The following is a 62,238-nucleotide window of genomic DNA, read 5'->3' on the forward strand; positions in this document are numbered from 1 at the left end:
AGCCCCTCCTTGAGTCCACTGACTTCTGCTCTGGCTGTGACATGAATGTTGGCATGTTCCTGCCCCAGTGCTCCAGTGCTCCTTCACTGTGGTAACAGGAGCTGACTGTCCTCTGTCCTGCTGTCCTGGTTCAGCAGGAGGGACCAGCTAACCCTGTGTGGGGGTGATCAAAGCTGTATATTCTACCCCCTCTATTCATTCCCCAAGGTCAATGGGCCATTAGCAGCAGCTGCCCAGGGAGCCATTATCACCTTCACACCCAGCCTGAGGGGGGCGGAGCTGCTAATGGGCCATCAACAGTTCAACACCCCCTGGCTCCCAGAGTTAATCACCCATTGTGTGAGTCCCCGCTCAGGGGGAGGGACTGGGTGCTCCCTGAGGGTACATAAGTGGTGGGTAAGAAGACCTCGGGAACTTCTCGTCGGATCCAGAGCAGCAGCAGGACCTTGACAGGAGGAGATCACCGCTCTCGCCCAGACCACGGCCCTCGCCTGCACCAACAGGTTTTTCTTTTCCTTTTGCTCTGGACTTGGGGGAACCACAGGGGTCTCAGCACAAGGGCAAACAAACCCCCTTGGGTTTGTGCCCCAGGACACTGGATTATACTGCTGGGGTTTTGTGAGTTGAAAGCAATTTCCCTTGTGTGTCAGTGTTGTTATTGTAATATTATTATTAAATTTTAGGTCTGACTTATAATCTCTCTCGTGGTGAGTTCATTTCCCCTGCTGGTTCACCTTTAAACCAGCACACCTGCCTCACCCCTTGACCCTTTGTCAATGGATCTGTTAGGAATTCTCTGCTTTCCAAAGGAACATTTTTTTGCATATTTTTTCTTTTCACACCTAAGATTACTTGTCCCTTTTTCTCCCATGAGTTTATCTGCCTTCCACTTGCACTTTCACAAGCTTGAGCTGATGGCTATGGTATGTGTGGCACATCTTCCAGAGTTAATATGCAATGCACCATTATCTTGTGTGGCCAGGTTTCAGTTGATAACTCAACAGGTAACCTCTTCTGCATTTTTCTTATGGAACTTCAGAAAAAAATTGCTCTGCTGGCCATTGGGAGTTCTTTATAAAAATGTCCTGTTGTTTTCTCTGAGACTTTCCAACCTTCCTTGTCACAGTGGCTAACTACTATGTATATCAGACAGAAAAGTAATTACAATCTATATATAACACACAACAGTGTGTTTTCATGTCTCATTTCTCAACAAAAGAGTAAGTTTCTTGGCCAGTGCCTCAGGCAAGGAGAGCTGACACACCCTTCAGTGCTCATGCTGTTTCACTGAAATTTCAATCTAGTTGATGTGTTTCTTTCAATCACATCTTTCCTCACTACATGTAACAAAGCCAAGGTAGAGGGAGCACCAGAGATTTTTAAAGCAATCCTGCTCCAGGCACAATTCTTTTAGCATGAAGAAAAAGCCACAGAAGTTACCTTTCCCCAGCACTGTATCAGTTCCATCTATTTGTGGGTAGTTGCCACTGTTTTACACAAATAGTGTATTTCCACAGGGCAGTGTGGACTAAAACAGGTGAGAGTTCAATCTGCATGACATGTCTTCTCCTTTATTCTGTGTACTTGTACTTGCTCTATAACTCATCTCTTTGTGTCACAAGCACAAAATTCATCTTCCAGCTTCTGCATATGACTTACATATGTCTTATATATCACAGCCTACCACCCATCCCCACTTCACAGTTTCACCTTTTGAAGCAGTCAGGAGCAACAAATAAACGTGTCTTTGGCTGGTATCTATATTGCACTTTCGATTTTTATTTTGACTGTCAGTCTTTCAAAGGGTTTGTGAAAGCATACTGTAAGTGAATATGGATGGATACTATAAGTGAATAGGGATGGATAAATATTGTTGCAAGAGTAGATTATGTCTCACATTTGAAAGAGTAAGTCCACATAAGATTTATTTTCTTGTCAGAAGGAGTCTGCAGTTTAAGAGTGTTTACTGTGTCTTATGGGAGACCGTGTCTTGTGGGGGAAAGAATGTTATAGGGACTATTACAGAACACCTTGACAGAAGGGTTTCATGTCAGCCCTGTCCCCATCAAGATGACTCTGTCTCATTGCTACTGCTGCCATTCTTACATAGTACTAGGTATCCATCACTACAGGGGGCTGAAGACATGTAGTTACTGATGCTAACCTCAACATCAGAGAGTAGAGCTGCTATGAGAGAATTCAACCAAGAATTTGTTTTGCTCAAATGAAAGGTAATGCACAATAACTGCTGCTCAGATTTGGATTCAAATTTCAGTTAGAGAGGATCTGATCCCAGAAAGTAGAAATCATATTTTCCCTGTTTGTTCAGACAAAGACACAATCTTCCAGAAAATACAGGACTTCAAGGGACTTCTGAGACCAAGAAAGCATTCACCTTTTCCTCACCAGTGCATTTCTGTGCAAAACACTCACCTGACACAAAGGACAGAAGAGTAGGAACCTCCTACTTGATTCTTTAGATTGCTTTGTTCCTCCATGCACACAATGAAGCCAGCTTGGAAGATTTTTAAATCAACGGGTCTGCTGTAGTTATTTTCCTGAGCTGGGAGATGAGCCAACAGCCAGCAACAGTGTGAGTAGTTAATTCAAGAAATATGTTATTTTATTTCCCGTTGATGCTCTGGGGAAATGAGCCTGGACAGAGGTCAGAGCAGCAGTGTGGGGAAATGCTGAAATGCAGCCCCAAGGACTTGACCAGCTGCACATGCAGGATGTATTGTTGGAGTTTATCATTCCAGGAAGTTTTGTATCCCCTGCCCCCTGCACGCAGTTTCTGTATCCCCTGTGTCCCTTCTTACCCCGTGTGTCCCCTTGAAGTTTCTCCTGACAAGCCTCAGCACTGGGAAGCGCTGGTGCCATCTCTCCTGGGCTGGATTGGTCCCACCCAGTACAATCCCCAGCCACGGAGCTGCCCAGCTCTGAATGCCACCACCATGGATGGTGGCTGCTACCTCTCACCCAGAAATACCTCTGTGGGCTCCCCCTGCCACCTCTGGGGAACACTGCAACACCTGCACAGGGAGCATGGGTGCCAGTGGGGGTGGCACTGGCGGCGGCGATGGCAGCAGTGCAGGTGGCGCGCCAACACCACTGCATCTGGAGCCTGCTGGCAGATCCAATACACGGCAGCCCTTTCCAGAGCCCAGTACGACCGCAGTTCTGACGGAAGTGTGCCAGTCTCTTCCGCCCATACAGCCCCAATCCCTAAGCCACTATTGGACAGTCCATGGGTGTTTCCCCATTTACTATCCGAGTTATCAGTTATCCAGAGCCATCCCCTCAGACCTGCTCCCTCTCAGATGTTATTAGTTACTCACCCAATTCCTTCTAAGTTTCAACCCCTTCCAAGCCTCTGCCGGAGCTGACCCTTTAAAGGTCTGCTCTCCTGTTGAATAAAGGCTTTTTGGGTTACTGTCTTGGTTTGAGATAAGCAACTGCCAACCCCCCCAAGCACAGAGAGAAAAGCCTCCTCCTAACACCAGGGAAAGGGAGGAAAAGAGAGGGGAAAGAAAAAAAAACACTTCAAACTGCATTTATACTAAATCTACATATATTTTTCACAGAAAGAAAGAGACAATAACAATTAGAAGAGAGTACAAATATACACTCACACAAGTCTGCAACAACAAGTTCCCCACCTCAACTTCTTAACGAACACACAAATTCTACTGTCCTAACTACACATTACTTAAGAAGAAGCTTATTCCCCAGGGAGACAAACCCAAGCAGAAAGGAAAGACCCAGAACAACACATTTTACTTTCCTGAGGTACCCTGTGAGCCAGTGGTGGGCCTGGTCCTCTCCATCCCCCCTGGGACAGCATCGTGCGTCCTCCCAAGAGGAGGGCTGAGAAGCGACTGACTTAACCACTCCCACACTGGTTCCTACTTCCCTGGAGATGATGTCATAATGTGGTATGGAATACAAACTTACTGGCTAGAAGAGGTCAGCTGTTAGCTCAGCCCAGCTCAAGTCAGCTGACAGCTTCGGCCCAGTCCAAACTCCAGAGCCCAAATCTAGGCCCACCTAGGTGAACCCATAACAGTTACCGTCACATTGTGTGTGATGTTTCCTGTGAGCTGTTCCCTCTGGTCAGTTTCCACCACAGTGGTGAGAAGCAAAGGGTAGTCAGGACTCACACCACCAGACGCCATTCTGCTTTATAAAAGGAAATTAAAATGCATACCACCCTTCTGAAAGGAAAAAAAAGTTCAAAACTTCCTATTGGTGACTGCTTCAGAAACAGTGTAAACTTGATCAGCTCTACAATGAAAGAAGTCTACTCCCAAAGTACTTCCATACACATCACCAGTAGTGTATGTTAGTGTGGGTCAATGTGACTATGCATGAAAGTAAACATATATTTGCATATATTTGTATAGATTGGCCACCCAACCAAGCATCTGTATTCCTCTGTGTGGCGTTAAGAAAAAGGTGACAAACCTTTGAATTGTATCACAGTAGAACTGTTCCTACCCATTGTACAACCCACTGGACTGAAACAGAATGACAAGAAAATAAGAGAAACTGAGGTGAGATGAGACAAGACAAAAACCTACATAACAATACCTCATCACAGTCCTGCAGCCTTAAGAGGGACTGAGAGATCTCTCAGAAAGGATCTCATGTAAAGAAAATGGGGGCCTCATACTCGCTACAAGAGTGTCCAAGCCAAAGTCACATAGAGTGATGTCACAGACTCAGTGCCTCCACCTTCCCTGAGGCAGGAACTGCAAGGAGTAGTGCTGGCAAGGACTATCAGAGTAGCATAAGACTGATGGCAGTTGAGAAGGTCAGGCAGAGCACAGAGAGTTGGAGATGGACAGCTGGAAGTGAGAGGGCAGATTACCAATCCTTGAAGAAGCATCCTGGCAAACAAGTTAACAGACTGGCCTTAACAGCTCAGATACCAAATCCATGAAAGCATGTAAACAATTCCTGAATAACGAATCCTCTGAAGCAGGTAACCGTGATAGCAGCCAAGTGCTGAACTGAATTGCATGCCTTGTTGACAAGCATGGTGACTATTTAAACATTGCCTCCCTTTTGCCCTGCAGCATCATTACAAATTAGATTCCATCCTCTGAAACAGCAACAATGAAAGCCTCTGCTTTACAATGTTATTCCAAAGAAGATGCAGAGAAACGGGTCGTGACACCTTCAGCTGCAGAGCTAATCCATCATAAAGGACCAAAGCTCCTACAAATTGCTGCCCCTGGCAGATAATAGCAGGCATTTCCAACTGTTCCCAGGTGGCTAATAAGTGGCAATGGTTTGTAACCTGCATATACTGGACCACCACAGCTGCTTCACTGAGTGATCTTGCAATATTGATGGATGTTCCTTGTGACCCAGAACACTGAACGTGTTTAACCTAAAAGTATTGTCACCAAAATCATTCTTTTCCCTTCCTTTCCTCCACATCCCCCAATTTAAAGGTCAGAAATAAAATCAAGTTCCATCACACCTGTCTGGTTTCCTCATTTTTGGAAGAGATATTTGTGCTTTCATCTGACAGTTCAGTTGAAAAATTCTGTCCTATACCAATAGAAAGGACAGTTCTGCCTATTAACAAGCAGTATACAAGTTAAATGACTCTCACACCCTTACCAGAAAGTGTATAGGTTCTCTTCATGATTGAGTACCATCTGCTGATTTCACTGTCCCCAAACCCAAAATCAGCTGTTCTCTGAAATATGATGACATACTGTTTATTTCTTTTTAAAACTGCTTCTAAATTTAATCTTTAAAAAAGCCACATTGCAATGTCTTTCTCTCATGTCTGAAACAAACCTATTAGGACAGATAAACCATCAAAATTATTTATAACAAAACAAACTCACTAGAGTTACTGAAGGGGGTGGGGGGGTGTGCATACACATACTGTGTATATACCTCTGATCACATATGAGCTATGGACAGCTTAAGAGCCCAGCAATGGAGTGTTTAAATTTGCAGCAATCTTTCATCTGATTCCAGCAGATGAAGCTGAACCTCTACTTTCTTATTCACTCTCCCCTTTTTAGAAGCCATGTTGCCTACTAGTACTGAATTTCCACGATCTTCTACATTACTTAGCCTTCCTTCCACATTACTTGTCCTTGGCATTATCAGCATGTATTCTCACTGATCTTTTGCTTAATGATTTTAAAGGACTGTTAAATTGTATGTTCTGATCTCCTACATCATCCAATCCAGAAAAACCTCTCCCAGGTGCTTTGACAATAGACCTCACATTTAGCTAAAATATTTTCCAATAAGCACTCTGAGGACATCACAGGACAAAGAATTCACCACATCCTTTCTGTGATAGTCTCCTTCAGATGTCAGTATTTTAGAATGGAAAGGGAAGACTTATTTCCATTTTGGTCCTTCCTATCTTCCCTTTCCATCAGCACTTTCTGATTTTTCTCCAACATTTTTTCATATTTGTACTATATACTTATTCTTTTTTCTTATATGCAATTATGTGTATTTCAGGAAAACTATGCATAGTAGGAAAATACTGAAAATTCCAGTAAGAGGCCTCATTATAAGGAAGAGAAGCCATTCTATGATACACTGAACTCAGATCATTCCCATACTCTCTTTCAGGGAACAAGACATCAAGACACCAAGCATTTTATAAGTAAGAGAAAGGAATTAAAGTTTGAGCCAGGTAGGCACTCACTCAGCTTCATGAATGGTTGAGCAAGAATAACTCGACAACTGTTCATTGATTTCCACCAATAAAGACAGCTGAATTTCCAACTATTATAATTCAATACAGCACTGTAACCCCCAGGGAAAAAAAAATCACCCACTAGTTCCTGATGGCACACTGTTGAAGTCTGACCTCCCATTCCTTCTCAGGTATATGTTTATAAAACACTTTTACAAAGATACATTAAATAATACACATAGACAGAAATCATCATCTGAAAAAAATTAGGAGAAAAGCAGGTAACAGCTCTACAGGAAGGAAAGTCAAGTTTACGGTGAATATATTGAGCATAATTACATGTATTTCTGTAGGAAAACAAGCATCATACAGGCATTCAGAAACTGGGCTATGGCCAAGATAACGTTTGAATGCACCCTTGTCCTCTGGAAGTTTGTGTAAGCATTGCATCACAAGATTTGAACAGAACAATTTAAAAAACCCAGATGGTCCATGAGAGGAATCCAGTGAGGAAGAAAAGAATGAACTGATGGTAGTTTCACCTGCAAAGGAGGGACTTAGTCTGAAGCCAGGGAAAGAGCTATTGCAGAATAAAAAAGAATAGTCTGTTCTGTGTATGGCCTGGTTTCACAAATGAGGATTTGGGAAGGGCTCTACCCACGTGGGTGAAGCCTTCCAGCCTGCGCAGTGGATTTTTTCGGTGAGGCACAGCGTGCGCAGAACTGGCCCCACCCTTTAACTCCTGAGCTTCATCTGCCATGGCCGAGCGAGCTTGGACAGTGACAGTGAAGTCCTCAGGACTAGAACCTACAGCCCCTGGTATTCCCAGGGGGTCTCCCATCCAAGTGCTAACCAGGCCTGACCTTGCTAAGCTTCCAAGATCTGACAGGATTGGGTGTAAGAGAGGCATTTAACTGCATTAGTCTGTTCTAGAGTTCCACAAAATAGGACAAAAAGTAACAGGTGTAAGTTACAGGAAGGAAAACCCAGACAAGACTTTAATTGAAATCCCGCTGAGGGTGAAAATGAAAAGCATTGGCACAGATTGCTTGAACATGACACACATCTCCATCAGTGGAGGTTTTAATATGCCAGACAGACACCTGCCAGAGATGGCACAGGTGCACTTAATCCTGTCTAAGGCACAGACATGGATAGATGATCCCTTTACTCCTTTCAGCTCTGCTCTTTCCATAACTGGAATCAAAAATAAGCTAATAAGGAAGAAACATTGCAGTCAACCACACTTACTCTCCCCAGTGAGTTCCAGATCACATTTGCTTAAATACATTTGTTTGCTTGTATAGCAAAGATCTTTTATACAGAAAACTTATAAAACATTTCACAATATGGTAAATTACAGCTGTAAATGCACATACAAGTAATATGAGGAGAAAGATTAAATATAGCCCCAAGTCCTATCTGCTTAGCTTATTGACAAAAGTTGAGCTACTCTAAGTTGTCATTGAAATGTCTTGTGACCTTAACTGCAAATTAAGATGTGCTCTTTCAATTTGGAAAATCATTGTCAATCATTAAGATTCAAAAACTGAAATTTTAATATGGGGTTTTTGATGGTTCATAGGGCAAACCAGCATAGTTGTCTTGCCCCTGTGTCATTATTCCTAGGGAAAACTTAAAAATCAGTGGGAAGATACAAGAACTGATGAACAGGGGATGAACAAAAGATAAACCCCTACAAAATAGATTTAAGTGCTTTAAAAATGCAGAAATAGTAAGAAAAAAATCATTACAAGTGGCCAAGCTTATTTCCTCACAGTCTCAGACTAAAAACTGCTTTAGCTCTACTGCAAAGTGCAATGTTGACACACAACATATGAAACTCTGCCCCACTGGTTTTATCTGGATTTACACAAGAAAAGCCTTTGGCCTATTGGTGGTAAGCAAAAGTCACTCTAACGTGTCATCTCCCAGACAGCTATACTCAAAAAAGTTTTATTGATTTTGCCTTTTGTCAGCAAGATGAACTGGTGATGGCTAAGTAAGAAAAGACAAAATAGTTGTCAGCATCAGGCAACAAATCAACGAGAGTAAAGACAAAGCCTCAGGAATGGTCTAGTTCAGCAGCAGCAATGAGAATATTGTTCTGTTTTAACTGATGAACAATTAGTTGGCAGTTTAGGGTAGCCCTTTGATTTCTACTTAAACCTAATCACAGATGCTAGCTGGCATCACTGTTAACAGTTCTACAGACTTGCGTTCAAGTACACACTAGTACTAGGGAGACCTACCTATGACATAATGTCCACACACTGTCCTGAAAACAGTTAAAGTAGCATTCATTCCTATTCTCAATCCTAGACTATATACCCATCAGTCTCAGGCTCCAAACAAGCTGATAACATAACGATTACTTCGTGTCATGGCTTCCCTTGTTACCTGGCACTCATTTGCATGATTTTATGCATGATAACAGGATCATGCATAATATGTCTAGATACAAACACTATATTTAATATTGAGCATATAGGCTAAAACTAACCCAGCTAAAAATGGAAACATACCATCATCACTGAGCAGACGTAAGAAACAAGCCCCTGCTCCAAAAACAAACATCAGCTACAAGGGCAGTGCCTGTTAAATTAACTCAGCATGCACTTACAGTAACTGAGTAATACAACGATAACAATAGAACTACTTCCAATAGACGATTCTTAGAGAAACTGAGGCATTTACAACATCCAAGTTCTAAGTACAAGAGTGTTCACTTAAGTAAATATTTGTGGGAAGGAAAACACTCCTCCTTTCTGATTTCTGGCAATGGCTTATAGCAGAAAACTGCAAATGAAGAGATTCATTTTTTTAATAAGGCATCTATTTTTCCCCAGAAAGGCTTATGCACTTAATGGAAAATCCAATTAAAGCCAGGTACATTACCAAAATAACTTAATTAATATAATTTATTTCACATGCCAGAAAATAAGTGGGATCTCAGGTGTTCCTGTTCTATGTAAACAGTTCCATTTCATTTACATATTTTGATATAAGTCAGCATTGTAAGAATAATAGCAAAGATAGATGGAATTTGTATGCTCTGATCTTTTGTTGTTTTGTTAAAATCTCTAAACATCTCAATTTTTCATCATTTATTAACATTAGATAAGACCTTTTTCATCTTCGCATGTTAGAAGGTGTTCTAAACTACTTGCTTGGACTTGCCATATATGAAACAATAGTTCCCTCTTCTGGACTGAAGCAGCGTTACACTTAGGGCAGTGAAACCTGCAGAATGTTGTTTCGGTTAATTTTGGTTTAAGGGGTTTATCCCTTATTGAACAACCTCACAGTTACACAAAAAGCCTTAAGGTCTATGCACAAAGAAGTCAAGCACATAAAGAAAGAGAGGTAAAGAAATCAATTAAGTATTGGGTTATGGGGGTTTACATTTGATCTCAGCTGAAGGCACTGGTAGCTACAATAGATGTAAGTAAGAATCTGTAGCCATTTTGATAGGAAACATGAAATCTCTGGAATCTACTGATTCCCAGACTCTTGGGGGCTTTTTAAAGTGGTACAAATCACTGATCTGGAAGGAGGACTTTATTTTAAAGAAGTGTTTGATTCACTTGTGCTTTTGGACCTGAGCATCAGTTACATAACCAAAGACCAGCTACAGACTAGATTAAAAGTAACCACTCATTGATAGAAACATTAGACAGCAAAATGAGGCAACAAAAAACTCAAGTGCCCAAATTCACAGAATAACATATCTCCTCAAAGACAACAGTCCTCATCCCCACCTTGAGCAAAGCATTAGGAAGCAAATTTGCAAATGAGCACAAGCACTTGAAAGTAATTCTGGTTGTCTCCCAGCTTTCAGATTTTCATTTGTGACAAGCAGCCCAGAACAGTAAAAGTACCAGTATGGAAGAGCTGAAACTTCTGGGGTACCTGTAGCTGGAGACAAAGGCACAGAGTCAATCTCATGAACTGATGTTACTGAACTCTGCTCTGGAACAACACATCAGGAGAAATTCACATAGCAAGCTTTGCTCGGCAGACTTCCATGATTCTTGTCCTGGCTGGAAAGGAGAGTCTGGGAAAGCTGACAGTTTCCATTGAGGTTTCCTTGAATGCTGAGGGAAACTGAAGATGGGAAAGTGTGAGATGTGCCACCACAGCTGTCAGAGCACCCTCACCTAAGGCTGTTTTCCTCTGAAAGGCCACCCAAGGAGAGACTGTCTGGCAGGGCTGCCTTGGTGGAGATGCCAAGCAGCTGTACCCCAGAGCGTGGGCCTCAAGGTCAGGGTGTCCTCACTCCTGGAGGAGAGCTTTCCATCCAGCAAGCCTGGAGGATAAAAGGGCCCTACTCCAGGAACAGCAGTGTTGGCGGTGTTGGGGGCGGTTCAGGGTGTACAGACTTACAGACTGGGTTGCTGAGACACCCCTGGGGACACCACCCCCTGAGCAGCACCACCAGTAAGCCTGCAAGGAGCCCATCCCATACCTGTGGGCCCCACGTCTCACTGTGGCACAGCAGTCACACTTCCCTTCCCATGCCAGGCTCTGAGCAGGACCTCACACTGGCAGGAAAGGCACTGCTGGTGTTCCCCCAGGACCGAGAGCACATACAAGCTCTTATGTCCCTCCCTCCCCACCCACAGACCTGTATTTGCACCACAGCAACTTTTACACTTCACCAACCCAAATATCCTGCAACAGAAGCTGCTCAAAGCACTCTCTCTGGAACACGGACAGGGCAAGGCTCTGCTGAGAATCAAATGAACCTGGCCAGAGTGAAAGCTGCAACCCCCAAGTCCAACTCTGGAGCTGTAATACTGCAAATCAGTCTTTCTTAGATATAAGAAAATTTTATTCAGCACTCTGCAAACTTTGAATGTGACTTCCATTTTTTCTGTGCTCAATTGGTTAAATTGTTGTTTGCAAAAAAACACAGTGGCTTTGCATTTTTTTTTGTTGTTGTTGTCCAGTCATTCTCACTTCCAGACACTCACAAAACTTCCAAAAGAATCATGATACCCCTCTAGGCACAAGGGTCAGGGCCAAAAGTGCTGTAGGCACCTGGGTATGAACTGCTATGATTCAATTCTGTGGCCCTAGAAATGACGTGTTTAGTCCCCATACGGGGCATTCACTGAAGAGTTGGGCTCAATGATCCCTGCAGGTTCCTTCCAACTCAGGATATTCTGTGACAGCAACTATATCCTTCTTCACCACTCTCCTCAGATGGAAGTCAAGCATTCTCATTCTGCCCCTCTTAGTGCACTTCACTTCCTTAAACGTGTATTTAGCTTGAAGAGGGTTGCACTTTTCACTTCACCACCACCAAAAAATTGTGGGTTTGTGAGCACACAAAATTTATGGGTGTAGAAAACTGTGCAACACACCCTAGATCAGAGTGCGGCCGAGCCTTAGGAACACCAGTCATAGTCCCACTCTCAAATCTATTTTCAAGCAATTTCAGCAGCAAAGTAAAATCAGTTCCTTATACTGCAGTTCTCTGTAAATGCTGCTACTTCCATCACTTGTCCATCTGGGACAAAGCATTTTTGCTCAGTGTCCTTGTTCATGAAAATAGTGCTTGAGCATAATTTTACTTAATTCTTATCAAAGAAAGTGCCTCACAAATCACAATGGGTATATTAAACACTGTTTTTATTAAAGGCTCTGGTAAACTCACAGAAAAAGATTCTGTAGAAACAGCTTTGTGTAAACTGAAGAGAGTACTCTATCCTCTCAGGCCCTGGACAAAAAAAAAGATTGCTGCAACATCAGGCTGAGTCAGAACTCTCCAGCCTTAAGCACACATGACAGCTTTGCTGCTAAAATGTAACATTTGCATCACAAGGAGATACACAGAAACTGACATAGAAATTGAGCACTCCAGGCTGCATTAAGTCAGAGCTGATGGTTCTGTAAAGGCTATCAAAAGGAAGTAAGGGTTGATTCAAACACACTACCTTCAGATTTAGGTGATTCTGCCTAGACACTATCCCTCAGGTTTATACACCAGCATTTTTTGTTCCTTACTCAAGTTCACTCACATGTTCATCTCTGTGCCAAGTCCTGCAGAGATATGGGATTAGTGCAAAGATTTGACTTTGGCATGTAAAACACATAGACCTGAAGCTCATACTGGTAGGGTACTGCTGAGTTTTGCTATAAACCTTGCAAGATCTGACCAAATATATCCACGTGAGTCAAGATGCTGAAAGTCAAGATGCATAAAATCTAGCACAAAGCAGATGAGCTCTCGAGTCAGAAGCCCAGTCGTTCACTCTAATATGCAGGGAGGAATATGAAGCAACATTTAAAGCACATGAAGGCCCAACCTCTCTTCTGTTAAAGGAAATAAGAATTATACTGGCTCAATCCACTTCTAATGCCCCTCACATATGCCTTTTATATCTGATGACTAAGCACCAGGAAAGATGACAAACATAGATAACTCCTTGAGCTGTTAACCCCTTCCACTGAGGATTCTCAGGGGTCTTAATGGTTGGATCAGAAGTTACTGTAGGTACAAATTTTTACTGAACTAAAAACAAGAGGATGAAAAATCAGAAGAGGAAACAATCTTTATACATGTATTCATTTTAAGAACTCACTTAAACTGATTATTGTGTACCATTTTTTTCTAAATAGGGCTTTGGAAAGAGCTGGGCATAGTGTTTGCCATGTTGTGACACTGAAAAACTAAACTCAGAACATTTTTTTCTCTAGTTCTGCACAAAGATTTTATTCAGGAGAGCTGTCTTTGGTGATGGAAGCAGCAATTACCAGTAGCTCACAGGAGCAGGATTTTGAGCTTCAACTACGTAGTCTCAGTTCCAGCCTTGTCAGGACCAATAGAAAAGGGTTTCTCATGTGCATGTGAGCCACTCAAGACAACTGGAAGGAAGTGATAAGCGATACTTAGACGACACTGCTGTCTACTACATGGGTCAGAAGCCCCAGATCTGCTAATCAGATATACTATTTAAGGAAGTTTGCTGCTTGCCTGGGGCTTCTGTTAAGCATGTTGTGCAGAGGCTACCAAAGCTTATCTGGTTCCCTACTATACAGTGCTTCTTTTTCATATATGCACTAAAGATGCTGCCAGGGGTGACCTGAGAATTATCAAGTGTGGCTAGCAGGCTCCAGGGGCACTGCTTAAGAGTCTGGACGCTCAAGCCCATGCTCAGCAGGTACTGCAGGTGAACCACCAGTTGCACTGTTCATAGCACACTTCTGATTTCCGTGAGTACAGTAGTCATGGTGAAAATCTGAAGAACCTAAGGAGTGTGAAAACTGGCACAGAAAAATGGATTTGTTGAGGTAGACACCTGCTGTATACCTGATTAGGGAGAACCAGAATACAAAGGACCAGGTTAATGAATATTTCATCACCCTTGACATATGCAAGTTTGTGGGGCCAGATGGGTTGGACTCAAGTCTTTTGGGGGAGATGAAGACTGATGGTATTGCAAGGCCGCTCTCAATGGTCTTTGAAAGGTGGAGGCAACTAGGAAGGGTTGCAGATGACTGACTCTCAGACCTTCCTTCAAACCAGGCAAGGAGGAAGATGAAAGAACTACAGCTTGGCCAGCCTCATGCAATCCTTTGGAAGATGGTGGGAAAAATCCTTCTGGAGAGCATTTCCAGAGGCACAAAGAATGAGGAGATGTTCAGGAGCAGTAGTCAGCCTGGATTTCTGAACAGGAAATTGAAAACTGTTTAAAAAACAAATCCAAAGCTGTGGAACTTCTCCCTCAGTGGTCTGCAGGATGGGACAGAGTTTGCAGAGCACACAAAAGAGGGGTGGCAGGTGCAGCAGACAGTTGTGCCACACTGCGGGGAAATCTCAACAGGAGACATGCAGAACTGGGCAAGAAGAAATGTGATGAAGCACAGCAAGGGCAACTGCAGAGTCCTGCATTTGAGAAGGAGTAGCTCCACGCAGTGATGCATGCTGGGGACTAGTGCAGCTGGCAAGCAGCTATGCAGAGTTCTTTGAGATCCTGCTGGACAATAAGCTGAGCTCAAGCTGGCAACACTGGCTTGCTGCAAAAATAACAAAGAGTATCCTGAGCAGTATTTAAAAGCACATTGCCAGCAGCTCAGGGGAATTCATCTTACCTCTCCCTCACTGCTGATGAGACCACATATGAGAAGTGTCAAGTTCAGTTTTGGGCTGCCCAGTACAAGAAAGTTGTGGACAGACTGCAGTGACTCCAGGACAAGCACTGAGAACCTGCTCTGAAGTGGTGCTGCAGCATGTCCAAGTGGCAATTCCTGACATTGAGTCTGCTTCAGTGTCCCCCTGCAGCTTGCAGCCACTGTGTGCCAGAGATGGATACTATTGAGCCCAGGGCCAACAAGGGTGTCCTGCTGCATCTCACTGCAGGGCAAAAGAGGGAGTATCATCTCCATTCTCTTCCACTTACAGTTCCTTGGGCACACCAAGGGTACAGCCTCTCAGGATAAGAAACAAAATGAGAATGACAGCTATTGTCCAGGTTTGAGTGGAATTTGTTTGCAGTTAGCAGCCAGTCAGGAGTAGAGGATGAAGATGTGATGTGTTATGGCTCTAAATCCACTGCAAGGCTGTTTCCCTTTCTCTTTTTGGTTTAGAGGTCATAACCTCAGGACAGCAAAGGTGCTCAAGGCTCTTCCTCTGCCTCCCACAGTGACCTGCACCCCATATTGACCTGCCCACTGCTGCCTTTTTCTAGGCTTCACTCAGAGCAGTGAGGCTGTGTCAGCTCCTGAGGAGGGATGCAGTCTCTGCCCAGCAACCATCCCCAGCACAAGGTCTATTACAAGACAAGGAGGCCAGGAGGTCACAGTGCCCTGATTACATGCCTAGTGTATGAAGTTCTCAGCAGAGTCTTTCTCCAACAACTTTCGTCATTCTTTTGACCTAAAACTGGTCTAACTTATGTTACAAAAAACATTAAACAGTTACATCTTGAATTGAATCATGAACATTTCCGCGCCCAGTGCTGTGACTGATCAACACACCACCACAGAGGAAGACAGCTCAGACAACATGGCCATAGGGGACAGTTGTTCAGATTCTCACCATGGCTACTGTGCTTGTGGGAATCAGAACAAAACCAAAACAACAAAAAAAGTAACTTTGAAGAGAGATATAGACTTGAGCTGGCTACAACCCACATATTTCTTCCTGGTGATTGCAAACATTCAGCATTATGACAGTGAGCATATAGACATCAGTAATGGGAATTTGTTTGTCTTGTGATCCAGCTGGAGGTTACAGCTGCTATATTGTGTTTGTATTGTCAATGCTGCTTCACTCTGTTGAATCATGGCAAACAGTGTATGTCTTCAAATATATAAATTTGGTATTAACACATTAAACCCTCCTCATATGGAGTATCTAAAAGAGCCCAGTCAGAGTATATTGTACAATAGAAGCATCTGGACTGCAAGTCAGCCGGAGGCATCTCGTCATGGAGAATGCATGTTCAGAAGGGCTGAGTTTACTCAAGACAACATACATAGCAATTTAGCACAGAACAGTTTGAAATGGCCACCCATTTATAGCATCCAGGGCAGACAGGAAAGATATAAAAAAGATAGCCCCATGTGCATAAGACCGTATACAACCTGCCTACTAATGTAAGGCCACTTACATTATTGCCTGATATCAACAAAAGACACAGTAGGTGATACAGCCTTCTGACCTTGATTCAGCCTAAGTTTCAGTAATTTCAACAATACAATAATTAAACAACAACCTTGCATGTATCAAAAACTCTAAATAAATTTATTATTCAGTTATATTTGCTTTTCATTGCACAAATCTGGTTTTTATCCCCATGTTTTACAGTTTTTTTCAAAGCTGTTAGGAGTTTTAGAAACTGTTAGAACAATCACTTAAGACGATTTAGGCACAGATCATTAATGCATAACTCCATTTCCTCCACTTTTGTTAACTTGTGAAAGATTTACGGCTGCATTTAAGCTCCAAATTGAAATACATTTCACAGTCCATGTTTTCACAGGCATACTGTCTAAAAAAGGAGGTTTGATTAAATAGTCTCACCTTATCAAATGTTTTCAGTAAAGCCTAAATGAAAGCAATTACTTTTCCAGAAATGCTGAAATCAACATAACCTTAAGATAAGAATCATAGCAGCCAACCATTCTCTAAGCTAGTCAGTCATAGAATAACAAAGAAACAGTTCTCAAGAGGATTTAAAAATCCCCTATAAAATTTATTTAACATAGAAATAATTTAAATAATTTATTCTGTATGAAAATATAAGCAAAAATTGCAGCAAATAAACCACATACAGTGAAAAGTTGTGTTGTATCCCCTGGACTATCAAGGCTGTGTTAAGTGCTTTCTTTTCAGATAATGACTGCTTGAAAATCAGTGTCATACACCTGGAACTACCCTCTATGAAAATGGCTTTGGAATTGGAAGCTGTCAAGACTGTTATATATAGCTGAAAAACTGTAAGCTTCTTGCTTTATTAACATAGCTCTTTTCTTTGGTGAGAGAGCCTGACCATTTTTGGTGTAAGTTCCACATGTTTAGATTAAAGCTCTGTTTCTGTGGTGAGCTGCTTTTACATGTAACTGTATACTGCAGAGTGTTCCCTGGACACAGGAAAGTCCCTTCTAGAGAATGTGAAATGAGCTGAAGATTGTTTCAGCAACTTTGTTATTAACTGTTGTAGTTTGTTGTAATGTAAATTCCCTTCCCGCCACTAACTGTCCATGCCATTCGTTAACCAAAGAAGTAGTTAACTCCTACGGATTCCTTATTGATTGTTTGGGTGGGGGGCACACTCTCTCTTTTGATTTTGGGGACATTCCATTTAGCTCGGGCTGAACGCGGCAGCTCTGTGTGTACTTCTGTGGAAGAGAAGCCGTTTCTCATGATCCTCAGTCTGCTGCTTTTTTAGCATATTATTTTTTATAAAAAGACTACTGTTAAATAAGTGACTGATGCTAAAGGACTCTTCCTGAAGAACATGAACAACTACCCCGTCTTCCTAATGCTGAAGAAGCAACAATATTTGTAATTTTTTAGCACCCACATCTGCTGTTGCTATTTAGAAATGTGTAAAATATTTTTGAAAACTGGGTGAAGAGTTTGCAGCAGAGCAAAATGGAAGACAAAGTCTTCATGTGATTCTTATATAAGAGCATTTAGTGCCATGAGTGCCTGTTGGCTATTCCTTTCAGGGATAACCAGAGGGGCGTCTCACATGAGCACAGGCAGTGCATAGCCTTTAGTCTGCTTGGTAAGAAAACCTGTTTGTGGGGATTTCTGAAAATTGAGATTTTTAAAACATTTAGGGTTTTTTTTTTAGATTCTGGAAAATCAGTAGGCATCAAGGAACTTGGAAGGCATAATATTCAGTTCTATGTGCCACAACAGAGGTGCACAGTTACAGGATAAACAGTGGTTGATTGCTCTGCTTGGGTTTAAGACACCCCTGTAAGGTCTGGCAGCAAGCTAGAGAGCTGGTGCTGAAGGGCACAGGTCAGTGTGGCTGCAGGGCTTGGGAATCCAAAGCAGCCTGGATACAGGGGGCTCCACTACACAGCTGGTAAGAAGGGGCCTGCAGCTGCAGATGGTGACAAGGATGGGACAAGGTGCTGGCACCTGGGAGCTAAGGAGACAGCAGCTGCAGGCACAAGGACAAGCAATACTCCAGCAGCTATGGAGGGCTGTGCATGACCAGACAAGGTGACACAACACTTCTAGCACCACTGCTGAAAGGTCTGCATCTTTGGTGGTCAAAACCCCCGTCATCCTTTCAGTCATTCTTTCAAACCCTCTTGGCAAATTCCCCCACTATCAACCCTGTGCAGCTTTAAATGTCCTCATTTGCCTGAACACTCCCAGTTGACTGCAGCTGGTCTTTAGCAAAAGGAAGGAAAGAAGGCCACTGACTTACAGGACACAAAGACCTCTAGAGCTTCTCTGGAGAGAACTAGCCCACAGCACTGCCCCTTAAAACTAGAACCTCCAATACCAACTCTCCCTTACCCATCACAGAACTGCTGACCCCTGGCACCCCAGTGCAGCCCCCACTCAGAGCAGGACTATCCCCAGCACCAGGTCAGGGCAGCCACAGCTTTGCCTAGCCACCTGGTGCAGGGCCAAGCTATGAGGTGAGAGGGGTGCATGATGATCACTTTGGAGCTAGACATGCCTCTGAAGATTGGCTGCAAAGTGGACTTCCAGGGCAAGAGGACAGCAGTAACAGGAGCCACACTGCTGCATCACTGTGCAGGAGAAGGTGGCAGCTTCAGTATCCCATCCTCCTGTGGAGTGGCAGCAAACCAGATTGCTCCTAGAGCTTAACACATAGCTTCTCCAGGACCCAAAGAGCAAGATTTTCCAAAGTCTCTCATTAGCATCAACACATGATCTTCTGACATCAGGGAGTGAGCAAGCAAGAGGAGCCTCAAGAAGAGCAGTAAATCCATCAAGAACTGTCTGGCGATGATTAGGGAAATGTGACCTCCACAAGCCAGGGAAGTCCATGCTGCCTGAAGCATCCATTTTTCCCCCAGTAAAAAACCTAGGAGAAGTTATCAGCAGGAACTGGAATCTCCTCGAATTGCCAGGGGTGCAGAGAGTGTTGGCTGCAGGCCAACACTCTCAGTAATTGCCTGTGTCCATGCAGAGGTTTCTGAGCTTCAGCTTCAGCTGTTTAATTTGGACATCACTCTGGTTTACTAGCTCACGTAGTCTACGGATTTCCTCCTGTTGCCGGTAAAACATCTGCAAAAGCTGTAAGAAGAGACATATTTTACTTCCCTTACACTAAGAAAACACAGGGTTAGCCTGACAATGCCATCAGTCCTGTCACAACACATCTGAGATAAACAGCATCTAAAGATGACGCCTTCAATCAACAGACTGAACATCGAAGTGCTCCTGTTGTGCACTCAATTGGGTTAGAGCTGCAGGTGTTTCTCAGTACAATTTAATAGTGCTACATCTCCTTAATTCAATGCAAAAAATAGCCTTCCTACCACTGATCACTCAAAGAGAGCCTACAGAAAGTATCTGGAGTCTAAATTCCTGGGTCTGCTACATCTCCTTCTCTTTTCTGACCTTGGGCAAGTTCTTTTACCTCTTTTTTTTCCTGATGCTCTGTGCTCTCTAGTCGGGATTAGCATGGCCTTTCACTATGTATGCAGCAGAGCACACAGCTCTGCAAGGTCTGCTTCTGTAACTTCAGGGTGCTAGCTCAGAAACATGTAGAAAAGTATCCTTTTCCATAGCACAGGCAAATTCAGATGTGGAAATTCCTGCCCTATCAAGCTGCAGATACTAAAATCTTGCAGAGATGAAAAGGGGACCTGATTATAGCTATGAGATGAAAATCCTTCCAGGGTTCCTAAAAGCAAATATGCTGCATGTACTTGAAAATGTTCCTGAACTGCCAACAATGGGAGGCTGGCAAATCCCCACAGAGATTTACCACTGTGCCAGCTTTGGTTACTATACAGGAAGGTAGCTGGCCATGGCTGAAGATAGATCATGGAGCTGACAGGACATTTTCTGGAGCCTTTCCTGGAGCCCTTCCCAGCCTCAATGGCATTGCACTGTCATGCTGCTCCCCAGCAGTGAGCTGCTGAGGCAGGGGCAGAACTAGACACTTAACCAGTTCAGGGTCTACAACACAGGCAGCTAAGACTACCTGGATATGCCAAGAGTACACCCATACCTGCCACAGTGATCCTTGCTGCCTCACCAGGCTCACTAAGTGGAACTCTCATAGAAGGGTTATACTGCATAAAGGCCTTTCTCTTCTCCAGAACCCAGAGATCACAGACTTCCCTGTGCCCAGCCAGCCATCAGGCAGGTTTGTGCCACAAGAATGCCTAAAAATGGTTGAGGACACTTGGTCTGTTCAGCCTGGAGAAAAGGAAACTGAGGGGAGACCTCATTGAAGCCTATAACTTCCTTGTGAGGTGAAGAGGAAGAGCTGATCTCTTCACTGTGGTGACCAGTGACAGGACCCAAGGAAATGGCCTGAAGTTGTGTCAGGGGAGATTTAGGTTAGATATTGGAAAAAGGTTATTCACACAGAGGGTGGTCAGGTACTGAAACAGGCTTCCCAGGGAAGTAGTCACAGCACCAAGCCTGACAGAGTTCAAGATGCATTTGGACAATACTCTCAGACACATGGTGTGACTCTTGAGGATAGTCCTGTGTGTGGCTAAGAGCTGGACTCGATGATCCTTGTGGGTCCCCTCCAAATCAGTATAATCTGTGATTCTGTGAAGACGCAGAAATGCTGACTGCTCCCTCCCAGGTTCCCTCAGGTGGTGTGCTGCTGGGTCCCATTTCTGCTGCCTGTGTGGCACCCAGGGCATGCAGACCTTCTGCCCTGACAAAGAACAAAGAGCTTACACTGACCCAGGTCTGCTAAATAAACCCTCTCCAAAATGCCACTTTGTGAATGGCATCATTTTGCCAGCTGTCTTTGGGCTTCCCCCACAACACCAACCCTTCACCCCAGATATTCACACCTCATTGTCAGTTTTTGGTGGTGGACACTCAGATATGTCAAAGCCATTGCAGAGGCACACTTGCTCAGTTTTTGGTGATTTCTCCTCCGCTTTCAGCTGTTTTCTGACATCTTCGATCTCTCTTGGCTTCTGCTCATCCTCCAGTGGCATCATTCCTCCCCAGCCCTGCTGCTGGCTCAGGTCAGTAGTTTGCATGAGTGGTTCTGGCTCAAGAAACTGCAGTACGGAATTCGCAGCACCAGAGCCTGGTCTCAAGGATACCAGGAGAGGCCCTAAGGAGGGAGGCAGGTGACAAGTTAGCACTCACAAACCACACTCAGAAATCAGTTGTAAGCAATTCATTCAAACATCTTGTAAGGATAAACAAGGAGGCACTTGACTGGACTGGCTTCCAGAGTTCACAGTCACTGAGTGATTTTAGCTTACAGCCACATTTGTTATGTTTCTTCTTTTCCTCCTTTCCTGTTTCTCTGGCAGTTAACAGGCCAGAAGAGCTGGTGGCAGCTTACCCAAGCCCTGGGGAGCTGAAGGGCTGGGGAGCTCTTGATGTGCTGACCTTTGTTAAGTCCATTCAGCCACTGCTGTGCTGTCAGCGCTGGCTGGGCTGCTGCAGTCAAGGGGTAGATGTCTTCCTGGTATGATTCCGACTGCAAGCAAACAAAAGTTCAGAGTAACTATGTCACTGAGGTTTTGGGTTAGGGGGGCCACACTGGATTGTGGTGGAGAAACATATTTATTCCACCTTAGCACAGGGAGTGTCATGAGCACTCACCAACACAGACATAAAATCTCACCACATGGGCATAAACGTGCCCTGAATCTCTCTCCTCCTCATCCCAACTGGGAAGAATTGCATCTGAAGGCCTAATTTAATTCCTGACAGTAAGGTCTTTGCATGTCCAGACTAGAGACTGGAGAATGTTGACAAAGGCTAAGCCAACTCCCATGAAATCATTGTTCCTGAGGATGAATAAGAGGGCACAAAGGATTGAAATGTCACAAATCATCAGCTGATTATCAACTGACAGAAATTGGCTAAGTAGATAATGTTGGAGGAACATGCCTGAATGGTAGTTGAAAGGAGCATTAGCTCTGATGCCTCTGAATTCAAGGAACTCATACATTTTTCTCAAATTCTACTTTCTGGAAGTAGAAGGCATAGTGCTGACATTTCCCATGTACCTTTGCTCACACAGTCACATGGAAGCTACCTCGGCTACCTACAGATTCATGGTCTGTTTCATTCTCTAATGACATCATGTCTGAGACTTCTGCATCTCTCTCAGTGCAGTAGGTCGTGCCTCACATGCTGCAGAACAACCATCTGTAACACAACTCTACCCACTAGGTAGAGACCTGGGAATTCCTCCCATTTGCCCAGGGCAATTCTTCCTTCCACAATAAGATATTCATGTCACCCAACATAAACTCCGACCCCTCTCCCTCTTTTGTCCTTTTGTCAAACAGATGCCACTGAGGAAGCTTACAGCCAGCTAGTAGATCTGGCAGCATATCGGAGAAAGTCAGACATTAAACAGAGACCTAACTCATGAGTTACCCAGTCAGGGTTCATTGGCAGAACTGCCCCAGAAACTGGCCAGCTATGTTCCTTATGCCAGGAGAGAGAAAATCTCTTGTACTGTCTACTCTCACACCCCTAAAGAGTCACAGAAAGGAGGCACTGCTCTCATTTTTTTGCTGATATTTGCCCCAGAAACAAACATGACCTGTGGGTGACTTACCCGTCGAGGCACAATCATGGAGACGGGCTCAATCAGGCTTTTGGTTGGAATCAGTTTGTAGAAACGGAAAATCTCACAAACTGACACATCAAGGCCTCTCTTTGGCATCACTCCTGGTGGAAGAGCATAAAGTAAAAGGGGTATAAATCTCCCTAGGAAAGTTAATGTCATCTGTCATGGGAAAAGGGTCACCAAACAATGAACAGAGTCATAGTGCCAGCTCCACATCAGCACTGTCTGAAATCTCCATCCAAAACTGGCTTGGTGGCCCAAATGACAAGAATCAATAATTTTTTTTCCTGTTGGACCATATAGGGTGTGTGGATTTCATGTTAAGCCTCCTGTTCCTTACTAATTCTAATGAGCTCCAAATAGACTGACCAGAACTGAGAAGTGGCAGGTGATGCCATAGGATTTGAGTATCAGGATCACCAGGAAGGGATTTCAGGACACCTAAACAACACCAGAATAGCCATATGGATCAAGCTGAAATCCCTTCCAGCAGAGTGTCTTCCCCTAGAACCATCCCAAAACAAAACGAAGTATATATAAGAACTATATGAACATCTATTCTACCAGATGGCACCATTCATGTTTTAGAGACTGGCTAAACTACAGAAGATCTCTAAGTACCTGGTAACCTCAGTGGATTTCTATCCCATAAGCTTGTACAGTCCAAAGCCCATATTCTCAATTCCATTAACACATCAATTCCCTTAACAAAAGACCTTCCATATGCTTGTAGACCTTGCTTCATGGTGTCCTACAGAAGCTTAGTTTTCTACTAATATCCAGCTTGAGATTAGATCAGTTGGTTAGAGCATAGTACTAATAATGCCAAGGTTGTGGGTTTGATACCCATATGGGCCATTCACTTATAAGCCGGACTCAGTGATCCTTGCGAGTCCCTTACAACAATATTCTGTGATTCTGTGACTTCATTAAACAGTAGATTCTGTGTGAAGGACTAAAGCTCCTTACATCATGCAATCATCTATACGCGAATCTAAACTCCACTCCCCTATATAGTATTTTGTTTTGGTAGTATTGAGAAAGAAATTTTGTGCAATAACCTTAGCAGTATGTTTGATCAGGAGAACAAAGCAGGTTAGGGAAGCAGACTTGATTCATTCAGACCTTTTAAAAACACTTGTACACTTGCCTCTCATGGAATGATTTTTGAAGAGACTATGACAACAAAAAAGTCACAATGTTGTACACTGGAAGGATTATAAAAGCTAAATAATGAAGACATACTTCCAGTTAAGTTTAAAATCATTTATTCCTATCTTTTTTTAACTTATTTTTTAAGGAGACCTGCAGGCACAAAATACAGTGCTGCCAAGGGTCTGTACCAATGTCCTGTAAGAACAGGAGTGTCCACAGGTAGTGTGGATAGGTGGTAAATGATCCCAGAAACATGCCAGTCTATGGAAGAATACGATTTAAAGGGTAGACCAGAGAAGGCTCAAGAAAGGGCTAAAAATAGGGTCTGAGAAAGCAAACTATTTAGCTTGAATTAGTTAAACACTGGTTAGTATGCAGACAGGTTAATAAGAAAGGGTCCACAATGGAGGAGAGGTGATCTAATCACAGTAGGTCTATTTCTAAATAGGAAATGTCAGTAAAGAAGAAGGAAGGCAAGCAATAAAGAGTGAAGGCATTAATATGTGAAGACCCTGTTACCAAAGAAATCACAGAGGAATAATGTAAACTGATTTTAATGTCAAAATCTTGGAGCAATTCACAAATGGAAAGGAGCATTCTCCACCTTTAAATCCAGACTATCCTCCCTTCCATCTTGGCCAGGTATGTGAGAGGGTCTGCAACACTAACTGGTTAAGCTGCCCAGCCCATGCCGTGCTGGTCAGAAGGGACCGCTTCAAGCTCTGACCCTGTGATACCACCTGTCCCATACACAAAAGCTGGGCCAAGCTGACAGCCCTGCAAACCTGAGTGGAGGAATCTGACCTATTTTCTAAATATTTTGGATAAGTCTAGTCTCTCACAGCCTCTAAAATAAAAAAGCCACAATCTTCTTGTAACATTAGGCATGCTGCCACTCACCAACTCCCTTCTGTGGTAAATGAGAACGATATTCCATCAGGTAGTTCAGGTATGGTTTCTCAGGGCTTACCTCATAGTACCGTATATTTCCATCACCCTAAAGGCAAAGAAAATCAACATTAGCCAGATTGTGCTGTTCAGCAGCAGGGTCTAAGACTAATGCCTGACCCCAGCAGCCATGCAAGATCAACAGTGAGACAAATGTTTACCCTCAAATGTCTATATGAGAAGATTAGGACTCTGCAGTGTGTTTTTCCACAAGAAACGTGGTATATCCATAAACATGGTAAACACGGCTTGATGCTGGCCCCATCCCACCTGCACGTATCCTTAGGTTAACATACTTCAGGAGAACCTTTGACTTCAGTCTCATGCAACACAGGCTGAGAGCAAAATCAAACAGGCCAGCATATGCTGACATGGACAGCACTTACCTTTCCTACTACATAAAGCATGTGTGTGTCAGAGTCATATATGGGAAACAGGAGTCCTGACGAGTCATCCAGATTCTCCTCCCGTAAAGGGGCAGAAAGGTCATTCTGGGCAGGAAACAGGAAAAAGAGTCAGTTGCAATCACCTGTCAGTCACCTCCAGTCAGGGACACCTCACCTGAACCCCACTTGGCAGCAGCACGTGAGTGTAGCTTTGTAAAGAAGCCCAAGCAGAGGGCCATGAACAGACTTTTTCAAAGCTCTGTGGGTGGGAAATGGGTGCTCCTGTCCCAGACCTTCAGCTCCTACCACTAGAACATATCAGGCACCTGATGATATTTCAGGGTAGATAAAATAAGAAACACTGCCTGCCTCTATGTGGGCTACCAGACTCAGGGAGATGAAGGGGCCTGATCAGGGAACATCTGCATCACACGCTGTATTTACTTATGTTCTCTCAAAACCACTAGTCAAGGCAAAACCCCACAATTGTGTCCCACCCACTATAAAAGCAGTCTACATCAGCTAAGCTAAGCAGTCTGCACACTGCACCTTTGGCAGGTGAGCCATGTAGGACATAGCACACCACTCTACACATAAGGCATGTCTTGTACAAAGCTATCCCTGCACTGCTGAAGGGAGCAACTTCAAAATGACAAAAGGTGCTGACTATGATGTCCCATGGCTACTGTGTGCCAATTCACACATAAGTGTGTATTTAGTATAAGGTTAATATATATTTTGTCCTGCAGAACTGCCCAGCTGCAGGCTCCAGAAAATCAGAGCTTCTGTTTAGATGCAATGATGACATGGCTGGATGTGGACCTCAGAAAGATGCCTGATGGGTGGGTCCTGGGCCAATGCCTGTTCCTAAGGAGGCTGCACATATCTAGACTCATAGATCTTCCCACTGTATTCTTAAACTAAGTGTGTCCAGCTCCTCCAGCAGCTCTGACGTCAGTGAAACCCCAATGTGAGACTCATGATGTGTCACAGCACTGCTCAGCATTGTTGAAAGCCTTCAGACAGCAGCACAGTGCCTTGTCTCTCACATATGGCAAAGAACCCCTGTACAAACACAGCCAAATGGCAAATTGTAGGCTTGGTCTACCAGCTTTGTCTGGTACAAAGAGAGACAGCATTAAAAAGAGGCAAAAGATTATGCTGCAAAGTAATTGATATAGAGAGACAATGTGAGATGCTGACAAAGTAAAAGTATGTCACTGCATACAAGGGGGTATATTAGACTAGCAGGCATCGGCATAGGAGATCATGTCTTGGAAGTGACCATTTAAGTGCTATCTCAAGACTCCAATGTCCGGAATCATCAGAAATCAAAAACACCCCACATATTTTTCTCCATTGAGGGCTTCATCTGAGTAGGTTGTGTCTAGACTTCACTTCTCTTTCCAGTACCAGGACCACTTTGCCAGTAAGAGCCACTTTAAGTCAGTTACGTCAACCACCCAGAGGTCCCCTGAATGATTTTATCGTGTAGGGGGCTGTTGTAGCTTAACCCCAGTCACAACTCAGTGCCACGCACTTGCTTGCTCACTTCCCTTTGTGGGATGGGGAGGAAAATCAGAAAAAGCTAAATCCATGGTTGAGTTAACAGTTCAATAATAAAAAAAAAAAGCAAAATATAAAAAAATAACAGTAATTAAAATGAAAAGAAACAGGGGAGAGAGGAATAAAACCCAAGACAAATAAGTGATGCACAACACAACCAGTCACCTCGCTGACCAGTGTCCAACCAATTCCTAAGTAGCAATTCATGGCTTCTGGCCAACTGCCCCCAGTTGAGCATGACATTTTATGGTATAGAATATCCCTTTGACCAGTTCAGAGCAGCTGTCCTAGCTATCCTTCCTTCTGTCTTTCCATGCGCCTACACACTGCCACAGCACGAGGCACTGAAAATCTTTGACTTGGGGTAAGCACTACATAGCAACACCCAAAATGTCAGTGCACTTTCAATACTAAATCCAAAACACAGCATTGTATCAACTATGAAGAAAAAAATAACTCTATCCCAGCCAAAACAAGGACATAGGCATAGTGTACTCTTTGTTCTGGAGTATTTTTAAGATGAAAGTTTCTGCAGAAACTCAGTCAACTCTCACAGCAGTTAAGACTTATCACCCTTTAGGAATTTGACAGATCACTTCTGAATTGCTGTCATAGTTCAATTCTTGTGTATTTGGCAGATGGAAAAGTTAAGTGATAGCAAAGAGAGAAAACTGAAGCAGGAATGGTTAGGATTGTTGGTCCGACTCACTTGATCCCATAATGCAATTTGCCTATTATTCCACTGAGATGTTCCAGTAGAGAACAGCTTTTTCATGTTTCCAAGGAACAAGACTTTATTGACTTTGTGAGACTCATACTTGACTTCCTATAAGAGAAAGGACACTGCATGAGTAAGACAGCACCTGTTGCATAGCCACATTTCATGTTACATGAGAACTCTCATTCATTCACATCTGCAATATCTCCTCAGGCAGGTTGAACTATGGTGACTGGGACTTCAAAGGGACCTAAGAAAGGTGACCTAAACTCTTAAGGACCATTTCCAAAAGCCCAATCAACATTCCTCACTACTGATTCACATATTTTCAAGAGGGCAGACCCTATTAGTTGAGGCAGGATGTTCTGTGTACAAAAATCTGTGCAACTAGCTACAAAATGCAGCTTCACCCTACCAACAGATACAAAGTTTAGGCAACAAGAACAGCCCTGGCATTGGGACAAATGTACACTTGCATCCATCTGTCCCCTTGATCTCTACAAGCCCTCCCAAGGTGTCCACCAACAGCTCCCAGAGACAACTATGAAAGCAGTGCACTTCAAGAAGGGTTTCAGGGAGCAAGAAACATGGTAGCAGATGCAAAACCCCTGCTTTCAACAATGACAGAAAGTGTTCCATGGAAAGTAGAAGGCACTGGTACCATATAGTGCCTTGGGCAACACAGGGCACAAGATGCGTCATCTTTTATGGCAATGAATGTAGTCAGGAGAGGAAACATTCCAAAAGGTGAGATCAGCAGGATCACAAACCTCTGAATTCAACCTACTTGTAGGACGGTTTCTGTACGAGGGTCTATCACACGTATCTTTCTGTCCCTGCAGGCTGTGGCAAGAAGACTGCCATCTGTGTTGAATGACATGGAGAGGACCACATCTGTGTGAGCATCAAGAATCCTCACTGGCTTTGAGATGACAGACTCCTTGACATCCAGGTTCCAGATCATTATCTGGAGCAAAAGAACCAAAATCATCAACCTTTTGCTGCCTGACTCACTAGAGCATTTTGCACTCTATTCACTTCCTTCTCTTGTCTACATGTAGAGGTCTTACCATCATTAAGAGATTGCTCCCCAGCACTTCAAATAATTTCTGGTACTTACAGCAATATATCAGTGTTGGCTTAGAATGTCCAAAATAGCCAACACCAGTGCAGATATTTGCACTAGCAGAACAATAAATCCAAACAAAACTGCATTGCATACTGTATCTAATTCAGTAAATGAGAAAGGCGGAGTAGACTGAATTTTATCAGAAGATTGGAAAATTAGCGAGTCCTTTTGAACTGGTAGCAATATCCATTTGCCTTTGCAGTCACCATGGAGTTTTCCCTTGAAAAAAAAGCTTCTGAACTCTTTAGTATTATCTTGCAGCTTGAAATTGAAATAAATTACAAAACAGCCTGCCAAACAGGGTGTCACAGCAGGAGAGCTTCACAAAGCACAGACCCACCTTGTAGTCATGCCCAGAGCTGAAGAGGATGCTATCAGCTGTAGGATGCCATTCAATGAGGCCAACTCTTCGCGTATGCCCAAGAAGTTCTTTCTTCGGACTGGTAATATTTCTTTTTAGCAACTGGTTGGGGATGTCCCAGATTTTAACCTGAATAGCACAGTATGTGTCTTAGTGAGATTCCTGAATAAGGAGCTAATTTGGAACTTACTAATAACTATTACTACCTTGATATTATTATTCCCTTTGTAGTGAATAGGAATGCCCATGGCTTTATTGAATGCCAGTCCTTTGAATTTGTATCTTTACTTTTCTGTGGACCTGAAGACTCCTCTCTATGTTCTGTCTTTAGCCACAATTCCTACCAGGCTTTTTTTAAATTTGGCAATCCAACCCTTAGACTTTATCAAGCTATCAGCACAATTAAGAAAAGTTATTCCTAAGGGGAAGTAAACTACAGATGTCACAGACCTTGCCTCCTAAAAAACTTTAAGCAGGAGCAAGTAAATCTGAGTCCCAAAAGATATTATAATGCTATGATTCTATGATATTATAGCAGTGATTCATCCAAGCTCAATCCCCTCTTGCCCTCCTGGTCCGTCTTCATCCTGATCCTGAGGATCCGTTCAACACTACCTGGTAAAAGAATCAAGAACTTCTCTGGTCAGATGACAGCTATAGTCACATTTGGCCCATAGAAAACTATGCTGGTGCTGAACACTTTGCAAAGGACACAGCCATTTGTCAAAGCACACAGACCACAAAAGTGGCCACAAGGCAGAAGGCCTGAGCAGACAGATGGGGAAACACCTCACTGATGTCACTCAACACCGGGAGTGTGTTGTCTCACAACACATCTACCTTCAGCTCTGAGTTTTTCTAGAAGGATGCTACAAAAAGACAAAAATGGTCTGTTCTTCTGTGGTGGAAGAAGACAATAGAGGAAATGTGCAACAGGAGCTGAACCTATGCAGGTTAAAATTAGTCTTTCTCACACTAACCCTAGAAACACCAATATTTAGTATGTTAGCAGATGAATAATCCTTTGGCTCAATAAAAATTACTATGCTTGTCACAATTTTTCAGGGTCTGAGCCTGAAACAAAAGGAAATGCTCTTTGAAGCACAGTTCATGGAAACCAGCCACAGATGCCCAAGCCTTCCACTGTTTGGTTGATGAGGATTACTCCATTATAAGCAAAACAAGGAGAGGCAGAAATTCTGGGACCTGCTGGGAAACATCGTAAGCACCCTCCTCAACAGTGCTTGTTCCACTGAGGAACCAAGTCCATCAAAAACCTAAGGATTGTAGAGTCCAGTAGTCTCCGCATGAACTTCTACAGTGACTAGAGAAAACATCACACTTTACAGTTTCAACAGCTATCACTAAAGTAACAGGGTTGAGAGAGTAGGAAAGGAAAAAATAGGTTGTGTTCATGCTGAGAAGAACTGCCTGGAATGAACCATTCACTCCTCATGCTTTGAAATGGTTTGTGATAAAAGCAGAGAAAAGCCCCTGGCTGGAATCTCAGGATGCACCAAATGACAGAAATTGCAAGTTCTTTAGTATAGAGAAGCAGGTCCCAGACCAAGGCCTGCAGACCAAGCACAAACAATCTACAACCTGTCTATCCTGCTACATCTTGAGGAAAACCTAAAAAAGTAAAGTAAAAGGCACAGAGTTGCCCCTCTAACCAGAGGAGCAAAGATCTTCAGCAAGCTGAATTCATACATGCCTGATGATTTGCCAAAGGGAGCAGAAGGGGGAAGGGGATAAGCTCAACCTCTCAGCCCCTGGTCATTTACACTGGCCTCAGTCCTAAGCCTGCCAGAAGCACCAATGTGGACTGAAAAGGGCACTCAGTGTTCATGGAAACTATTCCATGCTCGAAAGGACCGCTCTACATGCTACAGCTACGCACCACAAAAGATAGCTGCAGTATCACCAAGGCAAGCTCCGGAAAGGCTGGTTAATGGTCAAGAAACCTCTGAGCAATGTGGGTGATGGGAAATTTCCATCATCTTCACAGAAGCTTGAGGCCTTCCTCAAACCTTTCAGGGAGATCCAGCCCAGTAAGCAATTCGATGCACCCTTGCACACAAGTCAGAACAGTAGTACCTTATACTAATGTTTAGAGAAGGAAGAAAACAACAGGCCTTTAACAGGAGGTTGCAAGGAAGGCTTTGGCTCTAATGTCATAATGGCAATATGGCAATCCCTGAAGATCAGAGCCATCCTGTTTTCCCCAGAAGGGTACTCAACAGCTATAAGAAGGGCCTAGTGAAGTTACAGGATCTATAGCCTTAGAGATCTTCCTAATTCATCTGAACGAAGCTCAAACAACACGATTCAACTGCCCTTCTTTGAGCAGTGCTTAGACTAAGTGATGGTAGGTAAGACAGGTATCAGGAAAAACAGTCACACTAAAAAAACCACTTTGCTGTCCTTGCTACTGAGCAGGAAGGGAAGAGGTGTCTCTACACTCTGTTACTGTGCAGGGGACCCCTAAGATACAATTTCCTGGTGCCAGGATGCTGATGGGAGAGTAGTACTAAAAGAGAGTACAGTCACAAACAGACAGGTTTCTTAGAACAACTTTTGGTGCTGAGACCAGTAACAAGCTCCATGTTTTCATTCTTCAATCTGAAGAATGATGCAGTGTCAAGTTTCAGTAGGAAACTGGGAAGGAAAGCTGTCACAGAGCAGTCCTTCTGCACAGACCCTGGGACCTGGTGGGCAATAGAATAAGCATGACTCAGCAGCATGTCCTGTCAGGGATGAAAGCTAGCAACATTGTGGTCTGGAACAACAGCAATATAGCCACAAGATCAAGGGAAGTGATTTTCCCCTTTAGTTGGCAATTAATAAAGAAGAGCTGGGATAACGTATCCAGTTTTGCACCTCTTAGTGCAAGAAAGATCCTGTGAGTTCAGTGGAGGCCATCAGGATGCTCAAGGGTCTGCAGCATTTGCTCTGTGAGAAGCTGAGGGAGAGAGAAGAGACAAGTTGAGGGAGACGGCCTTGCTTAACACAGGGAAGAGACAGCTTCAGGGCAAACTGGTAAAAGCCTTCAATATTTACAAGACTATTGAGAAAATAGAGCCAGGCTCTGTCTTGAAGTGCAAGATTGAGGTCAGGATACAGAAGTCACTAACTACACTGCATATAAGGCAAAAAAATCCCCATGGGAGCAGTGAAAATCACAAACAAGTTGCCTAGAGAGGCGGTGAAATCTCCATCCTTGGAGACTCAAGACTCGGCTCCACGGACCTGTGCAGGAGGTGGGGTTAGAGACAACCCAACCTCCATTTCAATACAAATGGTTCTGTGATTCTGTGATTCTGTAACTGCAGCACAAAGTTTTGAAGCTTGTGTTTATTCCCTATATGAGGATCAAAAGAGAGACCAATGTGGCACCTTCCTGCCACAAGTAAGTCATGCCATGCCATACAGTCTAAGACAGCATGAAAACCTGGCATATAGGTTATAAGAAAAAATAAAATCTTTACTGTCAGTCCAGAAACTGAAAGAAGGCTTCAAAAGACACAGGAGCATCCAAAAAAGCAAAGGCAAGTCACTAAACAGAAAAGACAATACATAAAGCCTAGATTCAAGTGTGACTTTTTGACAGGACTAAAATGGCAGAGGATGTGAACCAAGACACAGATTGAGGAAATAACATGAGAAATCTCCCTGATGCTGTGTGACAGAGTGTGAATACACCCAGTGGGAGAAAACACATATGGGATCTCTTGGAAAAAAGCATGGTAGTTAGGCAGACATCCTCATTATCACAGATGTCAACATCACGCTTTTGACAAGACCTCTTGAAAGCAACACTTCAGTGGATACATATGGAGTGACCTGTCCTTATAGACATGAATTGAATCTTTCAACTCCTATATATGAGTGCATCTTAAACATACTACTTCAGTAAAAGCAGTTACGGCAGAAGTTTATGACACAGATTCCTCAGTTACACTGTAAAAGATCCAGCAGAATAACTGAGCACAGGAACAAACCCAAATTTGCTCTGCAGGGAATTATCTTACATAATTGTTCCAGACTGAGTTCTGTTGAAGTTTTTATCCTAAAGACAGAGTTTTTTTGCAATTAAATGTGAATAGTCATTTCATTTTAAATTCATATTCAGATTTTCTCATGTAAAAACACAAAAAAAGGGCACAAGCCCACCCAAAAGATCTTTCTCATTACACTGATTTGATATATCATCTGGAAGGGATCACACAGGTCTGAACTCAAGAGAAAGAAAGGAATCTTACTCTTACCTGATTTTTTAAATAAGTGTATATATGCTTTCACGTCTCAGACATGGGCCTCTTAGTTTGTTTTTAATTTTATTGCCCAAAAGTACATTAGCCAGGTAGTAACACAGAGTACAAGGTGGTAAACTTACTGTGCTATCTTCTGAACATGAAGCTATTACAAAGTCATTGAATGGGTTCCACTTGATGTCCAGAACATTTCCTTTGTGCCCACATACTTTGGGATAATGTGGGTCAAGCTTGCCTGTCTGGAAAACAAAAATATAATCAAACCTAAGGTTAGCCCATGGAATTACAAGACATTTTCAAGGAAAATCCAAGGTAGCTCTAGCACAAAACTTCTTTCTGCTTGTTATATTCCAAATGCTGTGGGTGCTCTCTGTCTGCTGAGAATGTTTTTTTTTGTCCCTGCTAATAGAGGCTTAAGGATACCACCATAAAGAAAGGAAAGAGTGCTCAGGCCTTGCTAAATATATGCTGCTGTCAAGAAATTTCTGTGCATGCATACATGCATGTTAGAAGACAGTATTAGGTTCAGACACCAAAATAAAACTTGGAGAAGAAACATTTATGAATGAGTTAAACCTTCAACATTTTTCTAAAGATCTTGCAGGGGGAGACAAACAACAGCAGGATCTCCTTCAGAAGACATTTCTTCTGAGCAGGAAAAAAATAGTTTAGCTTTGATTTTTTAGCCACATGAGATAACATTTGTTTTATTTTTTAAGCAAAAAGATATTTGTGACACAAATTACAACTGGAGTTTTTCTTTCAGCAAGCTATCTATTTCTCTCTGATGGTGTTCAAATCCAACCATTCACCAGACTAAATCAGCATTGTGGACTGTCAAAAAAAGTAACACATTCAGATGGCATCTGCACTAGTAAAAATCCTGCATGAAATGCCCTAAGGAGTATTGAGGGACTTTTGCCACATGGGGGCCATGTTGCATTGGATAAACCCATGCCGCAGGAACTGTCTCTGCTAGAAAGTCAAGACTGAATATTTATATGTTAGGAAGGGTGTTGGGGATTTTATTAACATTGGAGCAGCACTTGTTTCCCAGTGTCAGGTGCGGAAGTATGGGAAGCTCCATGACCCACCCTGCATCCCAGGCATCTGTTCAAGAGCAAAGGTCAGTCATCTAAGAAGAGACACATGATGGCAAGCTGCTGATGCTTACCTGCTTACTGCTTTCCACCTGGAAGAATAATAAACTAAACTGACTGCAAATGTGCACTCCCCTCAAAAAAAGATGTACTCCCTACATCTCTCCAGATGTGGGCCTTAGGAGTACACAGCAGAGGGGAATCACTGCTGGCCCTAACCAGACTGTGGATGAGACATAATTTTCCCAGCTTTGAAAATCTGAGGGGTTTTGTGATTTTGAATGCAGAAGAGGATATGATATGCAACTATTCTGGCTTCACAGCTTTGAAAATGTGGAGGGGGGGGGTTGCAATTTTGAATGCCGAAAAGGAAATTATGTGTAAATATTCTGGCTTCACTGGAAAATTTGTTGCATAAACTGGGACTTACCTGCTTTAAACTGAACATCCAGAAGGCTTTGAAATGTAAAAGACTCTGCTTTTTTAGACTACAGTCTAAAATAATTCTCTTTTATAACAGCGACAATGCAAAATTATTTGGGAATGCAGAAGAGAGCTAGAAGACCTTTAATAAGCAGTGTTCCCCCACCCACAGTGCACTTTTGTAGGCTTCAGAGCTTGGTTTCAAGCTGACAACTAAAAGAGCTGTACAACGAGACCCACAGGGATCCCTTGATACCTAAGAGAGCTCTGTCCCCACCCATAGCTGTGTGCTTGTCTGCTCCCAAGTCCAACTGGGACACTCCCAGGCTGCCCTAAGCCCTCTCTGCCTGACCCACGCTGCAACTCTCTATTACTCCTCCTTCCTCAGCAGGCTCAACTAGCCCTGGAAAGGGAGCCCTTGTCTTCCCAGTCATCAGTCCCACCCACTCCAATGCAGTCCCTGAAGCAGGACACACAAACCATGAAACCCCCAGACGTATATGACAGGTAGAGCTTTTGGTCTCAAATGCACATCTGGATGTAGAAGTGAAGCTCTTCATTGATGGGGGAAATTTTATTCTACAGTCTGACAACTATCTCAGTAACTAGATGTGTTGCCGTTCCATGCAGAGGTATCTGACTTCCATAGTTACTTGCAGAGCTTGAAAACAAGTAATTTTTCAACTACTCACTTTCTGAAATTCCAGCATTTCTGAAAAGTAGTCACACTTGAAGTTCCTACACAAAAGTCACTTGTAGTGGAACATCTGTCAAAATCCTCCCAGCAGATTTGTACATGGAAAATGATCATGGATGCGTCAGCCCCACTTCTCAGGTGTCTCCTAAAGGGCACTAACATACCTTCTTGTCACATCACAGCACAGCACTCACTTATGTCCTCAGTTAGGTCAGGCCTCAGGGGTCATGACAGATTTCAATTTACATTCCTAATGCCCAGAGAGAAGGTAGTGGAGTTTGTGTCTAGTATGCCTACACACTCACAGATGTCCTCCCTTTCACACCTGATGCTGAAACACTGAAGAACTGGAGATTGCAAAGACCTGAACACAAATATCTCCTTGTCTCTTAGGACTTGGTTCTCACTTTGCTTTATGCTGCAAAGGAAGAGACAGATGCAGTCTCAGCCAAATCTGGTCATCAGAGAAGGAAAAACGGCAGGCCTTCGTCTTTCAAAGAAAGGCCACAAAATTCCCCTCTGATTCAATATCTGCGTCAAGATCCTGCAAGAGCACTTCCCCAGCTCATCTGTGTCAGACACCAATCTATACCCAGGCCACACTGCGGGAAAGCAGCTCATATCCCAGCTACAGTGACTGAGCTCGTGTCTCCTCGGACTTGCAAGATTTACAGTCATTCACTCTGTCCAGGCACCAGGCACCCTGTGGCGACAGCTGCTTCCCTCCCTGGGGAGATGTGCTACCTTTCCACCCAGCTGACTTCAGTGGCACATATTCACCAGGGCCTCACTGACACATCCTGCCATAGACCATTTTCAAAGTGATGGCAAATATTCACTTAATTTCTTTTCAAATGGAACACAAAGGCCTGCTGAAAGGAGTGTATCTATGGTAAAGAACTCATTCTCTACATGATCTCCACTGTTCCCAACCCTATCTTACCGCCAGGCTCTCAGAAAAGAAGAATGGCGCAGAAGGCAAGAAGTGGCATTTATTCAAGGAGAGATGAGAGAGCTCAGTGTCCATGACTCTGCGGGAGAGCAGCACAACAAACCAATATGGAGGTACAGTTAAACAGAGCAAAGCTGAGCCTTCCTTCAAGCACATTCTGAGGCAGGCAGTCCCTCCAGTAGCAGCACATGCACAACAAACTAAAAAAAGCATTGGAGGGACAAGAGCAGGTCCTTGAACAGGTTGTTCAACCTGCACAGAAAGTGCAGCCCTCCCTGTCCTGGCTACCATCTCCCACTTTGACTAAAAGTGTGATGTCCTGGCTCTAGGGATTTTCCTCCATCCTGTGGCACACTTGGGATATGCCTGCTTCCTCTGAAGCCAGTCAAAAGTAACTGCAGTCACAGTCAATACTGTCCCAGACATGTGCCCCCAGAACAGGCTGCCTTTGGTGCCCCGGCAGCTGAGGGTAGAAGCCAAATGCCCAGGATGTTGTCTGCCATGGGTCACCTCCACGGGAGGTGGCATTCACAAAATACCTCCACTAGCAGCACAAGTTAAAAGCAGTTGCTTTGCACCAGGTGGCACCAGTTTGGAACTGTATAATCCAAAAACAGGAACTAGTATCACAGGTCTCAACTCAGGGAACCACTTTCTGTGGGTGGCTGAGGCTGCTTCCCCTGCCCCAGCATGGTTCAGGGACAAGTATTCAGAGAATGGCTGCGCGAAGCACAAAATTTCCCTGATCCACTACCAAAGGTCAACTCCCAAGGGACAGACTCCTTTCCATAACTCTGTTTTAAACACTTTAATTTTTCTAGGCTCATCAACATCTGGAACAGTGAGCTCCACATCTGAACTGCAGCAGCACTCACATCTGCTGCTAATGGTTTGCTTCCTGGTCTCCAGGATCTCCTTCACCAAGGAAATCAAGAAGAATTACTTTTTAAACTTCTTTCCCAACCTCTTCACAGTTTTATATATCTCATTCATTTGCCTTTTTTCCCAGACTAATTGAGGCCTAACCTACAAAGTCTTTCATCACATGAAAGCACTTTCACATTTTCATTGACATACTTTAATTACCCTTTTCTGTATCTTTTAGTTCTACTCTGCTTTTGATTTCTGCATGCAATATTTCAGAACTGGGTGGAGTATCTGAGCAGGTGCAAGAAAGAATTGCTACTAAAGACTGGACAAGCTGAGAAGAGGTGAGAAGACAGAAGAACTAACAGCAAGCAGTGGAAGTACCTTCAGTTACTTTTGCCAACACTTTCAAGAGCTTTATCTCACCCCACATCCCACAGTAAACACATGTCTGCTTATAGATTTATTTTTGTCATAAAGACAAGTTCTTCAGCCTCAACAGACCACGGTCAAGGGGGCAGAAGTGACTCAGTCAAGAAAAACAGGGTAGTGGCTAATTCTAGGACAGTATCTGAACAGCACCAGCATTGAAGAAATGAATAAACAAAGTCCAGAAGGGCCAGGAACTGTGTTAGGTTCTTCAGGCACAACCAGTTCACTTTCATCCTTAGCAAATATGTTTTGAAAAAGTGGCATTGCAATAACACCATCAATTAACTTTTAATTAAAGGCTGAACTTTGCCTTTCATCTGTTCTGCCCTGATTCCAGAGAGATCATAATCTCATATTGAAACTAATCCACATTAGTGCATGCCTAATTTTTCTGAAGCAATAAACATCAGACCACCAACTTCCCCATCTCAGAAGCTCCTAAGTCATCAAAACTCATGAAGCTGGGATTTGTTTCTGAAAGGGAAGTTTTTACAGCATCAATGCTTGAAGCTTAAGAGCTTCATTGCCTGATAACTGTGTCTCCATTCTTTCACAAAGGAGAAGGTAGAGCAAATCATACCATATTCTCCTTTTCTCACAGCTGAAGCCATGCCACTAAAGCACCTTTCAGTTTTTGCCCTTTGGATCCATTAAATACTTTTTAATGTGCAGTTTCTCCCAGGACACAGATGTCTAAACAGCACAGTTCCTGACAATCATAAAAGAAAGGCAAATGAGTTATGAAATGAAGCAAGGTGTCAAAAATCTGCAAGCAACAATGCAAGACATGTAAGTACACACATCTCAGGAATCACCTGCCAGGGCAACTGGTGCCTCTTCCACCATTTTGCAATTCTGGCAACAGCATTAACTGAAAATCCTCTGCAATCTAGCTCTCTAAGAGGCCTGTCCCTCTTCCAGCCTCTTGATGTGCTCTTCAGAGCCAGCTCACCCTGGCAGAGCTCACCTGCTTGATGGGAATGACAAGGAAGGTCCCACCGCCTGCACACTCAGTCACCACAGCAATGAAGTTGGGGTTCACAGCACAGAAGTGGTTGTCGTAGACATTGCAGGTGATGGGCACGCAGTCGTAGCACTTCTCCTTGCTGGCAGGTTTGCCATACACATGGCGGAATTTGGAGCTGCGGTACGGTGGGTGCCACGACATCTGCAAAGGGAGAAACACAATCATCTGTGACATAAGAACTGGTCACCCTGGCAAGGCTTGCAGCTCTCCCCACCACTGGCTCGCTCTTCCCCTTTTGGGCGGCTCACGCCAACCCTCAACCAGGAAATGGCAGACACAGTTTTCTCTGCTGCCTTCATCTCTTTGGCATAACCTGTCTCTGCACCCTGCTGCACACCTCTGATAGAGAGAGGAGAGTGCAGGGAAGAAATGACAACTCTCACCATCACCAGCCAGCTGGGCTGTGCATGCCCAGCAGTCCCTATCACTGGGGCAGGGCCAGATGACAGGAAGTCAAAGAGGAGATGAATCCTGGTAGGAAAGAAGTCAGGAAGCATGAAAGATAACAACATCTTGAGTGAGAAAAGCCTGAAAAAATGGGAATGAAAGAGTCTTCGTTTAGTAGTCAGGTGGTTTAGAACCAAAAATGAGCCTAAATTTTGCTCACATGAACAGCAGAAAGAAATTTGACTGATCATAGGAATAGTTACAGTCACCTGTTAATGTTTTTCCCACTGACAATTATGTTCTGCATGTATGATTTAAAACTGTCCTACAGCCCTCTGACAGCATTTTAAATGGTGTTTAAATGAGAAGATAAAGCATGCTAAACACAAGAACCCCTTCCCATAAAGAATAGTGAAGCTTAAAGAAACTGATGTAACTGATTTCATGGAATCATGGGTTGGAAGTGACCTTACGCACCACCTCGTTCTGTCCTCCCTGCCATAGGCAGGGACATCTCCCACCAGACCATGTTGCTCAAGGCCCCATCCAATCTGGCCTTGAATACTGCCAGGGTTAGGGCATTGGCAACCTCCCTGGGCCACCTGCTTCAGTTCGTCACAATCCTCAGAGGAAAGAATTGCTCCCATATATCTAACCTAAGTTTCCCCTCTTTCAGTTTGTACCCATTACTCCTTGTCCTATCACTAAAGTTCCTGACAAAGAGTCCATCTCCAGCTGTCTTGTAGGTCTCCTTCAGATACTGGAAGGCTGCTATAAGGTCTCCATAGCCCCAGCTTTCTCAGCCTATCTTCACAGGCGAGGTGTTCTAGTCCTCTTATGAACTTTGTGACCCTCCTCTTGGTCTAACAGTTTCATGTCCTTATTTTGGGGCAACAAAGCTGTTCAGAGTATTCTAGGCGAGGTCTTACAAGAGCAGAGTAGACTGAGAGAATCACATCCCTCAACCTGCTATTTTCAAATAGAAAATTACCAGTGTTGGTCAGAAAAGGCTATTAAGACTATTGAATCCTGCCCTATCCACAAGTTTTAGGCAGTAAAAGGCACATGATGAAGGTGGTGAGAAGATTCTATTGCTCAAAAAAAAGAGTGCAGATGAGGCAAGAAGGTTATGTGTGAAAGAGTCTCCCACACAATCAGCTGGAACTATGGGCAAAGACTGGAAGAGGACATGGTTTTGCCTCATATGAATATCTTCAATGTATATTTAGTGAACGGTATAATCAGTGATGCTGGATCAGTGATACTCCAGTTTGACAAGGGAACCCATCCAAGCAGATTCTGAGTTATGGTAAGGCTTAGACCGCTCACATGGGCAAATGGTTGAAGGGAAGCATGCATGCACTCAATGGCAGTGAGCTAAGTGCAATCATTTCTGGGAGTTCACCAGTTGCTTTTGCAGTAATACTTATTGCCCTCTTTCACCTTGGCATGTTTTACCTATGTTAGCACTACATTTGTCCATATTCTTAGCTGATTAAATTTGTTCTGCAGAAAACATTAGGTGCAGAGGATCTTTGATACAGTGTGAGCTAGCTATCCCAAACAAAAACAAAGAAATGGAAGTTATTTGAAAAAGAAAGCAGCAATCCTGAAAGCTAATTTTGGAAGCAAGGATGTTCACAGGTGGAAAGCAAGCTGAGGTCATCTGCAACTGCCTAGCTCCCCAAACAGCCCCAGAGGTGCAGCATTCTCAAACTTCACATTCCTTATAGCTTTAGAGCGTAGGGGGAAAAAAATCAGGGGGAAAAAAATCACTGTGTTGTCTGCATGCAGCTCTTCCTTCTTACAATAAGAAATTAATTGCCTGGGTGCAAGGAACTTCTACCTAAACTGCTCTTGAATTGCGAGCAGGTGTGTGGAAGTTCAAGGCTATTCCGCAGAAAGAAATCACCAAGCACACAGGAGCAACTATAGCATTACCATTTCTACTGAGAGCAGGAACACACACCAAGATACTGACATTTCCTCCACAGCTGACATGCAGCTTTCCAGTCTTCTCTGGGTTTTACTTCGTTTTTCTCCTGTCAGACCTGTTTTCTCAGCAACTGATGAATTTGTCCTCCTTGCCTCTGTTCTCTTTGGTTCATCTGCATTTTACCAAAGCAGTTGCACCCAAAACTGGTGTACATCTATTTCACTAATGTGGATGAACAGATGCTTCCTTTATAATTCGCCAGATACTGTGCTGTTCCTATTTATCACTTTCTTGTTACAGCATGTCACTGCATTCAGAGGACATTCCAGTTCAGAATGGAATGAACTGTAGTCTCTGGATGCTTCTCTGCAGAACTGCACTGGATCTGACGGTACTGCATCACCTGAAGACCTGAACCTCTTACTACTGAACTGCATCCTAATTTTCCCATACCAGTACTTGGTCTCATCAAGGCAATTTCAAACCAAAGCCCTGTCAGTCTGAAGGCTTTCTGCTCCTTCTGGTTTCCTGTTTATTATTTATTCCTTTGTCCTAATTGCTACTAAAAATACCAAAAAGCATCAGGTGTCAGGAAGAACCCTGCAAAACTCTTCTCAATAGACCTCTCATGTAATATACTGTCATGTAAGCTCTATAATTCTCTTACCGAATCTACATTTATCTGACCATGGACAGATATATATAGTGCATATTCCCTTATCTTAACTGTGTGGGACAACACTGAATATTTTTCTAAAGTCAAGATAAATGATCCCACCTCCATTGGGTTCACCATCCTCTCCAACATGAAATCAGTATGGAAATCGGTATGGTGACAAGATGGGTTTTGCCATGCTTGTGCTGCCTCTTTCATCTGATTATTTCTTCCATGTCTTCCACTTTTTGTTTTCATATACTCTTATAGAGAAGCTCAAGCTTCTGTCTAGAGCTCAGAAATCTTCTCTACCCTCTGAAGAATCCTCAGAGACAACCTGTTAATTGCCCAATGTCGGACAGTTCTTCACGTGTCCTGCAGCCCACACTAACTGACAGCTCCCCTACATATCTGCCATGAGCACTGCTTAACATCACCTGCCTCACTGTAGAACAAACTCCCACTCATCCTCTTGTTGTTTGTTTGCAGGGTAATTTACCCAAGTTTGGGAAGGGCTCTGCATTTGCCCCTCTAAGAACCCAATGTGGGTGGAAGCTCTGGCCCCTGCCAGACAGCACTGCACTGCTGAGCTGATCACAGAGATGCCAAAACAGATGCCAACTCACTGGTTAAGCAACCAGTATCCTCGTACACACTGGGGTCCCCAGATTGGACTGCATGTAGGACAGAAAACTGCTTGTTTTTCATAACAGCACCCAAGGGGTACAAGTTCTTCAGGATCTCCAGGCTTTTATTCTCCTGGGGTTCTGGGAGCAGGTTTTGCCAATGCACAAGCCTGTTCCAGGTCCAGCACAGCAAATATCTGTATCATTAGCAGATCACTCACAGAAAGTCTTATCTGCAGCAGGAGACCTCCTGTCTCGCCTATAACAGGAGATCTGGAGCAACAGCCCAGAGCTCCTAGTGTAGAAAATCAGACTGACAGCATTGTGCAACCTGGCAGCATTCTGCAGGACAGGCTGTCTCACACTCCTGCATACACTGGGTTTTGCTCTGCACACTAACAAATGGTCCTACATTAGACATGATTCTCTACAGGCAAGATGGGATGAATAGCATCTTCAACTTTTCCCCTGTGGCAAGTACCCCTTTTGAATTATTTTCTGCATGCCAAGTGGGACCAGCAATACTGGGTATGATTGTATTAATATAATTACAGGGTTTAGCTTCCACTGAAAGTGTATGCCCACATAAAAAGGCCTGGAAAGCCCAGTGGTAGTAACAGGATCAGTAAAAGTGTCTGTGTCTCGCAGTACATGAAAACCAATAGCTCTAGAAATCCGGAGAGCAATTAGAGGTCACACTTTACAGCTCAGAAGACAACACTGTCAGTGCTGGGAAGGGATTGGGAACAGCTCCTAGAAAACACTATCTCTGGAACATTTATGCATTCCTGCCCATTCGATTACAATGTGTCTTACACCTTTTGAGTCCAGCCTGTCGGACTGTTGCCCTTGGCCAGTTGTTCCCCTGCACCCAGGAGCACAGTCCTGTGCAAGGGCATATGCTCACAGCAGCTATATCATATGGCCCTGGTGCCCTGTACCAGGCATTTCACTTGCCCCAGTATGTCCATTTGCTACAGCCATGTTACATACAAGTTGGCTTGCTGACTCCAACCCTCCTCCAGGCAACATTTTTTACTAATCTGTTGTTCTCAGGTTTGCACTTTTTCTCAAAAGTCCACCCATATGCTTTGACCTTCAAAGTTTCACAACATGAATACTCCCTCAAAAAGACAAGGCTGAAGGCAAACGCTGAGCCTTCAGACATTCATCACCAGACACCAGCCTCCTCAGTCAGGTGCCAAATAAGCCCAGACCATTTCGTTTCTGGTCTCAAACCTACCACACCAAATGGTTTGTGAGCCTTTTTGCTTAAGCTGGGCTCCCCTCCAAACCATGGACACTCTCCAACGCATATCTCCAAGTGAGTAGGTCCCACACCCCTGGACACACCTAGCCATAAAAATTCCACTTCTGTGCTATAACATTATCAAGGAGAAATTATCAGTAATAAATTCCTTTGGATCCAAAGTCAACCAGACCACAAGATTATACAGCAACCCAGTGCTTTAAATACGATCTACATATGTCATCTCAAACAATAATACAAGCTCAGAGGCTACAGGTTTATTGTTTCATGAGTAATAATCAATACAGACATGGTGGTTTTCACCTCTTGGTTCACCTAATGTAGGGTGCATGTAGTCTTTTCCACAACTATAGTCTGACAAGCAAACTCCTTCCAACAAAGATACTGCCTTGGAAGTGAGGTTTATCAGTTCAGAGTCCCCACACAACCTAACCACTAGACCACAGTCTTGACAGCCAGCTGCTAACAGAGAGTGAAGGGAGCTAAAGGAAAAGACATGTTCCCAGGCTGGCTTTTCATACACTGCATCCCCAGACTAGTGTCAACTACAGCCAGTCTCTACATCTAGGTTAACTAACTGACTGTAGTTAGTTCAGGAAACAAGGTCTGACAAGCTGAGTCCAGCAAGGTCTTCTCACCAGATGCAGTGCAAGCAGGAAACACATTTCCCAGCTTTAAGTCCAGGGTTTGCAGTATAATTTAAAGCTTTGGCAAGAAGCACACCCTGCAAGCAGCTCAGAGGAGGATCTCAGGCAGCCCAGTCACGAGCACACGTGCTGAAGTTTTGCCTCATCACACAAAAACAGGGCCCTGTATATGAGAGCCTGGCACCCTGAACCCTGTGTGAGGTCCTCCCACTGCAGCCAGAGCGCAGAAACAGGAACTGTGTCCCACAGCCCTGCTGCTGGTGGTGGGTGCCCCAGCATCCATGCAAAACAGCAGGAATCTCATGGGTAAGGCTACTGAATATGGATTAATAGAGAATCCAAAGTGGGACAGTTACTGCAGACACCTGAGCCTCGACAGGGAAGCAGTTTAAGTTAGTGCCATATGAAAACTGAATTACTGGTGAAGTCCTTCAAACAGAACCAGCCTACCAAGCAGTTCTGTTTGAATAATGCATTAAAAAAAAAAAAAAAGAAAAAATGGGAATAATTTGTAAACAAAATAGGAGGTGGAGAGCCATTAACTAAGTGATGTTGCATTCCTCGATTTGCTTTATCAATCTCAGTATTCAAAATAAAAAAAGGCTTAAGAGCAGTCCAGACTCTCTAGAGAATAAACAAAAGCACACAAAGGACTGTACCACTCCTCGCAGCCTCCAGGCTGTGCATTAGCTTTTAGCAACGCTATCTACCGCATGAATAATGCAGCACGTCTTCCAAAGCATCTGTACTCCAATCAATTCACAGTAGCAAATAAAAACCTTTCAACGCGCCTTTCTTTCAGGCAGCAGGACCTTTTTACAGCTGCTCAGAGGCATATCCTTGAAAAAAACCAACCCTATCTGCGACCAACGCTGGAAGCATTTTAAATCTGCCAGCTGGGAATCAGCCTTTTAAATCAGCCATCCTGCGATGGTCCTCGAATTTATCAATTGCCTTTCTTTGCCTTTTGTTCCATAAGGATCCACATCCATCGTTCCGAGGCTCAGATTAAGAGAGCTCAGACTAAGGTTTCAGTCGGCTTTAGGAAACACACCCGTGCCACTCCCCAAAAGCAGCAACTCACAGCCTGCAGCCTGCCCTTCCCGAGAGGGACGATGCGGCCTCACCAGCCACACTGCACACACACACCACATCCTTCTCCTGCGCTCTAGAGCTGCCTCTACCATTCCCTAATGTGGGAGTATAGGCGAAGAGCCTTCACCAAACCAAGCATCAGTCATGTGCTCAAATCTCTGTATTTTCAAAGGCAGAGTAGGTGATGGAAAGAGGCACTTTGTCCATCAGTAACAAAAGTTTGAGTATTTGTCCTTGTCAAAAGCACAAAGGTCCCATCTTGTGGCATCCCACCAGGAGCTGTGGGAACTGCTTCTGTCACCTCATTTCAGCACTACAACATGAAGGCTAGTGGTACCTTAGGAAGGACATGCTGTTGGTGCAAAAGGAATAGGATCTGCAGAGGTGATGGGGGACAAAATGACAACAGTGAGCAAAATCTCAAAGAAGAACATATTCTAGAGATGTGTTATCTTTCATCAGAAAACCCAGCTCTGAATAATACTCCAAAATATTTGCAATTCTCCAGCACAGCAAGGATACTTAAATATGGTGCCCTGGAAAGCTGGCTGTGAAAAAACAGCTCTAATATAAACATTGCACAAGTGCAGTGGACGTGAAGTAGGAAGGTGAAGGAGTCACTCAAGATTAAAATAATGCGTTGATTTTCTCATCCACAAAGCACCAAGGTCAATACCCTTCTCTGAGCAGACACAGCAGCCCCTCTTGTCCTTTAATGTGGACCTCAAAATAATTTTAAGCACATATAACCAGGGGCAGGCTAGGGCTGCCAGGAGTGAGTGAAACAAGGCCACTCCCCCCAAGACAAGATTGAGACTAAAAATCCAGTGGCCATCCTAGATGAGCCTTCCAACTGTAGTTGTATTCAGTCACAATTTGAAACCACAGTGCACTCCCCAAGGCAGACAGCAATGCCAAATGAGTTCCAGCATAACTCTCTGAAGGTGACACCTGTTCATGCTCCTGCTATATCCCCACCACCTGGTATTTCTCTAAGGCTTTGCTCTTCTGTCATGCTGGCACAGCAGGGAGATGGACAAAGGAGCACATGCCTCACAAAAACAGCTCAGCCAGGTTATTTTTAACCAGGCCATCCTAGGCACAGCCAGCAGCAATGGCGAGGAGCAGTGAAGAAAGAAAAGACAGAACTGGCAGAGACCACAGCTTCAGGTAGCTCCCAAGAGGTTCAGACTCTCCTGGCACCTGACCTGGTGAAGAAGCCAAGACTGTATTTTGTGAAGATGGATGTCAACTTCTGCCCCTGATTCAGTGCAGCCCCCTGGAGCCAGACAAGCATTGCTCTCTCCATGAGCAACTTAACTGGTTCACCCTGGAGCAAGAGAGCCTGAGGCACCTGTAGCACCATCACTGTAACTGTGCTGCCAATAGCTCCTGAAGATCTGCTTTCTGAAGGTTCACATCTTTCACTTTGGAACAGGGAGTGGAACACCCCAAACACCCCCAGTCACAGAAGAAGTGCATTCATTAATATTTGAAGGAAACATCATCTAGAAATAAAGCTGAAGTGAATAGCCCACCCTTCAGTGAGTGTGAAGATTCTTGTGTTCAGTCAGTGCAAAGTCAGTTTGTACATCTCAGGAGAGACAAGAGAATCCTCCAAGGCTGATCCCATACTCGGTGGAAACACCTTTTTCTCTCCCTTCACCAATCCCTTGTCTGCTTCATGGGGTGCCTATATTCTACAAGTTCTGACAAGAAAGATCATGAGTTGAGGACACAAACATGTCAGTCAACATGGCCTTTAAAAAATATCCTAGTTGGTCAGCAGAGTGTGAAAGACTAGGAAAACCCAAAATGATCCCAAAACTCAGCTCAGTTTCAATAGGCTTACCAGAGCTCCCAGAAAGGGACAGAGGCAGTATAACTGAAGCAGAGGATGAGGCAACCCCAGCCTCTTTGGAGAGTAAGCCCCTCCTTCCTCTGGTTCACCTCCAGCTCTCCAAGATAGCCTGTGTATAGAAAGATAAAACCAACTTGCCTGCATTCTCCAGAGACAATACCCTCTTTCACTCTGCTGGTTACCTGGGCAGCAAAGAAAATATTATTGCTTATCAACTTCCTTGTCAGTACTAATGTGCTTCTGAATTCAATAAGAGGGCAAATTCCACCTTACAGAGCTTTTATATGCTGGCAAGATCCTGCTTCATTACAAAAGAGAAGCAACAACACTGGTTCAAAGACCAATAAAAACTGAAAGCCTACTCTGCCCCCCACCCCTGCAAAAACTCAAGTCTTAAAAGCAAGCAGTAAAGTGCACAAACTTTCAGAGACATTCCCACATTTATTGTCAGAAAGGCAGCCTTGAAAAACTCATCATCAGATACTCCACAAGCTCAGCAGTTTCTTCTGAAACTAGAACACCATGCTTTTGCTCTCCTATTTTACAGAAAGAAGCTTCCTGCTATTCAAGACCAACCTGAGTTTCAGGAACCAAAGCTCAGCTCCCCATTGAAAAGAAGGAGCAGGGTCTTAGTAACCTGCCAGGTTGTTTGGGGAGATCAAACTCTTGGTCCCACTGCTCTATATTGTGAGAACTAAGCATGCCCACAGACATCTAGCAGGGCAGTTATCTTTTTGAAAGGCTACGGTACAAAAGGCTTTCCTTGCAGCAAACTGAGCACCACTGGTTAAAGGAGACTGTCCACATTCAGGGAATCCCATGATCTTGGTTACTTTTCCACAGGAGTCCAAGTGGGATCCAATGAGCTAGCCAGATTTCTCAACCTCAAAACTCTACTGCCTACTTGAGAAGTTGTGGCCATCACCAGAACACAGATATGTTAGGAAATCTTAAGTGGCCAGCAGGATGGTGAGGCAATGGAAATAACCTAAGTGCAGATGTTTCTCCTGAGTTCTGTGAAGGTTTGGAGGTTCCGCACTTCACTTGAATGTCTCAAGATAAAGCCCTTGCATCTAATGTGAGGTAGTATAACTGCACCCCTTCATGATGGAAGCTTTATGCACTAACCAGGCCACAGGGCAGAATGCTTGCAAGGATATGATGAGAACCTGGCCAGTGAGACCAAGCCTGGAACTCATCTCTGAAGCTGCTTGAGAAAATAGAAGCAGATCAACCAGGTGAAAATGGAAACTGCTTAATGAGCTGGGAGGCACTGACCAGACTCTGCCTGGTCTGGGCAGGAAAGCACAAGCATAGATGCAAGGGCACAGTATAGGAGACTCCCCCGCTGGCAGTACCTAGTCCAGCTTCAGTCAGTATTCTCATAGCTCTAAATCAGGGCAAATGTGGAGCCTGCAAAATCCCCAATGATGATGGCCTCCACCTGTCTAGTCTCAGGCATGTACAGGCTGCTTGGGGATGCAGCTTTCTCTGATGTCTGACCTATTTCCCTCCATCTGCAGCTTGCGTTCTTTTCTCCTTGTTACACTGTCTGTGCCAAGGAGAGTATGGCTCTGTAATTGCCCTTTCAGGAGCTGTATTCTGCTGTTAGTAAATGGGTTTGACAGCAAAAGACACAGGAATCTACTACCACAGAGGAATCAGCTGTGAGTTTCTCAGTCATAAGCCGGAATTAAAGAGAAATGTTCCCTGTCCTTCTGGGAGCAATGACAGCAGGACTTTGTGCCTTGAAAGGTGGCAGGTGCAGCATCAGAAGTATTCTCTGAAGCTGTAACTGAAGAGTTCTCCCACCTCTCTTGAACATCATCTGCATACAAAAAACAGGTAGGGGCCCACACAAAAGAGAAGTGTGGGAAACTCTCCCACACCCATGCAGTATGGAATTGCCTTATTATTCCAGTTGAGGCTTTTTTCTTTGAGTGGCTGATTAAATAAGAATTGACATCTCTTTGTTCTCCAGAAAACTCCTGATACATTTTTGAGTTCTATAACAGCAGGTGCCACTTATCTGACACATGACAAAACAGCAAGAGAGTCTGGCAAAGGCAGGTGTTACAGACACAACAGCCAATGCTTTCTTCTGCCACATCACAGAATCACAGAATATCCTGAGCTGGAAGGGACCCATCAGGATCATCAAGTGCAATTCCTGGCCCTGCATAGGACACCCCAAGAATTACATGATGTGCCTGCAAGTGTTGTCCAAATGCTTCCTGAACTCTGGCAGGCTTGGTGCAATAACTACTTCCCTGGGTAGCTTGTTCCTGCCCTCAACTACCCTCTGGATGAAAAACCTTTTCCTGATATCCAACCTAAATCACCTTGAAACCAGCTTCATATTGTTTCCTCAAGCCCTGTCACTGGTCCTGAGAATGAAAAGATTGGTGCCTGCCTCTTTCCACTTCCTCTCATGAGAAAGTTTGTAGACTGCAGTGAGGTCTCTCCTGAGTCACCTCTTCTCCAGGCTGAACAGACCAAGTCATCTCAGCCACTCCTCGTAATATCCTTCACTCTTCTCCAGACCCTTCATCATCTTCATAGCACTCCTTTGGACACTCTCTAATAGCTTCATATCTTTTTTGATATCGTGGTCCCCAAAACAGCACACAATATTCAAGGTGAGGCTGCCCCAGTGCAGAGCAGAGCAGTACAATCCCCTCCCTCGACCGGCTGGTGATACTTTGCCTGATGCCCCCCAGGACATGGTTGGCCCTTCTGGCTGCCAGGGCACTGCTGACTCATATACAACTTGCTGTCAACCAGGACCCCCCGGTCCCGTTTTGCAGAGCTGCTCTCCAGCCTCTCATCCACTAACCTCTAAACACAACCTATACACACTGCTCCATCCCCAGTGCAGAATCCAGCACCTGCCCTTGTTTAACTTCATGGAGTTGATGATTTCTCAGCCCTCTAATTTATCAAGTTCTCTCCTCCTAATTTAGTGTCATCAGGAAACTTACTTAGTATCCCTTCCAGTCCTGTGTCCAAGTCATTTATTAAGATGCTGAAGAGCACAGGGCCCAAGACAGAGCCCTGTGGAACCCCACTGGCAACAGTCACCAGCCTGATGTTACTCCACTGTGATACATGGTACACATACATCACAAGTTTTATAATCAATTCACCATTTAGAGCAGAGTTCAGTTTACTCTTTAGTTTTCCGTCTGGCTTTGATTGATGCTAAGTGGGAGGACTTTGTGCTTTTCCTGCCAGGGAAATGAGATTCTGTGCCCAATCATTCACCCACTGGGCTTGGCAAATGCAGTTTCTGAGAAACTAGTGCCATCACTCTGAAACGAATTTATCAATGCAAGCACAGAAGTAGTATTTAGTTCAGACTAGGAGCATGAGTTTGGAGCAAACCTCCTCATTGCTGCCATTCACTGCACCCCGGTTTACTTTGCAAAGTCATCTTGGAGCACACAGATAGGATTACTTCCAGATGAAACTAAAATCACTCCACAATCAGAAACCAGTGCACTCCATCTGCTAATGGGACCAGGTGAGTCAAAATAAAACATCCAAAATGCCTGTGGATATGAAAGGTCCTGATACCACCTCTTTCATGACATGGATCTACTTTTCTTGCATTATAGATGTTGTTGTAGTAATAGAGGTGAGGTCAGCTGCTGCCCACTTTTCCATAGACATGCCTATCTGTTTGACTTTCAGCCTCGCTTGTCATCGTATAGACTATTTTCATTACCTTCTCTTCTCCAAGTATTACACACTTATGCTGTTTTTAGGTGTTCCTCAGTCTCTGATCATTCTGTTCAGCAACACTGCTCTCCTCTGTGACCAGTCTTATTCTTCACACCTCTCCATCATCACACCTTCTAGCAATGAAGATCAACCTCTGTCATATGTTACTAGTTTATTTACTACATACTTCATTTCTGCCAGCCTCTTTACACATCTCCTCCAGTAGGATTCTTCATCACTTTCCAGCTTTGTCCCACTGCACCAGCCCTCTCTTTAACCCTTCCAACTGGGGAGCACTTTTGGCAGAGCTCCCTGCTACAGGCTCACTCTGTATCTTTCTACCACTGCTACTTTCCATGCCAGCCTATTTCGCCAGCACAGCTGATTCCACACCAACAAACTGAGGTTTTTCTATGCCTTTGAGTCAGCTCTGGGCATCTATGCCCCACAGACTTTTTGAGCCAAAGGCTTATCTGTCTGTTTAACCAGCCTGAATGGATTTTCTGCCTGCAGATTCATCTAATGGCTTTTCTTGAACCACATCGCCAACATCCTGTGTCAATGAGTTCCACTGTTTATCTGCATCCTGTACTTCCTGGGCAATGATAAACAGAGGAACAATCACTCCCTACCTGAACTCTCCATCCCATCATACTCCCATATGTCAAAAGCCAAATGTCATATCCCTTTTCAGGCATTCTTTTTCCAAGCTGAACAGTTGTCAGTCTGCATTCCCTTCTACACTACCAGGTCCTAAATGAGCTGCAGAAAGCTGGTATTGCATGAGGCACTCAAAACACAGTTGTACTGTATAGATATCCAGACAGTATTTGATCTTTCCACCATGCAGTAGAAAGGAGGACAAAGGAAAACAAAAAAAAAAAGAAAAAAAAAAAGAAAGCACTTAAGTCTGGCCATTAATTAAAGCAGCATTTTGAACTCCTGACACAATGCAGGCCAGGCAGCTTGGGATGCTATTTCCATGCCTTAGGCAATAAAAACAAAGACTGTCTGTGTGAAGAAGGGTGAGAAGAAAAGCACAGGGTAAGATACACTGGGTCTCATTGCAACTGACTGAATATGCAGTTTTCTCTGGATATCTTTTATGCATTCATGAAATTTCACCTGTGTCTACGGGCTTTCCAGTACCAGAGATTCTTCAGGCTCCAGGAAACTTCTGAAGACTGCTCAGAGCCAGAGGAGAGTAAGTGCCAGAGCTCGGCCAGAGATGACAGCAAGTGGAAGAGTCCCACAACAGGTTTGAGGGCATCGCTGCCCTCCATGACCCCATCACGCCAGGGAACTCCAGGCATAGGCAAGACAGCAGGTTATGACACAGGCAGATATGGAAGTAAAGAAAAGGGAAGGTTTATAAAAAGACCTCAAAATAAAGACCTGAGTTTCTGGGGGAAGACTTGCTTTTCTGCAGGAGTTGAAGATACTTGCAGATTTCCAGACTTCCTGATGAAGACAGTCATCTGTGCAGTCATCTGTCTGTACTGGCAGTGGCCAGTGGCAATAGTAGAAGCAGAACTCCTTAACAATAAAAGGTTTGCAAAATACTTCTAGTGCCATGTATGGCATCTGTGCCGTTAATCTTTCAAAGTCACACAACTGAGTTGGACTATAAGACACACAGAAATTAGAGTACAAATACTGGGTGGTGGTGGTGGTGGTTGTTGTTGTTGTTGTTGTTGTTGTTGTTGTTGTTGTTGGGGGGGGGGATTATTCTTAAGATGAGCTGTCATGAAGTCACAGAGAAGTTCATGTTGCAAGTCATGCTATCCAGGAAGGAAGAACACATTAGACACTGTAAAGCTCTTCTGAAATACACAAAAACCATACACAAGATAATGATTGGTTCTCCCAGTGTCCCAAAATTGAAACAAAGTAGAGAAATTGTCACTTCAGTTCCCTTTTTACATATCAAACACCTATTCTCAATTAAGCTTAAGAAGTACTGTTCTACTAACAGCCCACAGAGGGTTGGACACCAAAACAAAGCACTCAACACAAAGATTCCCCAAGCTAACAGAAGATGAGCTTTAATGAAATGGGGTTTTTTGAAACCTCACAGATGATGACAATATATGAAATTATGTTCTTTGATATTTTGCCTCAATTCAGTGAATGAACCCATAAAGCAGATATGTGTGCTGCAGCAGGAAGTTAAGAATTCTTATCACTCATCCAAGTTCAACATTCATCATGAGTGTTGGGAAGAAAGATGGGACATAGGGACCAAGGCAGACTTTCCAGGTGGACTGCAGCTACGGGTTTCCTTGGTTTAACTCCTTGAAACTTTCATTCCTAATGTCATTACCAGGTTTTTGCTTCTAATACCATGACAGAATCACAGGCAAATTTAGGCTGGAAGGGGCCTCCGAGGTCCATAACACAAACTTCAAAGAAGGATCAGCCTCTAAGTCAGGTGGTTTCTCAGGGCCTTGTCCATGTGAACTCTGAAAATCTCCAAAGGCAGAGCAAACCATCCTTCTAAGCCTCTGTCCGGCTAATAATTGTGTCTCCAGTCAGTCAATACACACAGACTGCAAAGGCAACTATTGGTCCTACACAGTGCTCCACCTCCATGAGGATGAGTCACCTACCCCTCCCTCTCCAGATCTCCAGTGAACATAGGAGGTGAAGTTCTTCTGTACTTAGAGACAATAACCGAAGTGGCTCAGAGGACTCCTGCCTTCAAACTGTCAACCCTCCAGCAACTGTAAAACAAAACTCAGGAGAGACAGTCAGCTATTATTTTTGGGGAACAAGAATATACCTTGGGGGTGTAAAGGCAAAGGCCAGCACAACATGCTTGAAAGCATGGAGAGAGAAGTGTATGCTCTCCACTATGATGAGATGGGATGCTCTAGGGGCAACAAGCTCAGGAAGGAAATTCCTGCAGGATGCCAAGTAGCTGCTGTTTTTTAAATGGCAGGCTGAGAGATGTAACCTACTTCCAGAGAACACTGCTGTCTGCACTGAATTACATTGCCCACTAATTTAAGAGCTGGACTCGATGATCCTCGTGGGTCTCTTCCAGCTTCAGAATATTCTGTGATTCTCTGATTTACAAGATCATACTGCTTAAGTTTCTACCAATGCATTATCCTGGGAAGCTCTTTCCATGATTCCTCCTCTTTGCTGCTAAAAACACAACTTCCTTATTATTTTGCCAAGTAATAACTTCTAGCTAATGACTCTTATTCTGGTTTGTCAGCCAGACTGAAGAATCCATTACCTGTAAAGACAAAAGAGGTTTCTGATCTTTTCAACTCCATGGGACCCAGTTCAACAAAATACACTAAGAAAGATGGAAGTGTCAACTTTCCACTTGAGCTTTTACCTATGAAAACCTCATTGAGGGAATGGATTGTTCTGCTCCAAGATTTGGTTTGCCCGGCAGGGTGCATCACACCTGTAGCTACTGTACAGGTATGTATGGCAGGGCCCATGAGCCTCAAATAGATGCAAAGGGGCTGTAAAGTCAAGCCCTTCAATGTCTATTAAACCTTTAAATAAGTGCCATGATTTTTAAAACTGTGAGACACTGAATTCTCATTGATTTCTATGGTAGCTGTTTGATACCAGGTTATCATTAGCAAAATCAATCTTTTCAATTAAGACTCAGGCATCACTTAATGACATTAAGACATTTTCAGATTCAAAGAGAAACATGAACCAGAGTCATGATCAGAGGAAGGAGGGGTCAAAAGAGAGATTCTCATCCTCCCTGACTGTAAGGAAAAGAGTCTCTGCACATAGAAAGGGATGAATATTACAAGAGCAGGAACTTGGAGTAATGCTATTCTGATTTTGGTTTTGTTCCTCTATGTGTGTGTTTTAGTATTCAAATTAAATTAGAGAAAATGGCAGAGAAAAATAATGTGAACTAATTACATTTAAGTAGATGTTAGCAAGACAACCTCTGACTTTTTCTGTTTGTCTGTTTCAATTAAAGAGCTGCCTAGGTTCTCTGTGCCTATTACCCTTCAATTTTGTTGCCAGCACAGGCTCCTTTTAGGAACCAGATAGAATGGAGGAAACCAGAGGATGACAAGGAAGATTGGTCTTTCTTAGCATCATTCAAGTTACACGCAGTATTCCTAACAATATCAGTGTGAGGTTTCTTAGAAAGGAGCACTGCAACTGTGCCAGCAATTCAGCCAAAATGGTAGCTACACTTTTCTAAGGCAGTATGTTTTACATTTTTCAAGATTTATGTATTCTTGCTCAGGGAAAACACTGAAACACCAGTTTAAATAATGCATTTTAAATAATCTCACATATAACTGTGTGGAAGGTGGCTGAGAGCTGAACAGCACTGGCAGAGCCAAACTTTCTGCAGCCCCGAAAGCCAAACTCCACAGAAACCTGACGGGAGAAAAGCAATGGTGCTATAGGATTCAACACAGATCAATGGTGTGACAATGACACTGGGTGGAATTCAGGGACAGCACTACCTCAAGGGGCCTTTTGGCAGATTGGCAAATGTCCTATGTGCAAACACTCCCTGGCTAAACAAGACACAGATGAGGCTAGAGTAGGACACTCAGCATCAGGAGAGATCCACTGCTCTCACTCCTGCACTTGCACATGCTCTCATTTGCTTGCTGCACCATATCCATATCCAAGCCCTGGGAGGGAGCCACATCTGAGAAAAAGGCATTTGTCCACCAAACACTACTCATGCACCCTGCCATTAATTCCCAGAAAGTCCAGGGTGGGATCCAGAGCTTTCTGACTATCCCTCCACAGAGGCACTCTGCAAGGAAAGCTTAAATCTTGCTATATTATAGAGCAAGGACTGACTAATTTCTGCTCTTGGGAGTAAGCCCATTACTTGCCTTGGCTCCTCCCTGCACATTTTTTCTGACTGTCCCTGCTGTACTCCACATACAAGCTGGAGCCAATAGGCTTATATTTCCTTTACTAGTGCAACCCTACTATGCACAGCCTTGCCCAACTCATCTTTTCCTGGAAGAAGCTCTCTCCCAGCATTGCCTCCTCTCTGGTTTAACCACAGCTTCCAGAACTGCAGGAGGAAGAACAAGATAGAGTTTGGCCTCTCCTGCCTTGCTATAAGTTATCTAATCAGTTTCCATGGACTTTGTTTTAACCTCAGTGATAAAAATACCACAGTTGCTGGGAGTTTCTGCTCCTTTGTCTTCCTTATCATTTTTCTAGGTGACTTTGTCCCACAGTGGGAAAGAAGCAGAGCAGAGTCATCTGTTGCAGAAGACCTCCTCTCTGAAGATAGGAATGTCCATGTTTCCTGGCACAGAGCTAAAGAGCACAGCAACTCAACAGACCGGAAAGCAAATCTGGCACAAACCAGAGCCACAAAGGATGCCTGGAAGAAAGAGGGAAAAAGACACCAAACTTTGGGCACTGCTCTGGAACTTTGAAACTCTGTGAAACAGAGCAGGGAACAAGTCAGCAGAGGAAGAGAGAACAGGGCTTGGAGCTGAACACTATCATGGGTCCTAGCATTGGCATCAGCATGTCTCTGAGCTTTAGAAAGAGTTTTGTTTGGCTGAGGGTCAGAAAGTCCTATTAGTGAATTTCAAAATGTTTTGGAAATAGTAAGCATCAGCATTACCCTAACAGAGCCCTGCAGGATGTATTTTCAATGTGGGGAATTGCTGGCAAGCCTGTAATACCACAGAGGGGAAATCCCTGGAAATACTAGGCCAGTCTGGCTTCTACTTACAAGTCAGCATAGCCCTGTGAGTGTCAGATCCCCTCAGCCCATATCCAGCCTCCTGGATGATCCAAAGGTCTTTCCTGTTTCTCCTGCAGAGAGGCAGAAGGCGCGTCAGCATAATTGCTATGTGCTGCAGGCTGCTTGCCTCAGTCAGCTCTCCACACTCAGAGCAGTTTAAAGTGCACTTACAAGAATACGAATAATGACTACATGTGAAACAACTCGCTGCATTATTGCTCTGGTGTCTTCTTGCCATGAGAGCAAGACACTAGACTGTCTGTGTTCCTGTTGTTGCCTAAAATGGAATGAAAAAATAACTTTCCAAACAATGTTCGTATAGATAAAGTAGAGAGCAGTTCTTCAGTGAAAACTTTCAGGTGCACAGAGTACATAGGCGCACACCCAGTGCGGAGTTCTTACAAACTAAATACATTACCTATCATATCTAATGGGTATATCCAACCCAAAAAATCATTTGCCTTGGTACCACCCCCAGAACTGCCCCAGCAGAGCCTCTCCAAGAGTTCTGTGCCCTCCATCTTGTTTTCACTACAATCATATCTTCCAGGTGCATGTGTCCCAAACAAAATATCCTTGCTGAAATCTTGTCCTTGAAAAGACTGTTAAACAGAATTTCAAGAATGTGACACAGACCATGAGAAAGGTGTTTAGAAACTGTTAACTGCTACCTTAAGTGTGAGAAACTATACAGCTATATAAAAATCTACAAATATAAAAACTTAAGGCAACAGTTGTGCATCAAGAGGCAGCCATATCCAGGTGTTTCAAAGCACAGCTGCTATCCAGGCTCATGAAGAATGGGTCTACAGGTCCTCTTGGCTCTGAGCAGGAGGTTTAGCAGCAAGGTTCTCAGCAGCCTCCCACACAGCAGCCCACCAGCCAACTGTAACACTGACTACCACTGTATTGCCAAAAAAGACAACTAGTGTTTACAGCTGGTAGAAGAGAGTACTCAGATAAGGTGGAGGGGTCTTGTGTTTGGTTTTTTGTTGTTGTTGTTGTTTTGTTTTGTTTTGTTGAAGCAAACACTTCAAACAAACTTTCTTGGAGAAGGTTTATTTATGAGCATGGAGGACAGGCTCTGGCCATTAAGAATCTGCTGAGTCCCTTTAGACTAGCCAAGAGTGAATGGTGGAGAAATTATCTGGGACAGTCTCTCTTCACCCTGTTTCTTCACAGAAAGTCTCTGTCGTACCCTGTGACAACCCACCCCCCAACAGTTTCCCCATCAAAATCCCTGCCAGGGAAATCAGGATACCAGCAGGGTGGGATGAAGATTTCATGCTATGCACTCAGTGTGGACCAAGGAGTACAAAAACACCTGAAGCAGAAAACTAACCCAAATTTATGAGGAGCCTTTGAAGTCATGCACAAAATCTACCATAGCTTGTCTCCAAGGCAGCTATATTCTACTCCAAAGCATCACTTTTGCTTCTGGGATTTGCCAAAGCCTTCAGTGCTCTCCCTAAGTCTCTGTAACACTGAAATGCCTGGGCACCCGCAGCACACAGCACAGGGACCTGTTCTGTACTGATCCCCAAAACATAGCCCACACAGCATTCAAGTATCTAGCAGTCCAGACAGTCCACAGGCCAGGGAAAGTTGCCCTTACAGAGGCACCTCAAACCCGTTCCAGACACAGCAGATGGTCCAGTGCCAACCAAAGTAGAAAGAGACTCACAGAAACTGCCACATAGTCAAGCAACGGAATATCCATTTATTATCCAACTAGTGACAAATGTAGCAGACACAGAAACATTAAGAATATTATCCATTACTGACGTTTGCAGAGCAAGACATCTGCTCAGAGAGAACAAACAACATACTCAAGAGACAGGCAGAAATTACCTAGGTAGAAAAAAGAATGAAAAACACACCACATCTGGAGACACCCTGACTTGCCACCAGGAAATCCACCTGCTGCACAGATCAGCCAGCAACCAGCCTGATCAGTGGGATGGAGGTGAGCAACGCTGCTGGCCAGGCAGGTGCAGCTGCCACAGAGGGCAGCAGTCTCTCTCTTTCCAGGTCTTGGATAACAACTCATGCAGAGCTGTTTTCCTTCAAAGGAAGAGCAGTCAGGAGGACCTTAGGGCAGAGCTGGGGTGCAGGCAGCAGAATTACAGAATCACAGAATATTCTGAATTGGTAGGGACCTGCAAGGATCATTGAGTCCAACACTTAAGTGAATGGTCTGTTGTCTGGCTCTTTGTCCAAACATCACCAGTGCCTGGGTCTCACGTTTCCCAGGTCTATGACAGCTCTATAGAGATAATGGGCTTTGATTTGTTGCTACAGGTCTCCCCTATCCTGCCTCCCAAAACTCTAGAATTTCCTGAAATGCTCACAACCAACATATGAACTCCTCGGTGTCTCCATCAGTCACTCCCTATCTCTGATGAAACCAGGAGGATCAGAGCTCTCCAAAGAGTGCATAGCTAGTGGGAGAACGAAGGGAACAGCAGGGCTACACAGGCTGCTCCTTTGTTAACCCACTAGGGCGTCTGCATTGGGAAGCTTAAAAGGCAACCAGCAGTCAACTTTCTTACAACTGCTCTCCGAATCCTCTGCAGAAATCACTTCTCTTGAGCACCTAAGGGGCCAGAAGAGGGTAAGCCTATCCAGGCAAATTCCCTTTACAAGGACTGCAGCAAACACGGCGTCTTCCTAGAAGGTGTAAGTGAACAGCGCTGAGGCGGGGTTGAGTGGGAATCAAGGAGAGGACACTCCAGAGCAAGACAAGGAGGGAACCACTCCCAGTAGAGTGAACAATCATGTCCATCAAGACACCACACATAGCTGTCCTCCCCAGGCCATCAGTGGCTTGTCCACAAAGTGCTGTTGTTGCTCTTTGCAACAGCCTGCCTTAGCCCCTGACAGAGCTGCAGCATCAAAGTCAGGCCCATGGAAGCAGTCCTCCAAAGCTGTGTTCCCTGAAAGTAAGACCCCTTCAAGGGTTTGCCCTAAACGGGGAACTGGCAGCAGGAGGTGCTGCTACCATAGAATCATTACCTGGCTGTCATCACGATCTGTGCAAGATGCGACCTGCCCTGAGAACAGGCACGCAAAATCCCGGTGACTCCAACGCAAAAAGGTCAAACTCAATCGCTCACACACACAGCCACACATGAGACGTCTCTCTATATAATAAGCAAAGTTATACAGATGACAAATCGTGCCACCCGTGGCACCGGCAAGCAGGGCTGGCAGGAGGCGCAGCGTCCCGGGCAGGCAGCGGGATGCCCCGGGGCGGGAGGAGCCCTGTTGCTTCGCGCACCGGCAGCACCTCGCAGCGGGGCGGGCCGGCCGCAGACCCCGGGCCAGGGGCTCCAGCCGCGGGCCGACTGCCGGTCCGTCACCTCTGCGCACAAAATCCCGCCGGCAACTCCCTGCAGGAACAGCCCGTGGGCAGGGTGCTCCTGGGGAGAAAGAATCCTGCCCGCCGAGGGCAGGGCGGCAGTCGCTGCCCCGACTGCCGCCAGCGGGAACGCCCCGCTCCCGATACCGCTCCCCCCGCACACACCGGGGGATGCCCGAGGCCCGCGGCACTGCGCGGCCGCCGTATCTCCCGCCCGTCGGTGCCCCCGCAGCTGCGGGCGGCGGCCGCAGCTCCGCACAAAGCGGGGTGGGGCCGGCGGGGGCTGCGGCACCCCCGGCGCAGAGCGGGCAGGGCAGGCGTCCCCCCCCCAGCTCCGCGGCCCCGCCGGGCTCCGCAAGGCCCCGGGCTGCGGCAGGTGTCCGTGCCACGGCCCCAAGCCCCGCACCCCACCCACGGTGTCGTACCTTGCCGCTCCGTCCGGGCTCTGCCCGTGCGCTCCGGAGACGCGCCAGCCCGGCCCGGCCCGCCCGCGGTCCCCGCCCCGGCCCTGCCCCCCGAGCCGCGCCCCTGCCCGGGAGTGCCGGAGGGGCTGGGGTGCCCCCCGCCCCTGGCTGCGCACCGCCCTCCCGGGTCCGGCCCCGGAGCGCAACCTGCTGTGAGCAGCGTGGGGTTTGTGCTGCTGCCGTGACAGGGACAGCCCCTCCGCCACCACAGCGAGCTGCTCAGGCGGCGCTCCCTAGCCCGCCGTGGGAGCCGGGCCGACGATCGCCATTCACCGTCAGCATCCGCGCTGCAGGGAGATCCCCCGAGCCTGTGCCTGGAGGCACATGGTGAAAGCTGGGTGAATATTCATCCTGCAAGATCGTCCTGACAGCATCAGGAGTTCGCCATCACCTGCAGAGAGGGTCCCCCTAGGCCTTGCACTGGCTCAGAGAGCTTCTGAGGAGACAGGCACACTGTGCCATATCCTCAGAGTGACCACCAGGTCCTGAACACTTGAACACTGCATAGAGCCCTGCAACACGTTTTAGCGTGCCAGCCTTAGCTGGCAGCCTCTGGCAGTCCTCAGCAGATAGAGAGATACTGGCCCAAAGCTGCAGGGCCTTCACTGATGGCAAGTGCCCTTAGAAAGCTTCTCATGCCTACTGCACTCACACTCAAACTCCAGGGTTAGCACGTACCTTGGCAGTACTACAAACCTCCTTGTTACCCTGGATGAAAAACTAGGCAAGTAGACAGCAATGCCCAAGATCAAAAGGCAGGAGAGATTTCCTTGACCACGTCACCATCTGAGCTAACACCACTCTGGTCCTGTCTGATCAATCAAAGCCCAAGACAGCTAGCATGCTTTAGTCCTACTGGTCTGTGGGTAGCAGAGGCAGCTCTGGGCTGAGCCAGCAGCTGTGGCAAAATTGTGACATTCAGTGTCCTCTGCATATCAGTCTGAGGAACCAAGCAGAAAAGCAAACATGCCTAAAGGATAGTTCAGATGCTGTTACGAGTTTGCAACTCCTTGAGACAAAGGACTATTTACCAAGGAACTGTGTATCAACCCAAGACAGATTTAGGCAAAAGCAGAGGGGGCAGAGGCCCTATGAACCCTTCTGAAAACTGTCACAAACACTCTGAACCAAAGCAACTGAGGAAACAACAGTTTCCTGTTCCTGCTACCACTTCAGGCAGCAGAGTTTGTTATGGATAGGAGCCTGAGAGCAGTGCAACCAGACACCACCACTGGCCCACTGTTAGCCAGAAACCATGTACAGCACCCCAACCTCTGGGGATCCACTGGAAGAGCAGAGCCAGCACCTCTTGTGGCTGCTCTGCATTGCAGGAGCTATATTGGTGAGGGCACACGTGTGGTACCTGTGCAGCAAGGAATAAAACATCTCATCTAGCTGGGTGCGGCTCCCTGGGAGCGGGGTCCTGACTGGCAGAGAGCAGTTGCAGAAGTGGACGAGACGAGACAAAAGGAAACAGCTTTTGTCTTGATGATACACTTAGCAGCTCTAGAAAAGGCA

The 62,238-nt window shown here is 44.6% G+C and overlaps 1 protein-coding gene across 1 annotated transcript; it reads right to left on the reverse strand.

The window, feature by feature from the left end:
- Positions 1 to 16,415: 16,415 nt before the first annotated feature.
- Positions 16,416 to 60,714, reverse strand: CORO2A (coronin 2A). The gene is made up of 12 exons (XM_071580094.1): positions 60,682 to 60,714; positions 38,908 to 39,108; positions 33,592 to 33,708; positions 29,175 to 29,324; positions 28,493 to 28,672; positions 27,697 to 27,813; positions 25,422 to 25,526; positions 24,988 to 25,084; positions 22,921 to 23,033; positions 21,735 to 21,825; positions 21,179 to 21,450; positions 16,416 to 19,427 (listed from the first exon to the last, which is right to left on the reverse strand). Exons 2-12 carry the CDS (start codon positions 39,106 to 39,108, stop codon positions 19,296 to 19,298), a joined length of 1,575 nt encoding a protein of 524 aa, XP_071436195.1. The 5' UTR covers positions 60,682 to 60,714; the 3' UTR covers positions 16,416 to 19,295.
- Positions 60,715 to 62,238: the final 1,524 nt, after the last annotated feature.

This window comes from Pithys albifrons, chromosome Z, assembly GCF_047495875.1.
Source record: "Pithys albifrons albifrons isolate INPA30051 chromosome Z, PitAlb_v1, whole genome shotgun sequence".
Taxonomy (NCBI): Eukaryota; Metazoa; Chordata; class Aves; order Passeriformes; family Thamnophilidae; genus Pithys; species Pithys albifrons.

Bases quoted from the DNA above. Each gene is read 5' to 3' on its own strand.
- CORO2A (XM_071580094.1), bottom strand. From the start codon at position 39,108: ATGTCGTGGCACCCACCGTACCGCAGCTCCAAATTCCGCCATGTGTAT. The intron at 33,709-38,907 runs GTGAGCTCTGCC...TTTGTTTTCCAG, and splicing joins TTGTCATTCCCATCAAGCAG to ACAGGCAAGCTTGACCCACA. The intron at 23,034-24,987 runs GTGAGTGGCAGC...CTCTTCCACCAG, and splicing joins TTTACCACAGAAGGGAGTTG to GAGTGATGCCAAAGAGAGGC.